General features: G+C 40.2%; 1 protein-coding gene and 1 long non-coding RNA gene across 2 annotated transcripts; one reads left to right on the forward strand and one right to left on the reverse strand.

Annotated features, from left to right (window-relative positions):
* Nucleotides 1–4707: 4707 nt before the first annotated feature.
* MDFIC2 (MyoD family inhibitor domain containing 2) lies at nucleotides 4708–52865 on the forward strand. The gene is made up of 6 exons (XM_085300008.1): nucleotides 4708–4778; nucleotides 6450–6690; nucleotides 7368–7455; nucleotides 34388–34426; nucleotides 46833–47054; nucleotides 52606–52865. The coding sequence occupies exons 1-6, from the start codon at nucleotides 4708–4710 to the stop codon at nucleotides 52863–52865; spliced, it is 921 nt and encodes a 306-aa protein (XP_085156134.1).
* On the reverse strand, nucleotides 40611–42921 carry LOC146598595 (uncharacterized). Its single transcript, XR_014895235.1, has 3 exons — nucleotides 42834–42921; nucleotides 41733–41846; nucleotides 40611–40750 (listed from the first exon to the last, which is right to left on the reverse strand). It is a non-coding gene; the product is annotated as an uncharacterized LOC146598595 (long non-coding RNA).
* Nucleotides 52866–72089: the final 19224 nt, after the last annotated feature.

Raw genomic sequence — 72089 nt, forward strand, 5'->3', positions numbered from 1 at the left:
CTAAACTTGTATTTTGGAGCAAATAAACCTTTTCAGCTCAAAGCTCCCTTGACATCTTCCTGAAACAAGGGGTTAATTTTGTCAATTTCTGATAACAGTAATTTAGACAAAAAAAGGTCCGTCTTAGCTGTACTCAGCACCTCTCAGAAGACGACTACAYTGCAACTGCTGTTGGGAAGCAGCTTTCTTAAAAGCATGAAGGAGAAACACTTAAGCAAGTCCTATTTCTGTTTAAAAAGCACAAGGCTTTCACTGACATCTCATTTGGGATAGGGTTGCTTAGGGAAGTGCTGTCAAGCTCTGCCCATCAGCAAAGAAAGCTGTAAGTGCTCGGATTCCTCTTCATTAAGAAACACTTGATGCTGTTTTGGGGGAGTGGTTCTGTTTTACATATTAYGGAGAATGTAACAAATTACTGTTACAGCTGCCTAGTGTGTAAACCATGCTAAGGACAGCATGGTCTTGCTGTCAGTATTCACAGTAGGTGCACTGCAATTGCCGCGAGCACAAGGAATTTTTCTCCACAACCTCACATAGCTGATTATATAAAGCAAAAATGTCATACTGGCATCCAAGAAGCTGTCCCTGTAGTTGGTCAGACCCTGAATAAACAGTGATTAAGGTTCTCAATGGATTCCTAGGAGGGAACAAACCGGGTGCACCCATGCTATGCATGACCAGCACAGTTCAGGAAACCTGAAACTTAGGAGTCTCATTTGGGGTCTACCTCAAATGCCTGCATCCCAGAAACAAGCAATTTCCATCAGCCCTCTGCAAATACAACGCAGCCACATCTCCTAGGGGATGCAAGCACTTTAGAGGACAGGATCAGAATTCAGAATGATCTTCACAAACTGGAGAAACAGCCTGAAGACTGGGATGCAGTTCAGTAAGCACAACTGCACAATCCTACATTAAGGTAGGAATAATCAGTTCCATAAGTACAGGATAGAAAACAACTGGTTCCATTGCTACTCCACAGAAGGGAACAGAACGGATTATAAATTAAACAGGAGTCAACAATTTCATGCTGTCATGAAAAAGACAAACATCATTCTGGGATGTATAAACAGGAATAAAGCTTGTAAAACATGCAAGTAATCCTACTGCTCTATTCAACATGGGCAAAATCTTAAGAGGAATAGGTCCACTTTTAAACACTATGATTTGAGAAAGGTGAAGCCCCAAAGATCATAAGAGTGATCATAGGCATGGGAATATGACCTATAAGCAAATATTGAAACAATCTGGATTGTTCAGTCTTAGGAAGAAAGAGTTGAGGGAAAATGCAATAGTGCTTCTTTATCTGATGAAATTACAGTTGCAAGAGGAAACCAGGAAACCATCAGTTTTGCACATGCAGAATGGAAAGGACAAGAAATGATGGCTTCAATCTGCAGCAGAAGAGTTAGACATTAACAAAACTTCTATCAAGATAGAAAAGCACTGAAATAGGTTGCATGGGAGAGCACATACTTGGAGGACTTCAAGAACAGGTTAGTTGAGCACTTTGAAGAGTGACACAAAGTCAGTCCTACTCTGAGCAAAGAAAGAAAGTGAGCAAACAACATCCAGAAATTCTTTAAAATTTCTGTAAATATAATCAGTCATGGCCTTGTGACAGTCTGAGGTAGCCAGTTTCCAGACAGCAACAGCAAACTATTGCAGTGAAGACATGGTCTTCATCTCTCATGCCAGCTGCTTAAACCCTTATACAGTCTTAGAAGTCTGCTCAGTCTCCTGCAGAAGCCCTGGAACTGCTCTTGGTTACCCCTACCTTCCAAAGGACATGTCCTCTCCATGAGAAAGGCACGCTCCTACCTCCCTCACATCAACACGCACCGTGATAGAGCAGCAATTACAGCATTCAGCCCATTTTCCATCTCAGCCTGGRATGCTTCTTTACATCTTTAGCCAACCTCTTACTTTTATTTTTTTTGTAATTCCCCAAAGGCTTTCAGTAACCTGTCCGGAAAGGTCTCCTGCAGCAGAAAAATCAGCACATRGCCAACAGAGGTTCATGCAAAGCTCCTCCTACCTTTCCAAACGCACCACTGAGCATTTAAAAGAGCAAGTTGTCCCACAATGTACTCTGTACCAACTTTTTGAAAAACTCATAGTTTTAAGATAATATCCACCTGACACACCCACCTGAACGCCACAGCAATGCAGAAACATCTATAAAGACAGGAAAGGACCTAGGTAACACAGAACTTGGCCTGTGAAGGCCAAATCAAYATAGAATGGAGAGGAAGGACTTTCTGCTTGAAGCCAGAGTACACACAGGTACATATACCTCATACTTTACTAGAAAAACATTATAAAACCTTGGTGTTAGTTTCAAATGAGGCCTCTAAGATTTTGCAGCTGGTAGGAGGGAAAGCAGCCAAAGCATGGTTGTGCATTCAAAGTGCCATCCCCAGCTCCAACCAGGCTTTCTTGGCTCTGAGGCTAGAGGCTGGGTCTTTCTGCCTTCCCTGCCTCACAATCAGCTCRGCTTGATTTCTCACCTACCCTTCAYCCTCTTTTCCTAACATTCTTTACTTTGTAGCACAGTCACTAAGTAACCTCCCTGCTGCCCTCTTGAAAGATGAAACCTGTAAGCCATTTGCTGCCTTCACATGCTTCCCTTTGCTGGGAGGTCAAGTGTTTTCGTTTACACGCAGCCTCTGCCCTGTTCGTTTACATGCTCCCTGGGGCAAAGCCTCGCTGCAGTTCTGCAGCCGTACAGTGCCTAGTGCAGCAGGGCCCTAATTTTCATTGCTCTTTGGTGTTACTATTAAAAAAAAAAATACTTTGATTGGAATCATTACAAAATAATGATGATAAGGGATCTGGCAGCCATACCCAGAAATCTGAGCACTTAAAGTCTTACTGCTCTTATGTTTGCCCATTCCCTCTCCCTTTTGTTTCTGTGCAGAGGAAATAGAATATTCTTAATCTTACTGGTTTGTGCTTCCTCTATGTTATTAGTGACTTCTGGGCTAACCTTCCACTGCAACTCTACGCAAGCTTTTATTCCTCCCTCCAGTCTAAACATATTCCCCAGACATTCACCAACCTACAGTGGTGCAGAGTGGCAAAGTGAAACGAAGCCCCATGTCTCCCCGTGCAGGAAATCCAGCTACTGAAAAATTATCTGGACAGTCTACTAGGCAGAGTGTTGGGTAAGTGACAGGGAGTAAAATCCTGCTCTCTTTGTACTGTTCAGAGGCTCTGCAGCATATAGATCATTTGTCAGTGCCAGTTTGAGGTAGTCTCCACAAACAGGCTGTTTTGCATTTGAAGCATTTGCAGGACATGATGGTTCGGCTAAAAAAAACATGCATTTTACATGTAATCAATGGGATAATTTGGCTGTATATCGTGTTCCCACAACTTAATATTCTACCTACAGATGCATGATCAAGAAGAGGTTCCTTAACTTTGACAGGACACATCACATTATACTCACTTTATTATTGGAAATGATCACCCCAGGGTGCAAAAGGGAGCAAAGGCATAGTTTAATCATACTTAAAAAAAATGCAGYAGGGGTTATTCTAAAGCTACAGAGCGCCGCTTGCCAGTGGACAAGTGGCTACATTTTTACTTGGATTATGTAAAAGAGAAATAACTGCTCAGTCTAATGATTTGCTGTGGAAATCTTGTGTGCTTCTCTCTCTCTGAAATGAAACTGCCAGTCACACAGTTCATATCCTCAAGTGAAAAGTCGCTTCAGGTACTGAAATACAATGTTTTAACTTCTGCATCAATGTAAGCAGCCGCAAAGTCTCCCAGGTAYGTCTACGCATCCTCCCTCAGAGTAATGAAGGGACCTGATTCCTGACTCCTGAGCTAACGTTGAGCACACAAGGAAGCCTTGATAATTTTGATACTTGCTCAGACAGTAATGAGTTTTTGTCTCTGCTTTGATGGTTATCACAATCTATTAAAGTTGCCCTTTCTCCAACTCTACAAAGACTTGAACGTACTTCCAGCTGAGTAGACCAGAAAAACACGCTTYCAAATCTCAAGCAATTAATACACTACATTTATCTGGCAACTCACTGATATCACATCTATTTGGGCTTTTTTTTTTGTTTGTTTGTTTGTTTGCTTTTCATCCTCCATATAAATGCCCTACTTCACTATCTGGAGGGAAAAGGAACAAGTGATGGTCCATAGCTATTTAATAGCTATAGAATAAAACCTATAAAAGTAAAATGAATTATCAAACCATAAACTAAAGTTTGATGTTTAAAATAGGCCATGGCTTTAAAAATTCAATTAAAGCTTCAACAGAAACAAGTTTACTCAATATTTTAATGACCTTCTTGTATAATGTCTTTCCCCCCCTCCTTTGCAAAGCCTGGCGTTACTGAGGATGCATGGTAAGCCTGCCTTTGCTATAACTACTTTAAGATTGATTAGGAAACAGAAATATTGATGCATTTATCCAAAATAACTTAATTAAATGAAGGAAAAAATAGCACACAGAAWCATGTCTCAGTAGAAAACTGGAGTTGACAGAGATTAAGAAACCTTATATTTAACATTTCTGGATGGAAAACATTAGGACAACTAACTGAATGTCACTAATGGGGAATATTCCAGAGAGGAGACTCATCTGATGTTTAACTAGTTTGTGAGTTCCTTCCCCAGGTTCACTCTAGATGATTTCAGGAGGTTTGCATGCTGTCAACACGCAGGGGTATCCTACACGTCATGTCTGCAAAAATGGCTGACGAGGAGAGCATCTCTGAGGAGAAATCTGTGTTATCTTTGGTTGAAGCAAAGTACTGTCAGTATTTTAAGGCAGCCATGGTTTGGCAGAGACCCTTAATGACRGGACTGCCAGTGATACTGGTGTCATGCGCTCCTGGTTGCTGAATCTGGACACTCATTTCTAGCTCATGGTAGTTTTCAGGAGAGCTTAAGCGAACAAAAACTCCTTAAGACAAGGCTCCCAGGGCTGTTATTTCAAAGAACAGTAGTTGGCAAAATCTAGAAGAGTGAGTGGTGAGGGGTGCTGAACAGAAAGGACTTTGTCTTCAGGTTCCTTTAAAAACATCCTATGCCTTTGTTTTAAGCAGAACTTCAGAAACAGAGACCATCATCAGGTCCAAGCTGCAATCAGCTGTGTCTAGGCTGATCAGCCCAGCTGATTTTGTTAGGCCCCACCAGGAACTCAGCAGCCTGCCCTGGCAAACAGCTGGAGGATCAGCACCACCTACAGAKTTAAAGGACTGCAGTTGCAACAACATGGACGTGTTCCTGGGAGAAGCAGGGGAACTTCAATTGCAAATACAAGATTCTCAAAGCAGCATCCAAGGGGAYTGGAACAAAGATCTTACAATATTACCCCTAGATGTTTCCCCCCCTGTGGCTGTAATTATTCCCAAAGTACCCTGCTTAAAATAGGTTTTCACACCATGCAAGACTAATCATTGCAATTTGGAGATGTAAGTAGGCACTTACCATGCAATTCACAATTAGGTAAAGATGGTAGAAGAATCTCAGTCATGTTGGCATATGAGATTAAAGAAAAAAAGAAGAAAACATTTTTTCATGTAAGAATGACATGTGATGGGAGAGTAGAGGAAGATAATTGTCATAACAAAGGGAATATGTTATTATTTATTGGCCACACTTAAGCACTGGGATCTTGGATTATAGTATCTGGTGACAAATGCTGCTTGAAATTCTCTAAATATTGCTTAATAGGTAAGATAACTGGGTAATTCTGAATGTATTCTGMAAATAATACTTTCAAAATTCAGTTCTGGTGAGCTGAGCAGCATTTCCTTTTTTGTCTTATGAAAACCCGGAGGATGCCACATCTGAGCACCCTACAGTCTTGTTCTCTTTGGGCTTGGCCTTGCTCCCACTAACATTAGAGTAACATCGCTGGTAACAGTGGCAAGAGATTTTTTAAAGCAAATTAATAACTTTATATTTTAAATTTGAGATAATGCAGATTGATAAGCGACCTCTGAGCTGCTGACTGTCAAGCTYGCTAGCACAACGATGGTCACCACCGGAGGCCTCTCAACCCTATGCAATAGGGTTAATGGTTTCCCACTGCCCCATCTGCTCTCCTGGGTGTCATTGGATTTTCCCCTACTGAGCTCTAGCGGAGTTCACAGGATTCAGCTCAGGATTAGACACTTTTCCTTTCCTTTATCAAAGTGGCAGCTGTAAATAGATATCTAAGGTCCAATTTCTACATCTTTCAGTATTTTAACTTGCATTTAGGCAAAACATTGACACATTTATCTGATTTGTCGCTATTAATTTCCTGGTTCCCTTTTTATTTTCTTCTGCCTTTTGCAGATTCACTGGGTTATGAACTGCAGTAATAACCCTTCCAAACCAATTTTTCTTTCCTAAAGCTGTTGATTTTCTACCACTCCAGTAGTGCTGGGATGCTGATTACTCCCCTCCTTCCCTACCATACCCRGCTCTAGAAGTGCACGCAAACAAGAAGGGCGGGCGGGGGGAGAAACCCTGAGCAATAAGTTGGCTGATTCTGGCAGCAAGACAAATCTAGCACCACACAGCAGGCAGGCAGAGAGTGCACTGCTCATCCTTTCGGCTCTGTCGGTGCACGGGAATGCTGGACATCAACACGCAGCGCGGGATTCGGCCGAAAGGACTCCTCGTCGGCGTCTGAACCCTGCTGCCGTCACCCCCGTTTGGAATATACAGGTAAAAAAAAAAAAGATACAGAAATGCTTTAGCTAACTCGATTCAGTGAAAACAGAAAGCAGTTAGAGGAAGCCTGGACAGCCTGATCTTATTCCTAGCAGGCAGTGGAAGTAAAACACAGTGTACGGGCTGATAGCTACTGTATACGTAATACCCTCCGGTGCTGTAACTTGCATGCGATCCTTCTCCTTAGAGCAAATAAATTGTCGCAAGTGGCAGTAAAGATTTTTTTGGGATGCACTTTATTCAAGTTGCCTTTATGAATATTTATCATTATTTATATAATCATACCTTGCTGATGGCAGCTTACAGCAACTTTGAATCACAACAAACAGGCAGACTAGACKCTTCCTTTTCAGCTATCCTGTATCTATTCTGCGTTACATGTATATCTATTACCAGCATGTGCATCACTCATTCATTTCATAATGTAATTTATAGTTACATTAGAAGAGAATCTATCCACAAATAGCAACAATGTAATATTGATAAAGCATTTGGGAACAGAATATAAAATTTAATGACAGAGATAGAGTATCAGTAACCTGCAAAAAAAGTGTCTGTGTAAGTAAACAMAATTTGTTACATCAGGAACCTAAACAGAGACCATATTGCTGTGTCAGAAAACTTTCTTCAGAAGTACTTCTGACATCCCCAAATTCTTTCCTCCCACATAGATGTCAGAAGCCAAGACAGACAAGGTAAAAATCAAACCAGCAGAAAGTTTTGAAAATGACAAGCAAAATATTTCTTGTCTGAAGAAAGGTAAGTTGCAGTGCGATTTATTAACTACTGGCTTTTGTTGAAATGTACTTTTCACTAGAAATTTTTTTGATAAAAAAAATCACCCATGCTGCTTTGACAAACATGGGCCAGGATTTCTGCCACAGGAATTCCATAGTTTAACATCTACAAACCATGAATGTATGTTTGCTTATGGTGCAAAATAGCCTAAATTATCAAAATTTAGAGTGCCCCAAAAGCTCTTTTTTTCCCCCAGTGAACTTGCAGCCAATGAGGAAGCTTTATTCATTTAACCCTAACTACAACCACTAAAAATTATGGACCAATCTCTTCATTCCTGGTAAAAAGTTTTTATTAACTCAAAGGATTACTGAAGTTGGTTGATGTTTGTATGGGTTTCTCAGACAAGCGTAAAAATCTACTCTAAATCTTTGGTTTTGGCACTGTATTATCTTTGAGAAAGGTAGTACAGGTTGCTGGTGGTTTCCCATTTGTCTGTATGAAATACAGACTCTCAGAAGTAGCGGTGATATGGAAGAGGTATRTGGGAACTTTCCAGCTTGAAGGCTGAAAATCACCAGATAAAGCAGTTTGTTTGCATCAAGTAATGCTACTTCAAATACTGTTTTCTATTTGTTAAACTATTTAAGAAGAAAGCCACATAGGACTGTTAGCTTTCCTTATTGCATATCCCTATACGCATAAAGATGGAAGGTCCTTAGGTTATATTTCTTGCTGGAAAATTTGATTTGCCAAGTTAGCACATAGCTAACTWAGATATCTGTATGTATGTTTATCATTCATATCAGAGTTACTTTGTATTTCATTGCATATAGACACATTTAGGAGTTTTTATGTGTATGTATATACACATGTATATGTATGATAGAACTATGAATTAWGAGTCTGAAAGCAGAGCCTTTCAAGACATATGTGATAGAAATTACGTATCCATGGTTAGGAGCAAATTACAGCTTTTAATGAAAACAGTTATATTCTAATCCTAACAAAAGTATCTCGGAAAGGCTCTAGAAGTGATCTCATATTTTGAAAATATTAACAAGGAGGGTACAGAGGAAAATGCTCATTTAGAGCAACCATTATTATGTCATTTGTAAAATGTATATCACTATTTATTTTAAGCTCATTTTGTTAATTATAAGTTAGCTCCTTTAGCTAATGAGGGGCTGCAATAAAGCAGGCCTAAATTAACGTCTCTGCCTTGCGCTCATCAGCCAACAGATCATTGTTTATGCAGCACTTTCACGGAATGGAAATCAGCCTCAAGCAGAGCTGACTGGCCAACACGTAGGCTTTGCTTGGCTGGACACCCAAAACCCTCTGCGTGCAAGACATCAACTAACATCAGTAGAAACTCTGCAAATGCAAGATTTGCAGTTCGAGTATCACAGAGAACAATACGACGGGGTGAGAACCGGTCYGCTGCTACAAGATACTATCATGCTTTAGCTTGTGAACAACAAATCTAGAACTGACTTGGGTACTTATTCCATCAGAACATAGCACAGCATGAGTCTAAGCACAGATTGCAACTTTATGAGAGACATAGTATGGACTAGACAAAGTCCCCTTTGCCTTTACTAAGAGAAGAATCTCTGAGCAGCCAAGACAACAGGATAAGACCAACACCATAGGACCCCCCCCCCCAGTCCTATATGGTTGTTTATCCTCTGGTCCAAACCTACTCCAATTGCCAGATTGCATCTCTTACACCTGCATGTTCCCGAGTTGATTTAGCTACTGTGGTGCTCATCCACAATGTTTTATTTCTCTCYGTTTCCTAACGACATCCACTGTTCTGCATTTCTTGGTCATTAGTAATATTTTAATTGCTTTGCTCTTGTAGGAGCTGGTCTCTTTCAGCAAGAGCATGCCAAACTCTTGTCTACTGACAACTGTTCTCTCTAAAACTTAATAAAGGAGAAGTTGGCCTTGAAGGTCTTATACAACAGCTGAGTCAATAAATAGCTGAAGTATGTATCACAAGGGGAGGAATTTTTCCTCAATAAATTAATATGAACATTAGTTTATATTACAGAGATATTTACAAGTTTGTTATTGTTTCCCTGCTTTAAACACTTCTGTGGTACATGTTAGCTTTTTAGAACATGGTAAACCAAACTGTCTGGAGCAGAAGCTTTTCTTCTGTGTTTAAATGCTTTAAAAATACCCTGCATATAGATTTCAGGCATTCCAATAAACAATGAATTGTGGAAAACAGAATTCTGTTTCCATCAGGCAGAGTAAGAAGACTGTATGTTCTTTTAGCATCCAGTTTTAAAGAAAAGTTATTTTTATTCATGGTTTTATATTGATTATTTGTACCTTCTAAAAGAAGCAATCATGAACCACATAGTATCAGAAATACTCATAAGAAATATAGACTAGATTGTGGCTTCAGTATCTTTCATAGAGYCCAGCTATTTTCTGATGCTTTACAAAGGAATAGCTCTAGGACTGGTAGTGCATTGGGTCAGCATGAAAATGAGGTATTTATTAGTTGTTCATTGCTTTGAACATCAGAAGCTGTTTAATTGGTGCATGGCATGGGGGTGGGGGTTAACCTGGCTGCCAGAGTTGCCCCCCCTTTTTTTTTTTGAGGAGGATAGTTAGTTTCTCTCTTTCAGCTTCTAACAACTAAAATCAGAATCTCTTTCTGAGAGAAAACTTTTTTCACAAACAGAAACAAAACTAGCCTTAAAAAAAAGCATTATTGGGGCAGAGGAGGCTGGGCTTATAGAAACAGAACTTTAAGCAAAGTAAGACCAATTTTAAAAGATCCTACTCATGCCTTTACCTCTTAGTAACTCACTTCTACCCACTGCTGCACTCACTGCACTCTGCCATGAGTGAATCAAAAGACTGTAGAGGAGGAAAAGTGATGCATCAAGCTAGCACAATTTTGGAGCAAAATATCTATGTAATCACAGCCCTAGACTGTATATTTTAAATGGAAAATGACACGTTTGCCCTTTCCTGTTATTTCTTGCTTATCTTAGTCTTTTTTTTTTTTTTGGTGCAGGGATTGAGGTCTTCTCCGGTATCTAGCACATTATGGGAATACACTAAAATAAAGAAAATGTAAATAAGCAGTCAGATTGACAAATGGGTGGTCACAGTTTGCTAAACTACTAGAAAGTCCTAAAACGCCCCTRTGTCTCCCAACTGGTCAGTACTTAAGCCGGGTCTGGACAACAACATGAGATTCCATAGCTTGAAGGCTGCAATAAGGACAAAGGAATGAYCTCAGTCCTATCACGAAACAACAGGGTAAAGAATTTATACTGGCAAGTTTTTGATATCTGATATGTCCCTCAGGGCTATTATTTTCTGAAGAACAGATGAAAAGAACTGTTTAGAGAGTCTACATCAGATCATTAGGTGTGAACCAACCAGAACTGATTCCAAGTATCAACAAGCACTGAGAAAAGGTAGCTCTAGACCTCTTCTTGTTCATCTGACCTTAGTGCTGGTAAAAACAAACTTAAGGAAAGCCTGGGATATAAGAGAAAAGTCAGACAATGACAATTTTCTGCAGCAGTAATTATTGCTGGTGGCTTCTTCACATCAGGAGCAGCTCTTTTTTGGAGATGGGATGCATATTTGGATGGAGACACAGAGATCCCCATGCCAATGGCTATACTACATCACAGGGCAAAGTGAAAGGTGAGCCCATTTGCAAAGAAACTCTTGCAAAGTTATCTGTGTTTCTGCCGTGAAAAACTGACRCAGGAGTCATCAGTACATCCTACTCATATGCATTTGGCCTTGTGACATGCACAAGGGGGTTTGTTGAGATCACCTTGCATGTCTGTGAAGAGCCTCATGCATCACGCTCAGAGAGCTTACACTAACTCTGCCACAGGAGAGTCATCTACTTTTGAAAAATAAAAATGCAATGGGCTAAACTGTGGGAGTATAACATCATAGCTTCACTGGCACATTGCCTATCTGTTAAAAGAGCAAGCAGGCCAATAACAGTTTGGTTAGTCTGTAAAATATGAATAGATATGTATAGACATCACTGTATAGGTAAAGAATCATAGAATCATAGAAACACCAATATAGCTTGCAGATAGTTTTAAAGAAGTGTCCTTTGCACAGATCTGCGTTCCACCTGTTTCATGCACCAATAAGATGTGCAATCAGCAGGCCATGCTACCTCAGGTAGGAAAGATCTCTGCAGGCTCCCAATCTGACACAAACAGTTACTTAAGAGTGTCCATGAAATCTGGAAGTTACACCAAGATGCTTTTATAAGTGCAGTACCCAAGGATGACTAATGCTCCCACAGGTTGACTGAGGGATGCTCCTGCCTTCCCTTCCCCAGCACAGAGCTGGCTCCTCCATGTAGACCAAGGCTCTTTCCTCTCTAGCAGTGATATAGTGCACGAATAGCAGCCATCTGCTGAGAAGAAAGGTCAAGGTAGAGCTGAATTCACACCAGCCTCAGCATGCGGCTTTTGGAGTTCCTTACAAACATTTCATCTTGCTGTATCACTTGGTGATTATAGCCATATGGATACATGGGAGCAGGCAGGAGCTTATCTGACTGACATAAGGCTGAAAAAGGTGACATTGATTTTGCACAGGAGGCCAGCAATAGTCCGTTCACTATTTCTGTGTCCACTGCAACAGATTGAACATCAGAGAAAGCGTGTGAGGGCCTAATACTGCCCTCCTACGGTTTCATTCAGAAGTRACTGGGGTAGCTCAGGAACGCAGGTCCAAATTGCAGAGAAATGAAATTTCATTTCAGGATATTTTCTCCACAAAGCTCTTCTGTTTTATGCTGCCCAGCTGTGTACACAAATGCCCTCCATATATAACTTCCATCAAAAAGTTAATGAAATGGTGCCCTTGCTTTCTTGCCAAAAGTATAACTAAAATGTTAATCTCAAAAGACTTTTTCCAAAATAGCCCCTTTCTGCACTGAAATTCTCATAAATCAGAAATATTTTGTCAAAAAGCTGCCTGTTTTCATTGTGTTGCAAATACTAAAATGTCTAGCCCTGATTTCTTTAATCAGCTGCTCTAGTCGGCAAATTTTCACTGTAGGGTGAAATTCAGCCCTGTACTGAGGGTCAGTATAAGGTCAGCACTCAAACCATAAAAAAGGGCTTAAGTGCTAAATAGAGCCTCTATTCAGGATTATATTTCACCCCTCTAAGGACTACAGTTCATATGAAAGGGCAGATTTACTCATATCATATATAGGGCCATAGCATCATTATTCAAAYAATACCTTACTCCACAAGTCACCCCATTGGGTGAGGTTGTGCCACATTTCTTACTGGCACATCCCAGAAATCCAGTACCGGATCAGTCTATTCCTAATTGCACCTCACCATAACATCCTGCAGCCTGCCCCTGGAATACATTCCTGGTAGTAATAGCAAAACCTTTAGCTTCGGCAACGTTCAAATGCCTTTTCCCCAGGACCCCTAGACACCGAGGGGTTTTGAGAGACTCTTATAAGAAGCAACAACATAAGAAGGACATAAAATCACAAAACTGCTTTTGCCCAAGGAAAATTCTCCCAGATAAAATCCCAGTTCTTTCATAGCCTTCCAGCTTTTTGCAAGGGCTAGAGTAAGGGTTAAGACATTTGTACTTTGGTTTCAGAGAGTATTCTCAGCACAGTGTTCTGATTCAACTTGCACCAATGCATTTAGAGAGTTAAATTACATTTTCAAAWTTTTTTGAAAATTCAGAAATCAGTGAATGTAATTCTAGACACGCACAGCTTGGACACTTGTTTTCTGAATTTTGCTGACTTTGGTCCAGAAGTTTTTTTTTAATGTCTCCTTCTAGACTGAAGTCTTTGGATTGAAGAGCTTTATAAAAGACTGACAGCAAAGAAATACCTCTCAGYTTCACGTAACACAGAAAATGCCAAATGCCTATAAGATGAATGCTAGAAATCTAAGTAGACTGTTTCCAGATAAGAATCACACGGAAGTGCATTTAAAAACCGATGACAAGGATCCCAGGGGGCTCAAATTCCTGGAAGATGCCTTGTCAGCTTCAGGACTATGACCAAATGAATTAATCAAGACAGCCTTTCCTTTAAGCTGTAAAGCAGCAGATTTAAAGACTCTCTTCCAATGTAGAGGGAGTACATGAAATCTACAATGGTCCCAGCTCACCAACCCTAATTATAGTTTTATAAACTCAGTGGTCCTTGATCTTTGAACTGCAGAGTCCTTAGAAATGAAAGACTTTGAATACTGCCATAAAGGTTGAACTTTCAGTAAAGACAGTGATACTTCTCTGAAGAGTATTCTTTGAAGTCACGCTCTAACACTGGGTATAGACTGTAAAAACAGAGAAAACAATGATGGCTAAGATGAATTTGCCCCACAGATAAAGAAAASTGTCTACCACACTCAACTGCCAGTGCTTGGAAAGATCTGAAGATGTTCTGTGTCTCATACTCCCTTAAAGGCCTTGTGGAGTACATTCTGTATTGCACTTGARCAAATTTTTCATAGTTTTGTCTTCGATTGTATGAGCCCAAGAAGAATCAGAACTCTAAGTCAGATATTTATTTGCTGTTGATTTTCTCTGTAGTGTACCTGTCTGAAGAATCCACATCTCCCAGAGCTTCTGGAGTGCTTCCTGTTTAAGATGGCAAAGTATGGTGCATGGAAAATCTGAGGCTAAGTATCAGGATCAAAGTGATGTGTAATTCCACTAAATTAATGGAGTTGCATTGGCTTGCAAAAGATTTAATTTGTCGCAGTATGTTTAAGACTAGCACTTGTAGCCATTTCAGGGCGTAAATGGTAGGAGTGAAACACACCATTCACAAAGTTGTCTCAATTTCACCATTTCAGTTTGCAGAGGGAAGTCAAAAGTGAAACTGGTCTCCCAGCTCAATGACAGTATAAGCCAGAAAGACGCATGTAGTACTCAGAATAACTAGCTTGGATGATCAGAAAAGGACTATTAATAGTGATAAGTATTTCAGAAGATTCATAATTTTTAGTGCTCCTGATTGTATATTCTCTGTTAGGAATTTTGTTGGTATTTGATTCCAGTAAAAGCATCACTTCCTAAAAATGGTTTGCTTCTCTTCAAAAATAAAAGTCGAGCATACTGATGGTTTCTTTAATCAGTTTTAGCCAACACTTCTGAAAGCTCAAGAAAATGAAGCATTATTTGTATTCCTTGTAATCTGGAGTGATGCAAAGAGCACTGGGAGTTATTCTCACTTTGTTCTGGAGGGAAACAATAAGACCTTGGAATCTATTTGTATATTAGCGGTGCAAAAACTATGAAAAAATCAGATATTCCAAGCCTACTAGTGAGCTTTTAATTCATTTATAAAGCTTTTAATTCCTTAATATAAATCCCATCAGAAAGTAACTGTTGGGCAAGCCTGGTTTACTGTTACCCTGAACTTGAAGGCTTTTAATAGTGAGTGCGAGTAGTTCAATGCCAGTCTCCAGCCATGCACTGCACAGTCAAGAGTAAATGCTAGTGAAATTTGGACAAAGTTCAAAATTTGTTTCACAGAAAATTTGAAGTYACTGATCTTTTAGTTCCAATTTTCAACAAAAACATATCTCCAAATGTTAGAATTCCCCAAGYAGAAATTCAGGTTTGTGACCAGCTCCAGCAACCACAATTATCATTTCAGACTTTTTTTTTTCACAGCAAGTTTCTCTTTGAATTCCACCAATTTTCAGAAGGTATTTTATAGTCCTGCAAATTATATACTGATACACAGAGCCAGATTATCAGTCATATCGAGGCATAAAACAATCTGACTGAACCCCTCTGATACAAAGGCCATCTGGGAAACCAAGAATAATTAGATAACCCCCCTCAAAAAAAAAAAAAAAAGTCTCCTTTTCTCAAGGAAGATCTACTACCTCTCTCCAAAATACAACTGCTTCTAAGTGCTCCAAACAATTGCAGTAAATGAGCTAAATCCTGGGCATGCAAGTTACCTACTGTTTAYGGTGCTATGTCTCTAGGTTATGATGACAGGAATTACAAGAAAAGCTTAGACAAAAGTGAAATTAGTTGAAATATTAATCACGTTAGCTGAGGTTCCTATGAACTGCTTTCCCATCATATTTAAATAAGTATTTAGGACTAACTCCATAATGGAGAGAGAGACAGATACTAAGAATGATTTCTTTAGATGCCTAGAATTAGACAAACAGAAAATTTTACCATCTGAATTTTGCAGGAAACTGTTTTCAAAAAAGAAAGTGGCATGATGTATCTGCAAAGTAAGCCCAGAACCTTAAAGGCAAGAAAGTGCCTTATACCTAGCTACAGAGATTCACCAGCCAGACTGTTTTCTAAGACATCTCATGCAAGACCAGATGAGCAGTTTCTGTCATAAAGCCTTATTAAAATAGCTTAGTAATTACTGAGCTCATCTGAGACTTAAGATCYGGGGTGAGAGCATATAACAGCATGAAAGCACTGGAAGTGACATCCCCCAGAAGAAACCCCTGGTCACCAGACTATCAAATGTTCTGTCTAGTACGGTGTTTCAGAGAATCAAACACACGAGTTYGAATGGACTACTTAAATTCATTGCTCCAGAGCAGATAGGGAATGACTCTACCAGCAGGTAGGACACTTGAATGAGAGGCAGGAGATTGGCTCTAGTCCCTGCTACAAAGATTATTTGGCTATTYATTAAAAAGTGGAAAAGCTAACAGGTGAATTTGGGAAAACAACATACTTTAACTTCCTGGACACAGAATGCTTCTGAGAGCAGGCAGAGAGGGAATTGAACCTGGGTGATAGTCAATCCATCAGCTGTTCTGACCAATAGAGTCTCACTCAAGTAGGTGGGAAGAGATTAGAGCATCTGCTCCTGCTCTACCTGTGGAGCAGTGGCTGGCTGAGGTGCCCGATACAAGTGGAGCAATCATAGGTCCACTAAGGGAGTGGTTCTTCCTGGAGCCTGGTTTTCATTCTTCTTTTTACCATACCTCTCCTATCAACTTATTGTTCCTGGTTATCTCATTCTCTCCATCTGCTGAATAGAGTCAAACCTGGGACTCTAGAGACTACTATGCAGAAGGGCATACGCAAAAACTAGGTGCTGAAGCCCTTGTCCAAGTTTCTTGATGGCTCTTACTATAAAGTGAGATTAATCCCTTTGAWGAGAACTGCACAAAGCCTGTTTACCAGCTAAGTGATATTTAAATGGTACAAGGGATCCCTACTCTCCCTCTAAACTAGATTAATTTTCATTCTATAAAAGTTAAACARTCTCTTAAGTTCTCCTGATTATGTAGTTTCATTCTAGTTTCTTTAATCTCAATGAACACATTAGATAAAAACAAGCAAACAATTAACTAAATCATAAATTCAGATAGATTGTTTATTATCTGTCTACTTACTGTGCTTGTGATTGCTACAGTTAAAGATGTTTTCTTTTCTCACACACAAATGAATATACACAGTATAGAAATATGTGCAGCAAGAAAAGCTTCTGCCTGAACATGTCAGTAGGTTCCAGAGAGAGGAGAGGCACTGCTCTGTTGTTGCCATGCTAGAGATRAGACCTGATTATTAACAAAAATTACGATTCTCCACATCTTTCCCGAAACACACATACGTGCAGGTTCAAAGAAAATGCTATTGCAAATCAGTAAGGATGTAGATGCCAGTTTTCCCAAAAATCTTGGCTGTTACGTTGTACTAGGAACACAGTTTTGCAGTACTATTGCACCTGTAGTTAAAAAGCAGATGCCTGGGCGAATACRAATACTTAAGTTCTTCAGAGTAAAATACAGATCAAATTAATATCTTCCTACTGAAACAAGCCCATCAGGAATCAGATTTACAAAGAGTCTGATCTGTTGTGTGATCTTTGTAAACATAGTTTTCTAAAAAAATTAAACCATTTTAACCCCAAATTGCCCCTTTGTACGAAATGGTATCAAATACATGAGCAAAGTGCAACCACACATCTATAGATACAAGTTGGGTGCCAAAACCAAATCCGATTCTCCATCCTGTTCTCACAGCATTTTTAAAATAAATAATTATTTCAGGCATGTGTTTAGCTAAATTGATGATTATTACTCAGATAAGCATTTCTCAGTCATTAGACTAATCTTTTTTAAAAAGGGCTGTGTAGTGTAACATGGAATTACATTTGGCTTTTGAACTTTCAAATTTAAGCTAAATTTAAAACACACTACATATTTTTTCCCCAAAACCTAGTCATCTACCTTCTATGTTCGTTCAGTCTTCGTATATAGACTAAAGAACTAGCAAGGCAGGTGCTGTTAATATTCTCAGGATGGAGGGAAAGCGTTCTCAAAGATTTTTTTTCCCGACTCTTTCATAGAGACACTTAGGCTGGATTCACCCCCTCTGCCCTGAAAGCTCATTCCACAGATGGATACTATGAATTTAGGAAGCTTTTCCCCTGACTCACTCTCTTGGTCCCTAACTTTATGATCAGTCCTGTTTCAGAAGGGACAGTAACCACAGCAAAAAAAAAAAAAAAAAAAAAAAAAAAAAAAAATCCATACAGCAGTGGAAGCTTATCCCCTTATCACTGGAGGGAATCATCAGCAGTTGTGTAGAATCTCCATGCCTTAAATTTTTTTTCATGCAAAATAAAATATAAAACTAAGCAGTGGTTTTAGAGTATGACACAGCAGTATTACTTGCATTAGGCCAATTTACCACTTATGATAGCAGTAATAGCACTAAAAGCCAATAAAAGCGGTCTGTTCGTTCAGAGATTGGCTTTTATGGCTTATTCTAAATATTATAAAGTGAATCAAAAGCTGTCATTATAGTGTCTAAAAAGCCTACGTACCTTGTAAGCAAACAGTGTGACTTTGACAAATAATCATTAATATGCCTGTGTGAGACCAGGGCTAAAAGAGAAATAAAAAGGAAAACCCAATATTTGACTTTACATAAGTCATTAAGATCATTTCGAGTTAAATTTCACACAAAAATTGCCGCACAAGTATGTTACAGTAGCCCTGGAAAGGCAAAATTTATCTTCTCTCTTACACCTCACCAGTTACTCTTCCAAGAAACCCCAGGAATGGAGAGTCTAGGCCTTAGCAGCAACCACACTCTACCTACCTCTTGTCAACTTGGTGCAGACAAAAGCATCCAGAGAGAGGACTGGGCTTTTCATTGTACACAGACAGAAAGTTTAGGCAGATCACGCAGAGAATATATAGGATTTCCTCTTCCACAGAGCCCAGAGAGCAACATTGGCCAAGCCCTCCTTGAGGCTGCCCAACTAGAGTCACTGTCATTTGCCAGATCTAGTCCGAACCTCTAGAATAACACTGCCCAGTCAATAGCACTGCAAGCAGTCAACAACAATGGTCAGAATGAAGATTTGGGCTCAGCACTGGCTTTCTAAGACAACTGCTACTAGCAATGTTTGCAGCGCTTTGAACGCAGTTTCCAGAGATGGTTGTATGGTTGACTTTGAGGAGAGAGGGAGCAACAGAGAGATAGACAGGCAAATCACGGTTGTACGTTCATATTGTGGACACAACACTGCTTCTTTACATAGTTCTCCCSCTGTATAATCAGATGGATCTTAGAGATTTGTTACTTAAGGTTACCTCCCCAACTTAATAACCCTGGTGACTCTTCAAATGCTCTGTGTTTGAATCTCTGTGGGTAGGCACTACCTGGGTTATTTGGTGACAGAGTTTTGATAGCAAGATGGACAAAGGGGCAGCATTGCCAGCTTCAGGAACATCGATGTTGCTCTGCTGTTGGGTCTGATGCTATGTTGGCAAGAAGACATCTTTGTCACTGTAACCACAGCTCCCAGTCTATGCCTCTGGCTAAACTACAGCTCTRCAGTTAAACACTCCCAGTGCAGCCCAGTAAATGATTTTATCATTACCAGTAAAGCACCAGAAGCTTTGTCTTGAGCTGACAGTGCAAGGTCCCAGGGTGTCTGAAGTTTTCTTTTCCTGAGCTGGTTTGAGCTTGTAAAAATTCTAGCAGTCAAGTGACTATTGCCTGACCTGTTTGAAATTAGCTGGAAACACCACACATGGAAGAGGACCATCAAACCTAGTTAGTCGTTGAGTAACAAACAATAACCCTTTACATGACAGCTGAGGCTTGGAGAAGCTATTGTGCAAATTTCAGACTTCAGCTGGGAACCAAGAAAAACAAAGCAGGGTGTGTTAAGAAAACGTATAAAATGGAACCCACATAGAYCCCAAAGCTGTGGAGGAAGAAAGAATTAACATCACATCACCCTCCTCCCAAAAAAGACACCCCCCCCTCCATTTTGCCTGAGGGAAATTGTGTGTGTGTGGGGGGGGGGGCAACTGTACAACAGTATTGAAGCTATTATCAAAGGTTTTGTCTATTAAAGAATTTGAGCTGTTAGACACGACTGTTAACTGGGCTAACAATTTTAGCTGCATATATGCTGTTGTCCCTTTTGCCCATGAAAAGAGTTTTTGCTGTAACATTAGCAAATGGGTTTGGGAGCCCTGATTATTCTCAGCAGCCTGCACCAAGGCAGGGTCTCTGCCCTTYGGTTTGCAGCCTGCAGTGCCTCCTCAGCCCCCAAGCAAGCAGCAGCCACTCCTTAGCCAGGCCACTAGCATGTGCAGGTTCTGGACTGAAGATGAACCTGTGCAACCACAGCAAGAGCCTGGGACAGACTGAAGACCTTGGGTCAGATCTGTCAAGCATCAGGCATCAAGTACAAGCCTTGGACTGTTGGTTCAAATGTTTATGCCCTCACAGTAACAGTGCAGTATACGAGGGAGTTTTCTTGGCTATTGCTTTGCAGTTTTGAGTCCCTGCTACAACAGCAAGCTCGCAGGTGAAGGTGTTACGTGATATGTTGTGCAGCTGTATTGAGTGCACAGGCCATTGCAATAGCGGAAACATGTGGTGCTGTACTGCCAGGGGAATTGCTCTAACAGGGCTCTTTAAGAGCCATGTGAGTTTTGCAGATATTTATGTGAACAGAAAAGGCATCAGACCTCTTCCAAGTGTCTTCAGCTAACTTTTTCCCCGTAGCTTAGAGACCTCTCCAAAAACACTGCATTAACACTAAGGCACATGATCTGTGGAAACAGATACACCAAGGGTATATCAGCTTTTACCTAAGCTACCCTAAAGCATGCTAGGAAACCTGTTAGGATGCTTCACACGCTTGCTTTTATCTAAGGAACAGAGTTACACTCAATTTCATAAATCCGAAAAGTGGAGTTTCTGTTCTAAACACTAAAACATATTATGGATCTGATGATTTCAGCTCAAACAGCAGAAGAGTAGAGTTAGTTTGTTCATTTATTCACAAGCATAAAAACAGTTTGGTCTTTTTAAATATTCTCCTTCAGGCAGAGTATCTAGCAACTACCTAGCTTCCTTCCAAACTGAACAAGAGCTTTTCTGTGCCCAGGCATAAGCTAGTTCAGCAGAATATCAATGACCAAGGCCTAAARAGCAAAGGCTGCTTGTTGAAATTGATAGTGCCAACGTCAGTCTTCCATTTCCATCAATAACATTTTGTAGGACTGATTTCAGGCTCAAGCATTCCTAATAAAATGGTTAGAAAAGATTCTGTATACACAAAGRTTTGAGAGGCTTGGTGTATGTACTTTTCACATTGTGGGTCTGCAACACATGTATATGTGCATAGATTTCTCCTGTAATATTTTCCCTATGGGTTCAATCCCCATGCTTTATTCCCACCTACATCTCTTTGTCACATATAAGATCTTTATTATTGCTAAAGGAAATCAGAGCAGGAGGCTCTACAGGTTGCTGTGCAACCTGAAACCATCTATGCAACACTGACAAAAGCCAAGACAAATACTGGATATGATTTTTTTAAAAAAACAGGATTGAGTGCAGAGTCAGTGAATTACTCATATGAAGTTAGAATTGGCCTARGCATTTTGATGAATCTGTTTCTGATAGAAGAGGAAGATGGAGAATGTGTTGGCCCAAAATAAAGACTGTATCGTGAATATGGTGTTGCCCTGTCTCTAATTGCTGGAATAGTTAAGAAACTGTATCCTTCCCTCTATTTAGGATACCACCTGGAGAAATACATTTTTCTCAAGCTTTGTGCAAGATGCCAAAACTTAGGTTTAATATAATACATATTTTCCATTTTTCCCCTTCTAATGAGACACATTGATATTATTACCTGCACATACTGTGTTTTGTTAATGGGAAATTTTTCAAATGTTATGTGGTAATGGACTGTGGGATATGGGATTATATACTTATTATTCTCAAGAGCACTGTGTAGATTGTACCATTAAGTTGCAAGCAGATTGGCAGAACAGGGTTTGAATTCTGGCAAAAGCTCCCTTCCAAGCTTGTTGCAATTTGCCCATTARGCTTGGTTTGGCTCCACTTTAAAACTTTATACTGATTGAGCTATGGATGCTTTAGTCGACTGTGCTGTACTGAGCACTCTGCTCTGGATCAGTCGTATCAAATCAGGGTGAAGTGGTGGCCGCACCACTGGGGGCAGCTGACTGTTTGATGCTGCATAGGAAAAGTTTTCATAGCCAGAGATAATGACAAAATTTACTAGCCATAGCGTGATGCTACCAACAGAAAAATCCCACATTCTCTGTCCATGTAGATTGTATTTACACACAATAACATCTAAGTCTATATATACGTGAACACTCACAAGCATGCTATGGTCAAATGCTCCCTCACTTTCTCTACTACAGTAGGTCAGTCCAGGTTTGTACATGTAGTGGCTTTTTTAGAACTGAAAGGTACTTTTTGCACACCTGGAAGACTGCCATTTTAGGATGGAATCTGCTGACCCCCCCGAGGGAAAGCTGGGAATTGACTTCCATGAATTCGCCCTTTGTCATATTCTACCTTGTCTGCAGCAAGAGGAGGAAACAAAAATTAATGGAAAGAGACATCACTCCTTGGATCTAGTCTGGGTATTTGCAAGAAAGGCACTCTTAAGTTGTACTCTTACTTAGYAGAGGAAGCAATGGTTAGATCAAATGATTCATAAGATCCAGCTTTGCTTAGACTACTTATTTCCTTTTCTAATAGGACTAAGGTGAAAGAAACTTGGAAACTTGTGATAGTTTAATTTTGAAATCGTCAAAATTCTTTCAGTCATTAACCAAACAGCCTACTGCTGCATGAAGATGGTTAACAGCAATGGAGGTGAAATAACAAATTAGAAACATGAAATAAATTCATTCCTAGATATGAACCTTGGCACTGGATCACAGTTCTACAGCAAATCAAATGAAATCTCAGTTGGGAGCCTTTTCAAACTTTGGAACAGTTCAAATCCCAGCTCTGCAGCCTGGTTTCATCTTCCTCTATCCTACCATATATCTTGAGAAACTGAAGCATCCTGTATATAAAGACAGTAACAAATTGGACTCATGTGCCTAACGGTAAATTAGATAACCATTAGTAATATAAAATACTTAGATATTCTAAATATCCAGCTTTAGTAGCAGAAAAACATTGTRGTACCAACCAATTTTGTTTGCAGCTGCTAGTGCTTTCTTGCAGATTAGCTCAGCATTTTTCTAAGRAATAGTCAGAAATAGTTGAGGGACCCCAAACAAGTAGCTGCAGACAAGGTAAAGACCACAAAATGACTGATGACTTCAATGACAAAAAAAAAAGTCCTTAATAACAAGGCCAGTACTGTGTTATTGGAATYTAGTTTTCCCTGATTTCCAGTCTCATTTTCTAATATTTGTGTTATACTCATCCAGTTCATTTCATTGTTCGAAAACACCCCCACAAGAGTGACAGCACCTTCTGTTTGGCCTGTGATAACCCAGTCCTTGCAATGCCACACCATTCAAGGTCTTCCATCTAATTTTATGAGCTCTGAATTGAAGCACTAGGATTGTTTTTAAAACAGTTAAACTTTCCCTCCTGAAAATGCAGCCTGTCTGAAATAGATGTTACAGCCTTGTGCACAGAACTTTTAAGGTCTGTTTCCAGAACTAGCCACAGGCACCTCTTTTTCCCATTGRTGTCCCAGTGGAATGCAGGTTGCACAAAACGCAATATGTAAAATTAGACCTGGATCCCATCAGTACCTCTGAATCCTCAATTCCCTTTAACTGTCAAGAAAGTGACAGTAGTCATCATCAGCCAGGTACATCACTAGAGTTATTGAAAAGAAATTTGCCTTGCAGGGTACATAAGTCTGCCCTACCAGGTAAAATAATTTAGACAGCCAATTTTCAAGTAGTTTTTTCATATACGTTGTCCATAATATGCTTTATAAATTATGTATTTGCCCTGTAGTTAAGGCTATCTAAATGGCTGGATAAGAGGTCTATTTTCTTCTAAATAGTGCAAGTTCTCCTATATCCAATGACTATTGGAATTATTAGCATGATCTTTTTAGCTCCTAATACATATTAATTTGCAATATACAAAACCATTCAAATAAATAATTGTGCAGACTGAATAAAAAAGCAATTTAAACTTTTTTCCCCTAACTGGAGACACTTTTTACAAATAGTTCTTTTAAGTAGTCTTAATAGTATCTCTTTAATATTGCCATTAAAATTCACCAGAGTTCAAGAGCAGAGCAAATTTACATCTGTTAAAATAATGGAATTGACACTGATATTACATCATTGCTATTTTAAATAATCATTCTTCATAATTCTAACCTACTTGCTTTAAGTTGCAAATAAAGGGCTTGTTCCTGCTTTCAAAGTCAATGGCAAAACTCCTTTTGGCTTTCAGGGATTAGCACCTAGCTTTAAAGATGAGGGCCTCTACCACGATACAGTGGGGTTTGACTGTGTTCATTTATGCAGGGAAGAATAACTCACTCCAACAGAAAAATCAAGGACATTTCTATGGGTTCTCTTGTGCCTCAGTCAGACTGGGTAATTCTATTGGTCTAGCTTGATCCCAAAAATCATGCAGCTCTGAACTACTGTGAATTTCAAGGGAGTTACAGTTCTCACAAGAAAGCAGTATTTTATATATGTATTTATTTGCTGATTTTAGTGCAGTTCTGTAGTTTTCCTTGCTTAATATTTTGGGAGAGTTTGCTCTAAGAAAAGTGTAATGAGAACTTTCACAAATTCTCCTTCTCTTGGGGGAACTTTAGCAGTTTCAATAAAATTACATAAATTCTTACACACAAACACACACACAAAAAAAATCAAATTGAACTTAAAGAAATCAAAAAGAGGTCAAGGAGTAATCAGCAGACTGGGAATACACCACTATTTTCCCAGTACACTATGAACAGCTGGAAAGCCACCTAGAAAAGAAACCAACACAGCGCTCTCCCTGATTACAGAAGAAAATGAAGCAAGAGTTTTAGCAAACAGAGGATGAAGATTGCAAGAGATTTCAACATTATTTAAAAATGAGGAAAAAAATGCCTTTTATCATCCACCTAATATGCCAAAGAACAAAGTGTGGTACCTGGCCATTCCTAGACTGCTTATGTGATCTTCAGGGAAGAAAGAGAAGGAAAAAGAAAATCCATGCTACAGTTCACGTGTGAACTCCTTGTAATTTGGTTATCTGTCAAGACCTTGGGTTTTCAGACAGGGACTTTTCAACTGTTTCTGCACAGAGCATCTAGATGGACAGATCTCTGGTCATGGCAGAAATCATCACCCACTACAGTTAACTTTCTACTAATGTGCTACTAAAATGTCTTCAACATTTACTAGACAATAACCAGCAGTTGAGTCTTACACAGAGTTTTTCATAGAGTCTGTTAGATGTTATCTGGCTCCCAGATAACTTTATTAGCAATATCATAAGAACTAAGGAAGAATCAATCCCTTGTTTTACTATCACTGGCACTGCCTAATACAAATAACACATCTACTAAAGCTCTATTTAGGGCCTGGTTGAAGTTACAATTGCCTTGGCATCTTTAAGAGCAATTTAGCTTTAAAAGAAAAAAGGAAAAACATGTGAGAATAGAGTGTGACCCTTTACTGCGGGGGAAAAAAAAAACCTAAACAAACAAGCACCATCAAGAATGGGGAGGAAACAGTCATTCCAGAAAAATCAAATTTTGAAGAACCTGCAGTGCTAGCTGGTTTACCTCCCTTGGAATTATCTACCCCATTCCACTTTTTCCTACCTCCACAGCAGTACACCTGCCCTTACACTATTTGAGAATGCAAAAGAAAAWTAGCTTGGATAGTAGGAAAAGGTCTTCAGAGCAAGGACGATTAGGCAGTKCTCTGCCTGAGGAAGTGTTTCAGGCACTGTCACTTCATGCTGTCTAAGAGGAAGTGAGAAGAAAAAACACCTAAGGCATTAGCCTGCAGAAGTTTTGCACCACGAAGGGTGGGACTAGCTGGGCTAGAAGGTCGTTTCCCATTCCATCATCTGTGATTCTTTCTGGCATTGTTCCTCACATTTAAAATACACCGTCCCCCCTCTGTGCCTGTGGCACTGACACAACACCATGCCCAGTGCAACTCAGCCTGAAGGACAGTATCGAATCACGTGCAATAAGTCAGTGCTATGTCCCTTAAATAAATAGAAATTACAAATAAATACACCTTCTGTAAGCAATTTGCTTGTTTACTGCTTCTCAACCACATGCACCAAATGCYAGTAAGGAGAAAGAGACAGTACCCCTGATGGGGAGAAGAGCCCTTATCGTGCTAAGCATATGAGGATTAGCCATTCCTTGTAAGATCTCACTGTGGAGAGGAGGAATATGCAAATATATTGTCCATCCATATCTATACAAATTTAGACACCATAAATGTATACATATATGGTATAGGGASAGTCCATCTACAAGGAAGATCCTGCTGCCCCATCCAGATTCTTCATTCCATCAGGATTCTYGTTGGGCATCACTAGGCCTGTCTACCTGAAGGTCTCACCTAGCTGCAGGAATCTTCACAGAAGAAATGTATTTGTCATCTACTTTGATCTACACGTTCCCTGTGATACCTGTGGATACTGGCCTAGGGTTTTCACGCGCAAACACTTCTCAGGTACCAGACTAGTTCCCATGGATTGCCTGGTACCTGTGAATCCTGCTTTAGGACAAGGTAAACAGAATGTAAAGTGAAAGTATTCTTGTTTTATTGGGAACATCCTGTCCAAGCCATATTCATAGCTGAAAAAAAACCTGAGAAAAATGGAAACTGATGTAGAATGGAATCTTTTAATATTTCAGGAACGTGAAAGGGTGAAATCAGAGTTCTGAGCTTGAATACTTTTAAGATGAATGAGTAGGGAAAAAAAAACAGGTGATAGGGGAAAATATCCTTCTCAGGAGAAGTATTTTCAAAACCTGGTAGTTACATTTTGTTAGTTCTAATCTTCTTTTAATGAAACAACTTCTGAAAAGGGACTATAAAAGCATAGAGCCTGAATGCCAATGGAAACATATTGTAAATATGATACATTACCAAAAATTCTACTGCTGCTGGGTTAAGGAAAAAAAGCTTTCACTTGAGCATCCTCTTTTGCTTTCTAATATATTTTTGGAAAGATTTTTTTTTTTGGTTTTTGGTTTTTGTTTTAAGATAAAGCAGTTATAAAGAGAGAAACTAATTCTGATTTTTTAAAGGCCTGGATTTCTTCTTGCATGTATTAGTCTAACTCAGGAGGAAGACTATTCAAGCAAATGAGACGAGGTTGGTGTGAACAAATTTAAATGCAATCAAAAGCAGGCCTTAGGATATTTACAGATAGAGTGAGTAACTCTTGTTCTAGATGGAGAATTAGTCCATCATCATGCAGGGCCTCATTCTCCCTTCTCTTACATCACCGTATATTAGGAAACTGCACAGAGTTGAGTGATATTTCACTAGCCTAAAACCAACAAGATAAAAGAACAGAGCCCACAGCCCCAATCCCTTATACTAATTGCACGCTGACTGCAGAAAGCTGTCTCCATATAAATCAGTAGATCTGGTCTTTTCTCCTTCGCTTGTTTACCTACTAAAAGTTTCATATAATTATTTTAGGATCTTTTGCCCATTTAATATGTTAAGCAACTGTGGTCATAAAAGAGCACATAGTCTTTGTCTGGCAATGCATTCAGGAAGTAGCCTTTCTTTCACTAGTCTCCAGTGACACATCTGCACAGATGTTAAGGAGAACAAATTGAATAGATAACGTGAATTTGACTACTTCAACTCCCTCCTCACCAAATCCAGTTCTGTGAGAAATGTTCGGTAGTCCAAGTCTGAGCATTTTCCAGTAATTTCTATGTCAAAGTAAACCAACCCTATGCCAGACTCCATACTATTGTTCTCTCCTTTTAGGTATACAGCAGATTTGTTGAAACTAGAACATGTTATACATCCATYTTACCAGTTACAATAGGCAGTTTCAGCTATTTAAGACAGCTGAGGAAATGTGGTAGGCTGCTATGAGTATCCAGAGGAGATTATAGAAGGAAGAAGAAAAATGCTGGAAAGTCTCCAGCAACCTTCTGGAGCTACYAAGAAATTTTTTCCTCGTAGCAATGACCACTTCAAGGGAAAAAGAAAATGACTCCCACAAGCCCAAGTGATGACAGGAAAATCTCCAGCCTTGCGCTATCCCTGCTTCTCTGCAGTTTTCACGGGCACCTCCCCTACGAGAAGCAAGGTGCCCTTCGAAAGCAGGTGGTCTGACTCCCAGGATGTCTGCGCACTTCTCACTCTTCCTGGGAAACAGAGAGGATCAAAACACCACTGCAGTGGAACAAGCGGAGCATGGTTGCTGCTTGTATCCCAGCYCACAGCTCCAGAAACAGGATGAGAAGCATGACACTTGCATACAAGCTTCTTAATGCTTCACCCACCTACAGAGCATCCTATTTCCCTGCTGTTCAGTCCCTGGCCAGCCAGTGGTCCAGAGAGGACACTGAGATGGAGAACACTTGATTTAAAGTCATTTCCAGCACAAAGATGTTATTTTCTACCATTCCATCATCTTAAGATATTTAACCATCAAGTGTTGCAGGTATCACTGTTTCATATTCATTTATACTTTACTAATACCATCTAGCATTTAAAGTGGCGTATTTTATCTTTTTCCAACAAATAAGACACTTTGGCACCATAACGTATCCTATAGGCAGCTCTTTTAGTATCTAAATCCTAAGGATGTTTGAGGGGGGGAAAAAAGATTATATTTATTCAGAAATTAATTGAGATTAATAATTTTGAAAGTAATTTACAAATAGCAATCAGTCTATGCAATGAAGGTCAGAAGAAAAAGGACACATTAGCAATTGAATATCTTCCCTCTCTTTAAAGTTTTAATACCTCATACCTGTTAATAATGGGAAATACCCTTCAAGAGTAGCATTTTCAAAAATTGGTAGGATCCTTTTGCTAATTCTAATCTTCTTTTAATAATTTTTAATTTGTTAAAAAGGATTTAAAAAAGCATGAAAATGAAATGCCAGTAGAAATGTACTGCCTTTACAATAAATAGTTAATGTATTTTTTAAATGAATGATTTAAAATAGCTATTAAAGTAAAGAGAATGAGCTTATGTTTCTAGTAATGACTTCTCTGCCTCAGAATGAAATCTGTAAATCCCTGATTGCAATTTCACTTCCCAAAAGAACAAGCAGTCCTGGGACTGATGTTATTGCCTTTATTGTTAATACTAGCATAYCACATATGTAATTTTTATATCACTAGTTTGAATATTTAGATTCATACTTGTGTATGCTTTTTATTTTAAATCTCATACTGTTATTCTCTGTCGCACAAAAATAAAGCTCTACTTCAGCAAGGGCTTTTTTGTATGTACATGCATACATGTATACACAGACATTCAATATAAGTACAATTTTATTCATAAGAGCGCATAATGATTCAGGCTGTGATTGTTAATAAAAATGCATTTCTAACCATCAAATTTGAGTCTATTATTCTAAGTTAATTGCATTTGCCCTAAAGAGACTTGCGACTGGCTGTCAGCCTATTTGTGTCAGTTCCATTTTATTCATCAGTCAATCTTGTCTCCTCTTTTTTCACATCCCATATATTGATCAAATAGATTTGTTAGCATGCCTCTGCAGCTTTAAAAAGTTTTTGTTATTTGTCAGGTTTATTTGATTACTGTATTAGTTTGCATGTTATCTTAATTGTTATTTCAATAGAAAATAAATGCCCTTTGATAGTCCCACAAGATTCCCATTAAGTAAAATCCATATAACAAGTTATTGGATAGAGTGAATGTGGTAAAAAAATAAACACATTAAATCTATATTAAAAGGTGGTATTAATCTGCAGCTGTATCGTACTTGATCCAAAAATACAGGAATAGAAAGAAGTGCAGTGTGAAACAATTTTGATAAACATCAGTGCCGTATCATTGCATATTATGCTTTGTTTAAAATACTTTAACAAAAAGACACATTATAAAAAACAAACTGAGGTCACATCTGGAAGAATGGGTTTTGTGGTTAAGTGTGAAATGGGAGATTATATATGGCTTTAGACAATAGAAATTTGGATAGGCAAGCTGCAAGCAGATACAGGTGGAAACACTGTTACRTGATGCAAATTGCTGGTGGAGGGGGGAAACCCTTTCAGAAAGGTATTTACTAGAGCAAAAAAACCCATCTAAGTGGGTACCTTCTTCCTCTGCAAAGATATAACAGTTGTAAAGTTGAAGTAAATAACAGTTTGGCTAGGTAGTTATTTAAACAGGATCTTGTCCACATTAATCAAYCAGTTTTGGTAATAACTTCAATCTTCTCCCAGGTGAAGGTGATGCAGCCATTTTCCCCMAAAAAACTATTTTTGAGATCTTTATTTCTAGTAAGATTGCATAACCCTGGCTCCTTGCTTAATCTTAAATCTAAAACTCCCCAGGAGGTACCTGAGTTTGCATAAGGTCTGAAATCAGCACCATGGGAAATCAACTAAAACATGTGTTTACCATTTCATTTAAAAAACAATTGGGTTGATTTTGGAAAAGTCTGTGCATCTTAAGATAGCTACTGAAGAACTAGAAACACTGATTCCGTAAGACACTTAGGAAGAAAATCTTGTGTTTTACAAAAACTTAAAATATACTGACCAACTCCATAGCTTTCTGAAACTGAAATGTAAGATTAATAAAATTCTTTTTTTAAAAAAAAAAAAAACACAAACTTATTCAGCTTTTAAGTGAGTTCTTTGGTCAGGCTTGATCTCCACATTTTCCAACTTTAGTCATGTAAAAGTTGGATTTCTAGACACTATTCTGTTATAGCCAAGGTGGGGGGAGAAGCAGGCAGCATAGAAGACTTCCAAGGAACTATTCATTCCTGGCTGAAACACTTGTAATCAGGACAGGACGAATGGCCAGCAAGGCAGGCCTATTCTTACATGGATTATAACAGGACTTTCCCCCACACTGAACACCTAAYTTTTAGGTGACTACAGTTGCTATGATGAGTGCACCCTAAGCAGGATCTATCTCATAATAGAAGCATTTTTAAATGCCTACACATAGCTAAGGAAGTATCCAAATTATCTCTTTTTTAATCTACAGTATTTTTCACCTAGAAACCCTGTAACAGTATTTCATACTAAATAAACGTGCTAAAACGAAACTCAACTTTGCTGTTACGGTAGAGCAGTCAGCAACACTTCTGTGATTCAGATGCATGTGGAGCAATGATAGTGAGCTCTTTCAAGCCAAATTGTTATGACCAGCTAGTATGGAACATAAACAGGAACAGATGAGTAGACTACAGCCTCAACATTTGAAACAACAAAGGAAGAGTGAAATGATTGCTACATAAAAGACATTTCAAAGACCTCCCAGAAAAGCAGGCATGAAAATCCCCAATAAAAAGGCTCAGCAAGAAAACTGTCACACCCCCTAATCCTCAGCAGACTTTAACAAGATGTTCACATGAGCCAGAGATTGCCTCCTTCCCCAGAAGACAAAAGGCACAGAAAACAATACTGTCTAGCATAGGATTAGGAAGCAAGGGATAGATAAAAAGGATTCCTTAACCTTACAATTAGAAACCCCAACTCTCCAGTTAAAAGGATAATCAGAAACAGACTGAAAACCTGTGTCACAAAATTGCTGCATCTTTCTTTACTCCGAAAACTGATATATTTTCCCCAATATTTTTTTAAAGTTTATTACTGCTCCAAGAAAGGTTTTGATGACCACTTGACTACAAAACAGCCACTGTTACCAAATCACAGTACAGCACACAYGGCAATAACCTTTATTTCCCATCCTTACATTTCCATTACCTCTAACTGARCAAGAATTAGTTTACCAATGCTTACACCAACTTTCCAAATAGGCAATTCCAGTAARCATACAACTAAGAGCAAGAGCACATGTAGTAACCTAGTCTAATATGATTGGCTTACCGTAACCTAAAATGGATACGTACACATATCTTTCATGTCAAATATGGCATAAATTTTCCCTTGTTAAAAATAGAAACAACTTAGTTCTTGTAAGAGSCTATTTGGTATTGTTAATCCCCTTGAACAGAAGGAAGGATAGTAGCAAGAGTAGAAAATAGACTTGGCAGCGAAGGAAAACTATAGGCTGGAAAGAAAATCAGAAGTCTGCAAAGTTTGATCCTCCTGTTGTAGCTAACTGGTGGTCATAAACATTACCTAAACTGTAATAGCTACAGAAGTTAACTGCATAGAATTTAAGATGCTTTCTAAGCTGAACAGTATAACCAGAAAAACTTTGACAACTGCATTTACATGGTACATATTAACTTAGAGACACGACTTCAGCTTTAAAACACTCATATGATTAGAAAGTATATCTGTCCCCACTTTAAAGGGGTGGAATTAAGACRCAAAAATTAAATGGTTAGTCTAGGCATTCAGGAAGGGACAGTCAGGGTTTAAGAAGTTATCTCCAATGGGAGGTTGATCTTGCTAGCTTTTCTTAGTCTTCCTGGTACCTCCTCAGAGTCATCAGCAAAATAAAGTCCCAACAGTTGTGAGGGGAGAATTTTGGGTTTTGTTATTGGTGGGAGGTTTTTTGCTTTCAACTGTAAGACACTTGCAAACTCTCTAAGTTCTTGTGATCCTCCTGTTTGTGTATTGGACCTTAGATTCCCTTCCTCAAATGCTCTGTGTCCTTATTCTGCATGAGCTTGGCACTACCTCAGAGCTGCCTCATATTCTGAGAGAAGTAAAATAGTCCCTTTTTAAATTACTTGAAACCACTTATAGGCGACTAGCAGAGATGCAGCCTTAGTCACTGTCATCTGTTACTGAAAGACAGAAACAAATCACATTTTCCATGTATTTATTTCAAGTCATGATTCTTCTGGGAAAAGGTATAGATTCTCTTTTTAGTAAAGCTAAAAGAAAGCTTGGACTGCACATACTTGTAGAACAAAAGAGAGAATAAGACTCATCTACAGACCGCAAAGTGAAAAGTGGATCTAGGTCCAGACAAGAGCAGGTAACCCATCACAAACATCCCCAAAGTAGGTAGCTAAGAGCATACTAGCCAGACCCATACAGGATATGAATCGCTGTAAGGTACGAGCAGAGAGTAATATGGGTTGTAGAATGGCTTAGAAGAGACTAAATTGCTTAYGCTAACTCATGCACAAGACCTATCCAGGTGTGCAGGACCTGCTTGTGGTGGGGTGTCAACAACCCAAAGTCTTGGCCTGCAGGCACACCTGCCCCTGTGTCATGAGGAACCTTGCTGCTGTCCTACTGAAAGACCATTTGTGCTTTAATCAAGCAGTAGCCTGGAAATAGGGCTGTGGCACCCTGTCTATTGTCTCAAAATTCTTTCCAGATTGTATTTCCTCCTTTTACATGCAAGCAAGCTTCTGCTGCTGCTGTTACAAACACAACTTGAGGTTTACAAGGTGAGCCAGTATTTTTCCAGATTCACACATTCAGATCCAAGTACAGATTTACCAGAGAGACTTCAAAAAATTCTGTYTTTGAGTAGCACCTGCATGACACAAAGTCCTGCATCCTTGAGTACAGCTATGCCACCCATGTGTATAATCTGTCATTTAGATAAGATCTAGGTTTTTCCAAGTAGAGAGGAAACACACAGTCCATAGACACCATTATTATTGATTTTATGAGATACATAGATATCATGGTAATGAAAGGTAGTAAAAAGTCCTAATACAGCTAAAAAACCTACAAAACATCTCCACCCTGAAACTGAAGATGTGTGATCTAAACTTGGACCTAGTTTATTATGTCTCATCTATGGTTTAGAAAGCTACACTGCATTCTCTTACAGTGCTTATGTTTAATTCACTCCGCTCACTTCAAACACTAGAGCTCTAGCATCTTCATATTTACCATTGATAGGAATGGAGATGTGATAAAATACACAGCAATGATGTCAGTATTCAGCTTCACTATTACTTTTTTCCTCAGTCCCAATTACTTAAATGAAGATTTTGCCCAATTAAGATTTTTCACATTTTGGCATAAGAAAAAAATAACACCTGAAATAGCACACACTGAAGACAAGCATTCCATCAGCTTTAGTGGGCATTAAGCTGGTTCCTTACCAAACAAGGCAGTACCATTTCACTGATCAGWTGTGCAAAGACAACTTGTACCTGAGCCACAAAAAAGATATAACCGTAAACGTAAGCTTTACTCACCAAACACTTATGGATGAATGCTGTATTAGCAAGTCAGGATCCTTGGGGCTCTGCTTCTGCTCCTCTGAGTAAGACAGGTTGTGCTAACCATATGGAAAGCAACTATGTCCTTTGGAAAAAAAAAAAAAGGAGATCTCAGCAAGAGGCTTGAGGATGTCAGATCTTTAAGTGAACAGGTATCTCCTAGTAATAGCATTTTTTCCCCTTCATGTTGYGAAGTTCTCTTTCCTGTGATAACAGTACAGTTGTGAGCAGATACAACAGTTTTAAAAACGCCAGCACCTACATTAAGTAGCAAAACCCACCTCACCATCTGAGGAGTGTTTCCCACTTAGTGAAGCCTTTCTCTCTGATTTTGTTTTCCAGAACTGGATGGCCCCATCCTACAGCCCCTTGGAGACTCTGGTAAGTCTTACCACCTTTCCAAGTTCTTTCTCCCTATAGTACTATAACACAGTACCATGTATTTATTATCATTGAAGTAGCCCCTTTCATGCAAGAAAGGGAACTGAATTATTCTAGTTCTATGTAGAAACTGAGCAGTATATTTTCTGTGTTTATATTGACCCATCACCTGGTTCAGATTTAGCTCATCTTTAAGATGAGACTATTAGTTGTACTAATATGAGTTAKAGAAGTACAAGGTTTATTCAAAGTAGCAGAACAAACATAAGAGTGCAGTTGGCAAAACCATATGCTTTGCTGGAGCACATGGATAAAACACTTCTAACTTTATGCACATTCTGATGTGAAAGTTGAATAAGGACCCCTAGAGGTCCTCTTCAGTGAGCCTGTAAGCTGCACAAAGCCTAGCTTGATTCAATTTGCAGGAACTCAGTGGCTTACTCTGGAACAAGGCAAAGCTGTCAAAATCCAAATCAACATCCAGCCACCTTATAAGGACTGCAAAGTTTCTCTCTTACCTTGAAAATAGCTAAATCCTTGTTGTTTCCTACTTACCTTTATTTATATTCTGAAGTGGGAGGACGTGCCTCCTCCCTTCCCAGCTGGCCATGTTTTATTGAATGAGGTGTCACATGAAAGCCATTAGAGAAAGTGGGAGAGCTACCAATTTATCCCCTTGTTCAACCACAGCAGGACTGAGTGATGCTCATCCAGACCCTTTGCTCCTGCTACTTACCTTTAACTTGGGAGTCCCAGGTGGAGCCAATCTAAGAGACTTTTGGATTTCTGAGTGGCTCTCTCCACACAGTCCTCCCTCACCACAGCTGCAAATTGGGGTATAGTTGATTAGAAAGTGAACACACCAGGCTGGGCAGCAGCTCCAGGCTGGGCTCTTCTAGCAACAATGAGCAGGTTGCATTAGAAACCACCTCACCTGAAAAAATTTAGGAAGCACCATGCCTACATTAGAGCCATACTTAATGGGGGTGCTGAAGCTCCTGTTGCTGTGAGTTAAAAGGCTGTGCACAGCAGCTCTACCCTGCATTTATCTGTATTGCAAACATATGGTACAAACTTTCTCTGATCAGAAGCCCCTCAGAGGGCTCTGATCAGAGGACACTGCTGAGGGTTAGATAGGCAAGGTCAAGACAATGTTAGCCTGCTCTTGTAGACCATGAAGAGGTAAATCATTCTGTGCAACTCAGAAGTTATTCAGATGGTACTTTTGGCATTTCCCCCCCCCCTTTTGTTCTGTCAGTCTGAAGAGAACAGCTCGTGTGATGTAATTTAGAATGGAGCTTTTTTAAAGCTTTCACTCAGGAAAAGCTTCTGGAGCTCTGGGGGTATAGCTTAGCTCTGAGAAATAGAAAGAAAGCAAGTTTGCATTGACAGCTTGATCCCAGAGAGAGGTGGCTGCCTGCTTGTCTAACAGGTCCTCTGGGTCTGGATGAGGCAGAGACAGAGGAGCAGTCATATTAAGTGAACGTGCGCTGCCAATGTTAAAGGAACAATTACCATTATTCTGCATAGTTCACTGTTTGCTACTGCTATTTCCTTCAATAAAACCTCTTTTCACTTGCCAATTGGAGCTTGTCATGTAACAATATTTCTTATGCACAATACACATACTAAAATGCCCCTGTGTTTTTAATACATTTATAGTTGTTAACAATAGTGGTATAGTGACAGAAAAAAAATGTACTTGCTTTGAATATAGAATAGATTGAAAAAGGAATAAACCAGAGTCCCTACTCTGAAGGATTAATGGGGGTTAGATTTTGCCCAATCTCAGTGTTAAAACAGTGACACTTCTTCCGTTTAATTTACACATGCTTTCTCCTCTCAGGATCTGGGCTGTGACCTCCTTGCTTAGAAGGGTTATTCACCTGAGTCTTGAGTACAAGCCTCAGTGAAACCTTTAACTTGAGGAAACACTGGCTGGTGTTGAGGAGAGAGATGAGCTCCTCCGCTGGGCTGTGTCCCAGCGCCTAGATACCCCCACACCCTCACCTCACCCCACCAGACTTTGGTGGGGCAAAGGAAGCCCAAAGGGAGAGAGATAAGTGCTGCTGCTGCTGGGATTTTTGCAAGTTTAATGTGCTGAGGTTCGCCAAATCTAGCTTTCAATCCCTGTATGTGGTCTATGGACTTGCCAGCCTAACATCTAACAAAGCTTGAAATCTCTGGTTTTCCATCCCAGGTCTGGTGTTCACTACTTGCATCGGACGCTAATTTTGACATAAGCCTCTAGCCAAGCTCCTTGTGAGTGCAGTTCCTTGGGAAAAAAAAAACTGTCAGTGATTTGGGAGGGTTCAGCATTTCAATGAGATCTGAGGAATTCTGGCATGCTCCTTTGAAAGCCCATAGAATGAATAAATTATGCTAATACTGATCTTGCCAATATTATTACAAAGCTAGGCAGAAATGACCACGGTGTCATGGTGAGAAGAAATTACCTTTTTGCACTTGTGACCAAGCTGAATGAAATATTTCATGCATCCAAATGAATGAGCAGCTGTTTGGAAACCTTTGCACCACAGTCACAAAGGAAACTTTCTTCAGCCTTAAGGATTCGTGTTTTCTAAGAGCACTATTTTGCTCCAAATAAGTTAATATACACAGGCAAAGATATCTTGAATTTCCCTGGTCACCCACATGATTTGAAAACAGTGATAGATTGCAGTTTTAAACACATCCTTCCACTGCACAGTGAGAGAAGCACATTTAAATACTGTGAACAAAATGTTTTCCATGTTTTCCTTTGTCAGAGCAGACAAGAGTGTCTTAAAAGTACCTCTCATGCAATTAAGAAACAGAGAATGTAGTCTGTGTTCCCCCAGAATAGATGTTCTGCAGCTTGGGAGTTGCCTACAAGAATATATTTTGAGAAAAGATATAGCACAATGCATCCTTTTCTGCTTCAGAAGTTCTGCAAGAACTCTTCAGGAGCAATGAAATGTGGAGAAGGCACTTAAATCTGCAGTTGTTTTGGAGCCTGATCTACCAAGCTCCATGGAAGTCTTCCCCTGACATCTGCTGATATGGGATCAGGCCCTTGCAGAGTTAAACAAATGGTTTTTCAACACCACCTGACGAAGACTGCTCAGCAGCACCCAGTGAGGTGATCAGATGGCAGGAAGATTAATAGTATTTGCATTAGTAGACGAGTCCCGCTCCCGACTGTGTTCAAGTACCATATGCAGTTGAAAGAAAAATAGGAGTGTTTGTTAGGAAGCCTCTAAAAGACATATGACACTCGCAGATCACCATGCATCATCAGATTCAAATCAGAAGAAAGCTTGTATAATTTATTAGAAAACCTGTTTTTTTGTGGTTATATATCATCATATGCCAATTTACTATGAACAGAGCTTTAAGGATTGTCCATGAGAAATGCTGAATCTTCTGTGATTTGCAGCTCTGCTTGACAGCATTTAAACTGTTTGGATACGTTTTAAGAAAACGTGCTATCGTGATGGTGTTTCCCCCCACCAAATCAAAATGCTGACAGCCTYGAAGTTCCTCTGCCATTAATGCTGTGCAAGGATATCTTTGTGACCATCATCATGCATAATATCTGCTTTGGGAATAAACTCTAAGCATATAACTTCAGTGTCATTCAAAAAGAAGTATTATTGCCAAAGACCATGGGACAGGAGAGAAAGATATTGTGCTAACTTTTCATTGAAAAGTTCACAAATTCTGCCTGGAAATCCTTCAGGTATCTGCACTTTTCACTATATAGCCCTCAACAATAGTTAAAACTATGATTTTTGAGTGCTTTCCAGATTTAATGACATGCAGTTCTGGGTGGAAAAAAAACCCTTGCAATAAACTCAACTTTTTCTATTTTACATTACCTATAAATTTCCCAAACTAAACTTAGTGAGCAATTACACAAGCAAGTCCATGGGGTAGACTTACCTTTAGTTACCGTGCCAATGAATTATATAAAGTCATGTCCACTTCTGGCTCCTCCATTTGGGTTAGGATTTTGCTTTTCAAACTTGATCATATTGGCAGACTGTCTTAACCTCACTGATGGGGTGAGTAATTAACCCTGAGAGGAAGGAAGGAAGGAAGACTGAATTAATGCAGCAGTGCTGCCAGGGCAAGGACTATAATAATAATAAAGTCTGGATTTTCTTTAGTTTAAAAACAACATGATCAATTCAGATAAGATAATGCATCAAAATCTCCAGCTTCACACTCTGCAGTGAGGAAGAAAGAGAATTTTATACTTTYGAGATGTCATTGAAGTACAATAAGTAGCTGGTGAGTGCTGGGATGTTTTTGTCGCAAGGGCTAGGTGTGTGACRCCTGTGCAGCCCTGCACCTCCCCAGGAACTGGGTGGTGATGTTGAATCTCCCAGATCCCCTGCCCCAGAGAGCGGACAGGAATTGGCATGGCCGGGGTGGCACGGACCAGCGAGGAACGAAATCCCCTGTCTGCTTCCCCCAGGCTCTTTGCATCCTCTCAGCATCTGCCCTCCATCTCCTGAAATGGGGATAGCAAGTCCTGAGGAGTGAGTAGTCYCTTATTGCTCCCTTCTAGCCATACTTATCACCTGGTATTTATAGAGAACAAATAGATGCTTAACCCTCTGCTTGGAAGGCACAGGTTCAGATTGAGTCTCATTTGCTCTAAATTGGTTTAATAAACCCTTTTAGCAAAATGTCTAGCGAGTCTAGCCTTGAAACCGAAAGAAGAAAAAAAAGAATATTGAAAGATGATTTTTTAACAAAAGATTTATAGGGTTGCCTCATCTGGTAGGGTAGCCACAGCACCTACAAGATCCAAAAATCCAATGTGGGGCTTAATTTCAGCTTCAGGAATAGCTATTCCTTCTAGGAAAACCCCCAAAGAGGATGATGTCTCTCAAGAACTGCTGGAGTCACAGCGGGGTGCCAGGATGCCCTGATCATAAATGGGAGGAAGTGAATTCAAAATAAGCCAAAAAACATTATCTACCAGCAAGCAGTATGTGAAATGCCACAAGATCCTGCTGCTCTCTGGACTATCCCCAATTACTGTAATGGATTTATTTCATGGAGGGTAAGCGACTGTATTTCATGCACTCACAATATCCAAGACATAAATAGAGACCTCAAGAAAAGCTCAGTGAGAAAGAAAAGGGAGTCTGAAGCAGAATTTGGAAGACTGAACCTCAAAACCAGTCCTGGGGCTGATGCTCAACTCCTCTCTGAGGGCTGCACACCATATTGCTCAGAAGCAATGGACCAGCTTTCCAAYCTCCTGCCAGAGCAGCAGATCCCTCATCTGGCCTGCAAGAGCAAGTACCCGGCCCACCAGGTTATGAATTATTTGCTGTTGTGAACAAAAGAGTGCTGTGAAGTTCTTGAGAAAATCCAGTGATTTATTTTGGCGCRTATCAGCTGAGGGCTCCTGAGAGCCTGGCACCAAGCACTGACGTAGAGCAATTGAAAGTGCAGGTCTCTGGGCAGGCACCTGCGAACTGTCTAGCAAACGTTCTGCAAAAGCATTTGTAAAGTTTGCTGTTGTGTTTGTTGGGAAGTATGAATTACATCTGGTATCTAACGCAGATAACGACTTCTGATACAACAGGACTTTTGAATTAACACATAAAAAGCTTTTTCATAAAATATTTGGTCCCCCTTCTTTCAAAGTCCATTAACAACTCCAAGGTGTAAGCAAACAACATAAAACTCATGCCGATTCCTCTAATTTTTATTTTAAGCATCTTCAAATCCTTTTTTTTTTTCCTGGCTGTACATCCTTACTTTTTATAGTTAGAAGTAATTTTAAAGCAAAAAAGAACATAAACAATATACACTGACTCTTGACACTCCATTGCTTTTTTAAACTAGAATAATAAAAATTTGCAAATGAACAAAAGAGTGGGAGGAAGATATCTGATTTACAATGTTTTTGAGATAAAGAACACTATAAAAAAAGATCAATGTGAATAATAAAGCATTGTTAACTGAGTCATGACATTTCTATTCTCAGTGAAGATTTGAACAGTAGAGCTCTGCAAATGAGCACCTTGTGCCATTTTCAAAGTGGGAGGAAGACATATAATTATAATTTTTAAAGTGAAGAGAATTTTAAAAAAACTCTGTGAAAAAGTTTATTGAAAAACAAATCGACATATCAATAGGACATAAATTACTTTAATTTTATTAAACTAGGAGGGGGGAAAACCTCTTTTGGAAGACTGGCTGCAGAAAGCATTCCTTGAAAAGAATTTTCTTTATTAAAAACTCCTTTGCTAAGATGAAACAGCACTGAATGTCAGCACTACCGTGTATTTATTCTGTAACTCTTCCAACAGCTGAGATCTATAAAAGAAACATATTTTCAAAACAGTTTTAACCTCCATTGTCTTGATCATTCATATTAAYATTTTTTGTGTCACCTACTGAAATCCCTTAAAGGAATCTTTTTTTTTCAGTCAAAACTAATGAGACCATTTTCTTAAACACTCTCCAAAAAGTAAATGCTGTGGATTTTATTTGAAGTAYATTTTCTGCCATTTTACTTGTTTGTGTGATGAGAGCAAAACTTGATATTTATGTTATCAATTCTGCAGAGAAAGGTGATTTTGGGGGAGAGGAAAACTAACTCTGCTTTTGCTGTGTGTGCAGTTTAAATTCACAGTGAAAATACAGCATTGATCAGGTTTCTCCAGTTGAGCCATTTAGTGCTTTGACATTCCTGAAGTTAGGGCCCAGCTGTGAAATCATAGTTTGGGCCAAACTTTGCTGCTAGGTGAGTGCACATGGCTCCCATTTTCTTCAAAGGGAATGACACACATGGCCAACATTTAACTCTCACCTTTTCCATTCTATAGCTAGCAAAGCCCGAATCAATGGACTATATGCAGGCAATTTAATAACATTAAGAATACAGTCAAGATTTTCTGAGACTTAGTTGTGATCTGGGCTATATAATTCAATACACCTCATGGTGCAGATGCTCAGCATATTCTAAAAATCAGCCCATCCCAAATGTCTTTAAGTGGGTAAAACCATAAATCACTTTGAGCATCTAACTCTAACAGCGRACAGGGTGCAAGACACTTCTTCAAAATCGTAAGCTCCAGTTACTGRGGTGGCTTGGGTGCCTGGGAGTCTTAGCTTGCGCAGCCCATTTTGGGCACTGGGTTTGCATGCATTTCCCARTGCGTGTCCAGTGGCACGGCCTGAAAGACTGGGGCATCACATGCCACTGAGAGGAAAATGGGATGCACCCCAAAACAAAATCCAGCTGACCTGTGGTATATGCAGATTTCCTTAAAGGTCAAGCGGAAAACTCTCTTACCGTCCCTTGTTGACTCTCCTCTTCAGTTTCCTCCGAATCCATCTGTTCCTCGCCCGTATTCTTCATTCTTCGCTTGCCTCCCGCTTCTTCCTGTGTCCATCTGTTCCCTTCTTCCTGAATCCGAGTTGGTGAAGGGAAGGAAATTCAGTCATTCACTGAACAGATTTTGAGACGAACCCCCTCCCTCTTCAGTACTGACTTCATTCATCATGGTAAAAATTATAATGAATAGAAATGTTGAAGGTGAAAATTTATTAGGGATTGTGTTTCTTTCTTGTATCAAAAGCAGCTAAAGCTACATATAAACATTGGCTTCATTCATTTTTTTTAATATATGGTATAATTAGTAAGAAATATTAGTGGAAGTGCTTGGTATGCAGTCCATCAAAACATGCCTGTCAGTGCTTAGGATCTGGGCCAAATTTTTTTGCCAGTCCTGTGACAGATTTACAGTAAGCCTATAGAAGGCTTTACAGTCAGCTGGGTCACTAATTCATGATGGTAAAATGTACGCAACGAGGTCAAAARCTCACTGTTGGTAGAATACCACGGACACGGAGGGCACCGTTAGCTTTGTTGCTGCAACGGCCCCAAAGCAGCAAACCCCAGCGTCGGTGAGTTACCAGCCCATCATCACAAGCCCGCAGAGAAGCGCTTGCACCGCTCCGTGAAGCCCACATACCAGCCTAGGCAGCCCGACGCGCGTTTGTAGCCTCGCGCACCGTTCCCTGTTTCCCCGCTGCAGAAATACACCGTCTCCAAAGCTCAGCAAAGCCTGACGGGCCTGAAACCATGAAGGCGCCCGCGTCCGTCGCTCTGGAGGCGCCGGCTCCCCCTCGGCCTTCTCGGTGGGGACCCTCTGCCGAGCTGCGCCTCGCCGCCACCCTCTTCGCAAACTGCCTCTCCGAGGAGAGTTTTTTGGGGGGGCTTTTCTTTTTTTTTTTTTTTTTTTTTTTTTTTTTTTTTTTTTTTTTTTTTTTTTTTTTTTTTTTTTTTTTTTTATTTTTTTTTCTTTTTTTTTTTTTTTTTTTTTTTTACTTTCGCAACGTCAGGAACGACGCCTGCCCGCACCTGAGCTCCCCGCCCGCCCCCAAGGCCTACCTGCCTCCACGCACCCTCAACGAAGCTCCAGGCGCTAAAGCCGGCGGAGTTTCTCACCTAGGTTGCTGTTAGCCCTTGGGACGCCCTCGCCGCCGGGCAAAGGGCCCCGCCGGGGCGGACGGGTGACGTACGTCACTAGAGGGGACGGCCGGCGGCGCGGCAGCTCCTTCCTCCACTTGGGAGGAAAGCTRCTGCTTCGGGATAGTGTTTAAAACCGGTGCATCACAGCGGCTTTCTTCTGACTGCCTCTGCCTAAAAATCTATCASTCTAACACTGAATAGCCTGAAACTTCAGCATCTCGATGATACACTCATTTCTCCTTCCTCGTTCACTGCGGTGGTTGGTTTCTGCAAGTTAGAAACCGGTATTTGTGGATACGTGAAACTCTGAGCGTTGGCTTTAAGGCGGCAGTCGTGAAGTTTCACATCCTGCCTATTTCTAATTGTAATTTAATTTTTCTACAATTTGCATTTAAAAGTAATCATAAATAATATCAGTTGTACGTAATATATTTTTAAAGCCTATTTGGCTCCGCTTATTTGTTCCAACCCCTAAACCTATTACTGTTCCTTGCAGCAACAAACTGTAAAAGAGAAAAAAAACGCTAACCACTTTTTTTGTGCTGGTCTAGCATAATCTTTATTTCTTCAGACACTTTGTGCAAACATTAAATTGATAAAAGACATAATGTAGATGGACCCTCAGCTGAACTGAAGGTAATTGCATACAAATGAAATGGAGACCTATAATTGTACACTGCTTTAGCCTCTATCGCACTGTTTTCTGGAAGCAAGGATCTCGCTTGTCATAGCAAGTTGCTTGTTACGGTGATTGCATGAAGACTTGATCTAGCCGTACAAGACAAGTATAACATTACTTAAAGGGAGCTTTTCAAACTAAGAGTCTGACACTAAAATGCACTGTATTTTCAAAGATGTAGTGTGCTTTAACAAACAGAAGAGTCCTTGAATGACAGCTTTTGTTACCCTTTTGTTTGATGGTGCTGTACTGAAAAATTCAGGTTATGTCTATGCCTTTCTATTTCTGGTTTTGATTTCTCTTCAACAGCACTTCAAGAATAAAAATTGACTCCAAGCATGAATAGTAGAAGTCGGTGGGTACAGTAAATGTTATTCTGGCATTTACTGATTACTTCTGTCTGATATTTTTCGGTCTTATTTTGCTGAATGCCTAAATGGATTCTGTGTGCCATTGTATTGTGGCAAAAATGGGGAACTCAACAGATACACCATGATTTAAAAATATATGCAGCTTAGGCTAATTTTTAGGGCTATTTGTGAAAATGCCATTCTCACATAGGCCATTCAATCTGATCCATGTTTATTCGACTCTTCAGCTCTGGGTGTACAGTCCCAGATTGGATGAACAAAATCTATTTGTAAGATTGGCACTCAAATAACGGATGGGCTATATGTCTTTTGGACCTGCAAATTAATTATTATCCAATAAAACCAATGAATGAGGAGGCCACCACTTCCTCCAGAGCTCTGCTCCTTCAATTAGCACAGCCTTTCCTGGAGATGGCATGTTATTGAATGAAAGGGCAGGAAAAATTGTGAGACGTCACTGATCTGTAAACACTGCAAAACAGCATTTACAGTACTTGTAAGTAAAACCAACGTGTAAATTTTCACATTGTGGACTCAAGAAGCTGGCCAAGGAGTCAGAGAGACAAGAAAGCTATATGTACCTGCTTTGGAGGGAAAAACCATCAACAAATTATAATAAATAAGAAAAATCAAAGACCTGCCTTGTGCAGGATGCTAGTTTCTGTGATCTTGTGTGCAAGCTGCAAACAAGCACCGCTGCACTTTGTGCAGTGCTGCCTCTCAGCCCAGAGGAGCCACCCAGGAACACCTAAAGCTCTCTCCTGCTCTCCATACAACTCCTTCCTCATAATGCCTGAAAAATCTGAGGATTTTAGATTTCCAAGATTGGTCTCTGTGCTATTCCTAGTTGTTCTCTTCCTTCCACTTCTGCCTATCCCACTAGTCACTTCCTGCCTAAGGCCAACCAGTAAACCCTCTGGAACAGTTACTATCCACATTTTCTTCATAGAAGACCTTCGCATTGTTGTAAGTTCAAAATCAAGCCAAAAGCTCTGCCAGTAAACATTCTTAAAACAATGATTTAAAGTTAAGAAAAATAATTATTTAGTATTTCATCTTATCATCTTCCAGGTTCTTACTTCATTAACCTCTACCCAAATTTTTGCTTCTATAAATTTTACCACAGGAAGACGACCTAAAACTTCATGAAATCTGAGTACGGGTAAAAATTTGAATGAATTGTTCCCTCATTCTGTAAGTAAATAGAAACATAGAAATCACAGAAAAGTTCAGATTGGAAGCGACCTGTAGAAGTCATCTAGTCTAGCCTCTACCTCAAAACCAGACTAACTTCAAAGTAAGATCAAGTTGCTCTGCACATATCCCCAGCCTCTCTGGATGCCTGTCCCAGTGCTCTACAACTCCCATGATGGAGAATTTTTTTTCATGTATACAATCTCAATTCCCCTTGCTGCAAGTTGTGCCAATGGCCTCCTGTCCTTTCAGCTCTGTGCAGCTCTAAGAAGAGCTTAGTCTGGCTTTTCCTTAACCCGAGTTACAAAGTGGAAGACAACAGTTAGTACCCTTCTTTGCCTTCTCTTCTTCAGGTTAAACAAGCCCAGTTCCCTTAGTCTCTCGTGGTATATCTTGTGCTCCAGACCTGTCACCAACTTGGTGGTCCTTCATTAGACTCTCTCCAACTACCCAATTGTCACAATTGTTTCTCACCTGCCTTGCAGTCCACCCATCCTGTTCCAGTCTCCTCTGTTTAGCTAAAGGATACTATGGGAGACTACTGAAGTATCATCAAGGTTTCACTCTCTCTCTCTTCTTGGCCTTTTTTCAGAATATAGGAGGTATCAAAGGTACATGGAAAACAAAAGATATGCAGGATCTCTCTTCTGGTTACTTGCAACAGAACACAGACTAACTGCTTTAGCACACTTACTGATCCTCTCAGAAAGTAATGTTTACAAAACTGAGGCATTTGTAAAGATTGATTTTCTGTATATAGTTTAAGAACAAGCATATCATAAGATTTAAGTAAGATAAAAAGTGAGGCTGTGCTTGATGTGAGGTGCTAGAGTTAATCAGCTGTAGATAAGAACTGATGAGGTTTTATCATCCCAGCAGTAGAGGGAATGAGTGTGTTTCTTGGCCTCTTGATCACTTTGGTAAGTGAGTGACACTATATCAACCCGTATTTGTCTGTGCCTGAGAAGTTCTTCGGGAATAAATTGAGCTCAGAACTCTTCTTAAACTTTTGCATGGATGGGTCTTAAGATTAAGCTCTCCCTCTGGTTTTTGAGCTGCCTCTCTGGCAAATTGACAGCATGTGAAGTATCCCATCTTCTAACTGACTTCCAGGCCAACAACACAAGTATGGGTGAAGTTATGAAATAATGAATCTGGATGTTAAACAGAGACCATCTGGCTTGCTTTGCAACAAGATTATGAGCCATGGTGAGCTGGCACATCTGCATCTAGGTACCACCTACATGCTCACTGTTGGCTGTAAATTTAGGAAAACAGAGCTGGTGTTGAAAAATAGCAGGATAATTGTTTTGCCTTCTTTCATTTCACAAATTAAGCTTAGGATATCATCACACTCTATTTAGATTTCAACTGAGGCAATAATTCTGTTCTCTCTCCTAGTCTTATCATATCCAATGGAAATGAATTATCACTTAACTGCTAAGTCCACTAGGTTCAAGAGAAAACCTTAGACTGCAAGTTTACAAATACTTATTCTGTGAATGAACTTTATGTATATATAGAGTCCCATTGAAATCGTTAGGTAAGTAAGGTTAGGTCTTGGAATTAAACAGCTGTAGGCTTGGAAATTCTGCCTGTGTGATTCTTTTGGATCTTTCTGTTAGTCTTACAAACAAGCCCTTTTCTTTTCCTTTTTTTTTCTAATCCCACCAGATAATCAGTTTACAAATGAAAAGCATACGGATGAAAAGCCTGTGAAAGGTATTGCTATGAGTTCTGTCTCAGAATTCAGCATTACAGATGCTTCATCAAAGGATACCAAAAAAGAGAAGAAATTGTCAGGCTCCAGCACATCATCCATTTCTTCCCTGGGGAAATGCAGAAAGTTCACCTACATTGAAGATGACGCATCAGTACATCAGAGAGACAGTGACGGTATGTTTTATAAAACAGATTTCATTTAAGCTGATTTCTAAATAATGACCATTTCAAGAGCACTGTGTGCATCTAGCTTGAAATAAATACTTATATGCCAAACAGCAAGTTCAAGAACATAGCCAAAAGCATTATTAAGTTGCCCTGCAGACAATTTTTGTGACAGATGAGAATCTGTAGAAGATGATTTTAAAGCATCAGTGATATTAAAGTCACAGAAGAAGAGCTTAGAGCCTGTGGAGCTGTGTGCAGTAGAGCCTTTTTGGACCTTTGTAAACAGTATTTTCACAGAGATGATCTGTCAGGATTGAGTAAACATGTACACATATAACACACACACTCTTCTCTCTAATAGCAGGGGCTGTTGCTTTTGTTGTTGTTACTGCAGCAGCTGCTGTATTTGCTGAACAGATGCTGTGTTTGGAGGTCTGGACATTGGCTATATGAAGCAGTAGACCATTGCATGCAACACTGCCATCCTGCTGACCCATCACCAAATCCTCCCTCTGCAGCTCATATTTAAAAGCACGTGTGGGTCAAGATGAGAAGGTCTCTTTATAGTCTGTTTTTGTAGCAAACCGTCTCTGCAGATTCAGCAAGGTACTTAAGCACTTGCTTATTATTAAGCATAAAAAGGGCATAAAAGGTGCACTGTGTCCTTAAACTTGGATATATGTCACCATTCCTAAATGAATTGTGGTCTTGCAGCTTTTATATGTATGTTAGAGCTTCCCTCAGACAAAACGGCACAATATACAGATAAGACTTTTAGTTAGTTGAGTATACTGAGAGTTTTGGAAAAGCATATTTGAAAACAAAACACTATGAAAGGTAGTTAAAATGCAAAATTGCAGCAGGAGCCCAGTAGTGCAAGTGCACTTTTGCAGATGAACAATATCTAATGCTAGTACGTAACTTGCCCTGGGACTGTGAATCAGGGTTGTCTTACCTTTTCAGTAAAGCTACTCCTTTCTAAATCATAAGAGCACAAGTTAAGGTGCTGAGTACCTACATTACTTTTTGTAAGAGTTTCACAGCCAGTAGTGTAACTGAAAGTTAAGGAAGAGATTTGATTGGGCACACTCATTACAGACACTGCACCATGGCTTCTGATACTGTAAATAGTATAACACCCCTGATTCAAGTGGAATTTCTGCTGATGACCAACATGGGAGGAACTATTTCTGATTACTCCCGTAGATGTGAAAAAAGGGTGCTTTTGTTCTGTGAAGCCTTGTTTAAGTTTCTTATGTGTGCCTTTTACAATAAAGGATTAGAATATGTTACAGCCGATATAGTTGGGATATATCATCTATATCATATTAACAACCCCTGAATCAAGAACTACTAAATACAGGTAACATAATAAACCACAGTATTCCAAAAGAGCCATTATAATCTCCTCTGTATCACTGATCCTGTAATAAAAGCAATGTCTCTGATACATCTATTAGAATGCATTTAATTTCAGTGAAGGAAAGGAAGTACTTATTACATTAAAGAGACTCGTCCTCTTGTCCAGACACACACTATTTTCTGGATTTACTGACTATCGGATCGGGCCCGTCAACTATTACTGGCACACAGGTGTGTACCATGCGATGCAAATAACAGATTTCATACTCCTTAAAAAGCTAAAAGTGAAGGAAATTAACAAAAAAACAATCTGTGCTCAATTAATAATGTTAAGGGCTGGACGTCAGCCAAGGAAACCAAAGAAAGCCAGATTTGTGGTTGTCACTGCATACTCTGCTCACTCTATTCTGACAAGTTACTGCTTATTTCACACACACAAGACCAAATCCTGTTCACTGGTGCATGGAGAACCTCTCAGAGCAGCAATAGGTGAGGAAATCTATGCTTGTTTTGGATCCACTACTCAAAAAAGAGCAGATCCGAACTCAGAGGTCTCACCAGCGGTGACCCTGGTGGCATCAGTGAGCTTTGGACCGGGTTCCTACAGGGACTTATCTGCCTGAGTGGAGGGTGAGCTGACAGCCAGCAGCCAAGAGCAGGAAAATTTAGAGTCCAGACAGGCTGGCAAAACTGTTAGAAGTTCTTCTTTTGTGGTAATTAATCTACTAATGYAGAGAATGAGAGCTGAGGTCATTGTTCTCACTGAGATAAATGCAATAATGCCTTTTCACAAACAGCAGGGAAAACAGAAGAGAAAACAGGAGATTGCATCTTCTTTTATGCAGTTTGTGGCTAATTTATTTTCAAATATATAAATGAATGCATAGGAATGGATGTTTAATTGCTAATATCTATTATTTATATACATTACCCCACTTAAAACAGGACAAAAAAGCCTCACACATGCAGATCTTGCAAAATGCGTTACATCCATTATCACAGTTCATGGTGTGTGCTCTGATGGGAATTTAAAAGCATCTTTACTGCACATCACAGACTCTGTGCTGAAACATTACTTTATTATTAAAATCTTGTGCTTTTTGTGTGCTCCCTTTCCTGGATGAAGCCCTGAGGATCCTATCTATTCTTTTAAGATTACATAAGCACCATTATGGTTAACACATTCAGTAAAAAAACTGTTATTAGAAAACAGATCTTTAAAGAGAAAAAAAACAAGAAAGACCCTTAATTGACATATAATTTGAATTTGATCTCTCATATCTAGGTATAGAAAGGAAATTTCATAAATATAAGATACCTAAGAAGAATAGTCTTAATTACACCATGGACTACTGGATAAAATGATTACATTTTCTACACTGTAAATTTCATACAATTAAATGCAGCAGTGTCACCTTATAAAATGTTTCAATTTTATAATTATTTCAGTTCATTTACTTAGAAAAAAATATAAGCATGAATTTACTAAGTATCACCAAAATCTAGTCATTCTTTTTCTACCAAACTGACTTAGAAGTTAGTTGTGCTTGTCTGAACTTAAATAGATCTTGACATATTCAAATAAGAATTAAAATTGATAACACTGGTGATGATATGCTACTTAGAAAGAAATTCAATCACATGCTATTTATTCTTGCTACCAGCTGTAACTGATTTTTCTTTTTTTTTATAAAGAAGCTGGAATGCTTTTTTAATTTTGTTTTTCATCAAAAAAAGCTTTCTTAAAAAAAAAAAAAAAACATAATTCTGGAAACTTCCTGGCAGTGAACTTTATGTTACGTGAGATATAAAATGCCACAACAGAACCAAAGTAGTTGAATGAGTTATTTCACAGTTAGTCATCCTAGGGCAAGAAATGTGGTTATAACCATATGCTTTCCTGAAAGAACCAATGAAAAGATATTCATGTTGTCAAAGGCATTTTTTCCTTTCCAAAAACAAGGAGAGAGAAAAAAAAACAATCTGAAAGGTTTAGGTCTTTGCACTCCAACTGGATTCATACAGGCAGAATCTCACACCTACTCTAAACACTGCTGCACTCAAATGCGTTCTCCCCAAATGCTGTAATCCGAAGTGTGGGTAATYAATTGCCTTTTTGGGGGACAAATATAATACCAAGTTTTTGCCATTTAGAATTGCAATTACAGTAGACAAATCTACCAGCATAAAGCTCTCCCAAAACCAACAGACAAAAGAAAAGGAGAGGAAAGGAAAGATCTAGTAGGCAAAAGGATGGGATTATGCTTTTAGAAATAGGTAAAAATCACTCTCCAGAAACATCCTGCCAGTTGTAGTCGCTCATTAAATAGCTCATAGCATTATCATTAGCTTTATAGATAAATGTCTACACCTAAAGCAAAGGCTCAGTCCCATGAAATCTGCTTTAAAGGTGAAACTTTTGATCTGAAGAGATTGGCAGTAACCTGGCTAGCTTTAGTATGTATATAAAACGCAGTGTGTGTGTATGTGCGTGCATGTAAATGTTTACGTCTGTGAGCATAATTCCTTACATATTTACATCTCTGGTGATTGCCTATCTAATTTGATCCACCAGAGAACAGCTGGCTTACCATAACTTCTTTCATAGTGATGCAGGGCCAAACCACCATCAACTGGTCCTAGAGATGGGRTGTGGGAGTTGTCAGAGACAGTGTCACTACCTGGGTGTAGGGATCTGGGGAGCTGAGCCTTGGAGGATGGGGAGGTGGAGGAGAAGCCAGCTGATAAGCCAACTCAGCAGAGAGCCACAGGCATCTGCCGTAGGGACTGGGGTTTCCCGCTGACTTTTCGGGGTTTTTTTGTTTGTTTGKTTGGTTGGTTGGTTGGTTGGTTGGGTTTTTTTGAAAGATAGCTCTATCAAACCAAACATATACTCTTAATCCTAGTCTGCCAAAATACGGTTGAAATCTCTCATTTCTGGTGCTAGACATACTTGAGATGGATCAAAACAATCTAGAAAGTGAAAGAAAAAAGGAAATATCAGATCACAAAATAAAAAACAGATAATGTAAAGAATTGTGGGCTGGGGATTAGTGACATACAATGCTTGGAGGTCAAGAATATCTATTCAGAAATAYTAGCTCCCATAGGAATGATGAGACAGATGGACACAGAGATGAATGCTGTTGCCAGTATCCTACCTAGTACTAGAAATAAAGAGAACTTCCCTTAAACATATATACAAATGTTTTTATACATACATATATTTCCTACCTAACACTGTTTTTCATATTTTTGTCTTCTTTTATAAATTCACAAATCTGTGAATAAAAAAGGTGAAAAACCTGTTTCAGTGAGAAAGTAGAAGGTCCTTGGAATGAGCACTGATCATCACACTGCCCTGTTCTCCACACTTGCTTTTACTCCCTCTCTTTAGTTAAGCAATTGAGCAGTCATTAAACATTTTTACTGTTAGACTACTTATAAAATTAAACTATAAGCAGGTGATGAATCTGTGCTCTTCGCCTCCACCCTCATATGTGTGAATTTGGTCTTACTCATGAAGTCATCTCAGTCTTTATCCAGATGCCATATCTCATTTATGAACCAGTGATACAACCTTCTATGCATCCAGAATGACCAAGTATAAGGCCAAGAACCAGATTTGGAAAATCTGAGGGCCTGATCCACTCCCYGTAATATCAATGTGTCTTTGCACACTAACTTCCAACAAGGATTGAATCAGACCATGCAGGACTGACAATCCAAAGAAGAATTTTTTAAATAAGAAAGATTCAGTCCTGAACTCGAAACTTGAACTTGATGAAGATCAATTCCCATGTAGCRTCTGCAGGTCGGGTGGAACATGTGGCATCACACGCTTTTGCAAGACCACAAACTGACAGAGTACCTTTGCTGAGTGAAATTCACTCCTGTGCTGRAGCTTGCAGCCCAAGCAGTTTAAGTGCACTTGTTCGTCCGATCTTCACTTCCACAGACTATTTTCATTCAAAATATTTTCATGTCAGTTGTTTTTCCAGGACAAACAACATAGGAAATCCTTTCATTTGGCTGTTTCATGGAAGTAGTTCTCAACACTGTAGTTCTAGCCTACCGTGTGYGCTGCAGGGATCTTTATCTTTTGCATCTCATTTCTGTATAGTCACACTAGCCTATGCCTGGGTAGTCAAGCACTCCCTTTTTCTTACATCTTGCTGCTTTTCCTTTTTCTTAGATGAATGTGCAACACTTATCCTGGCCTGCTTGTTCTGTCAGTTCTGGGACTTTCTTATAATGCTGCCTGATACCTGTGAACATTGGCTGATAGATACCTGTTGTCCATCCAATAGATACTACCAGACCTCCAATGAAGACCATGCCAACAACGACTGCAACTGTGACTGTGACATTGACTGCAGCCTTTTTGAGTCCTGTCATGAGACTAGTGAGTGCCTGGAACTTGCCTTGGAGATTTCTGAAATCTGCTATCGCTAATAGAAAGTAATCGACAGAACTGCCCAAAACTGCCTGAGTGGGAGCTGAGAGGGTACAAAGGAGAAACGATTTTTTTTTAAGATAACAATAATAATCAGAGTGTTTGCCAATCAGGACTATGTGCATCATGCTGCTCCCACCTTGGAGGTCTGTATCTCTGTACCATTCCCGTTGTGCAATTTCATAAACTGCTGGAACCAATTAAGAGCAAACAAGGGTCTCCTCCTTTGCCATAGACGACAACAGAATTCCTAAGTACCGAGTGTGCTCGATACTTTACCTACTGCCAATCTGATGCTTTTATAAACCTCTAATTGCTTTAAACATGGATGTCTCTCATTCACAAACACAGGGTAAATTAGGACACTGTTTTAGGACTGAAATACATTAGTTTGTCTTCCTAATGGATTCATACATAAACAYGTATTACACATTGTTGGTTATTATTAACAATATATGATATAACATCATTTTATAATTAAAAATTTATTTATTCAATCTCTTAAAATACACTTATATGCTCAGTTTAGGTAGAAAAGAAAATTAAATGAATTAGAAACCATGCTAGCAGTAATTACAGCAAATGTCTCTAAAAATCTCCAGTGAATTTTGTAGAGGAAGCATTTTAACAGGGTAGCACAATTCGGYGGTGTATTAATGTGCATGCCTATGGTTATGTAATAACAGGTTATGCCTATTGTTCATTAGTTATAGGAAAGGGCTCCTTAAGTATAATTAGCCTAAATGGAAATTAACTGCACACTTCCAGAGGAGAATTACTCCAGAGATAGCCAGTAACTCCTTTGCCTGATTTTCATTTGCAAGATTTCTGCAAGCAACAGAATATTGCCATCTATTCCAGTGGAAACAGGCATCTTCACCTGTGCACGAAAGCTTACCAAATGAGAGTATCTATCCTGACTGTGTTTCAGACTCCCTCTCTCTCTTTTATGATGGCAGGTCTGATTAATAAAAAGGAAATACATATTGCACATTACACATATGACAACAAAAGCATGTAAATTTGGCTGCCTCAGGGTGAAGAATGCACCTATTAAGCACAGAAGAAAATACAGAGTTGCTTGCTCATGCTTRTAATTTATAGACTAATACCAAAGACAGTATTTACTTTGCATAGGCACTAAGCTCTTCCACCCACTGTTCTCAGTGCAGAACGCCCGGGGAATCCCAGACAAGAATCCTGGACAAGGTGCCAGGATACTCAGCTTTGCGGAAATCATTGAAACCACCTGTTTAATAATTAGAATTTCAAGTCTGTAGTCCTGACAAATATTTAATGGTGGAAATAATAATAATAAAAAAGTGAATTTCCCTTCACCCCTTGCTTTGGAAATTCATGTTTTTTTAAAAAAACAGGAATGTAAGAAGTAAGTAGAAATACTAACAATCTTTGTGCAGATATCTTACGAAGCTCAGTGACCCCTTTGCAAATGAAACATTTTTATTCTAATAACAAAAAAAGAAAAGGGGGGGGGGCATGTCCTTGAGAAAAAGGGAGGAATTAGAAATGAGTAGAGAAGCTCAGTAGTACCTGCTTTCTGCCCTCCTCTGAGAACACTGGTGGAGAGTACAATAGGTTTGTTCCACTATTAATTGCAACATCAGTTTGTTAGTTGTAGCCACCTAAAGAAACAAAGTCATCAGTCCTCAACTGTCCAACCTGTGTCAGCTTGCTGGATRTGCCTGGRCCCAAATGCAGAGAGCACTAACCACAGCCCATGCATGCATCTGGGAGGTTCAGGTTTTGTACGCTCTGGGCTGGGCAACACTGAATTCTGATGCTCCAAATTGTACTCTGCTGCAGATAGCAGGTCTTAATCTGGCCATAAGGTATGTAATCGCCTGAGCCTAAGTGCAGCATGTTGAAAGTTGGCCCCAGAGCCTGGATCATTCCACTTTCCATGATAAGTTGTCCRTGCAAAGTGACAAGTGAGCACATATCAGCAAGGATACTGACCAAAACCATTTAAGAGGGGGAAGGAGGGAACTTGTTCCACACAGCATTTTTGAGAGAAGCACCAAGAGATGTGTACTGCCAGTCCTTACTCCTGATGCTGCCACCCAAAAGGAAGGATTTCATAAATGAAATGGCTGGAAGGAGGCTAAGAGAGGCATCTGGAGGGTCGAGTACCACACAGGGCTGCAGATCAGGTGCCCAGAAAAGGGGATTTTGCTTTGCAAGCCAGGACACATCTTGTTACAGCTCTGTCCTTGCAAGGTGATACACATTGACTATCCAGGAATTGCTCCYGGCAGGTGAGCTGTCTGTACATTAGTCACCGAACTGGGTTCCTAGGATTCATTATTTAAAAGAGCTTTTCTTCATTTCATAATCTGTAGGCTGGCAAACTGAGGTCATGTCTATTACAGGGCATGGGTAAATTCAAAGATGAATTTACAATATCCATGATCATAGCCTTGGTGCRACAGGATGTCCCAACAATGTAAATTCAATCACATGGTGGAAAACAGAGAGCTGCTGCTGTAGTGAATGATGTGTTAAATAATGCCTCAGTGTCGCCTTGCCTAATATGTACAGKGACACATAGCTCAGCTTCCTGTTTTAGGAAGTAGATTTTTGGTGGCCTTCTGTCCAAGCAATGAAATCTTGTAAATGTGTTAATATTCTTCTATCTTTAATGACTTTCATGCTATATTTCATATAACATAGTAGAACTAACAGCTCAGGATAGCTTTTCTTTCTTCCCCTATAAAACTGCTAATTGTAAAGCAACACTTTCATAACACACAGGAACCATTTAATACATTGACACCAAACTCCAGAGAAAAGGTCAGATCTTTTCCATTAAGCATGCCAGAAAGCTACCCTATTCTCATACTAAACCAACTTCATAGGCCAGAGAATTACCAAGGTATTAGATTTGAACTTGTGTAGACATTCCAGTTAAACAGAATTATTAGGAATAAATCAAGACTCTCTCTATTTTTTTATTTACTGGAGAAAAAGGCCTGAGTGTGTGAGTAGGAGGTGTTTGGGTGGATTGCTGTTCAGAACATGTTGGACTCAGCTGCGCTCCCAGAGATGTCAGCTCTACAACATGTGAAACAACTCCTCAGAACAACAAATAGACATTACCATTTTGCAAACTGGAACATCGTTCTGACGTGACRCCTCTCCTCAGCACCATGAATGCACTGACAGATTGATTGGGGGAAGAAAAAGGTGGAGATGATAACGAAGAACTATATTGCCCTCTTCTACAAAAAAGGGCTATGGGATACTCTYTAAGGATCTCCGCTGGGAAACAACTCAGTGGTCTCATTCTTAGGARGTAAATGTCTTTTCATCTCCTTCCAGGATGCTCACAGGTCATAACAAACTAGGATGCAAACTCTTTGGAGAAGGAATTGTCATTTACTGAGTATTATACAGCACTCAGCACACAGAAGATCCAACAGGAAATGCCTCTAGGAGCTGCAGAGAGGTAAACGTTGAAGAACAGTTATCTTCAAGGAAATGAAGTTCTCCAGCTGACCACAGACCCTTCCATAACATCATKCTGGTGCCTTACTCTCCATACACACTATGAATCTCTTTGGATATGAGATTAACAAAGTGCTCTAAATTAGCCCRTGCAGTTCCCCAAGTATAGAGAGGGAGAGTATTATATTATCTCCTTTGATTTTCCTTTGCTTCTCATACTTTATCATCTACTCTGACATTATTCTCTTTCCTAGAGGATTTTAATGGTTCGTACTCGATGAAGCAATCACAATGAGAATGAACTACATCTTCCAGATTTCAATTCGACGCATGACTCTGCCTTAACTATAAGGATTCTGGTTGAATGCTACAGTTAAGCTCTGGAAGACATTGTTTCTCAGGAAGAAAGCAAAACATGGGAGCAATTAAGATGTTTGCAATCATATTCTTCTATTGTTATGCTTGTATAGTAACTATAAACTTTCAATAGTGTTGTATTAAAAATAACTACTAAATTTTTCTTTTAATTACACAAAATGGCTAGTTCAATTCTGTTTTCTGCATTGCTTTAATTTTAATCTATGTCAAGCTACATTTTAAACATCTTAAATGCAAGGTAGGTTTCAGATTACAAGAGTAAATAGGGTTACGCAACAGATTGGGATCTCCAGGCACCATTGTACTATAAATCACAGAAACTGAGTATTAATCATGATTAATAATCTATCATTACTGTGGTTTAAAAGAAAAAGGAGGATGAAGTGAAGTATTGAGAAACTGCACTTTCTCTTAGCATAATTCATATAATTGCACAACAGAACAATTACTAGCAGAATAATGGATTCCATATAATGACCTAGATTTTCTTAACATTGCACATGATCAAGAATTGTTGCCATCTGATGCATGTTCCATGGCCTGCGCAAAATGAGTTGGTGGGCGTAAGCCAACTTACAGTGGATGTGTGCCCATATCACAAAAAAACACCGTTATAATTGGTACCCTTAGGAAGAATGCCAGGGTCTGAGTGTAAACAGAGTACTTTCTGTCCCAAGAGTTAGCTTTTCCGTGGTCAGAATTGAGGCACAATAGAAAGAGCAATGCCGAATTGCATCTGCTCCCTCTGCATTGGGCTTCGCCCTCCCGAGGTATCAGTTGGTATTTCACACAGTAGATCTAAAAGAATCACTCTTAAGGGCATCCAACACGCCTTTTATTTAGTTATCGACTTTATTTTTTTTCCCTTTAAAGTCATCGTGGAGGTTGCATGAATATAAAAAAAAACAACAGAAGCAGTTGTTGTCAGTATGTAATCTGTCTTCTTTCTAGGTGTCTCCAGAAGGGAGCTAAGGAAAACAAACCTGTTGTCACTAAATATAAAGTATCTATTCATGAATCTTCAGACAGACACCATAGAAATCCATAAATCAGAAAATGTTAAAAGTCACTGACTTAGGATGTAGCCAGCAGTGGGACGGTGGCTTTCCAGTGGTGAGCCACCATTGCCCTGGTGCTGAAGAGGAATCAGGTCATAAACCACAAGGGCCCTGTTTATAAATATTATATCAGAAAATTCTGCTTTCTTTTCAGAGAACTTTGTAGCTGAAACAGTCATCCACATCCTCATGCCACAGGATATTAAAGTGACCATAGTACGAAGGGGGAAAAAAGAGGCAAAACCCACCAGTTATACAAGCACACAAGAAAGTCACCACCTATATCATTAAAACGCAGACTCGATTTGTAATGCCCATTTTCCCATGATTTTTACAAAGTGAAAATAATGCCAGAGACTAGTCAAGAAAATATTATTAGATCAACTGTAAAGAAAACATGAGCGATTCAATTAGCAAGCTCAACTGAGGAAGGCTAGGATTTAAATCAAATCTAAATATGATAAGATTATACATCCAAAGTGACATGCCCACTTTAGAAAAGACACAGGGCAGGGAGAGAAGGAGTAGAGCAAAAGTATCATTCTGGTTGTATGGTGAAAACTACACTTAATCATATACAGCATTTAAAAACCTGATTAAAGCATCCTCTTAATACCTCCATTTTGTACTGTACTAATTAATAAGAATGCAGCTAATTACAGTGTATACACATCACTCATCACCTCAAAGTGTGTATATGCCTTATGATTTAATAGAGGCATTGTACACACAAACTCATGCTCAAGAAACAGCAAAGCTGCCCACAGTTTGATCCCCTAACAATTTCCATGGGTTGTACCACATTTTTTTCTCCACATTGAAGGGAAAGCTAAATGTGCTAAAAATTGCTTTTTAATGGGACAATCAATTGCTTGAAACAAAAGGATCAAGTTTTCTAATCTGTTCTCTCTGGAACAGGAGAGCACATCCTGGATTTCACAAGCCTTTTCATCAAAAACGTAGTTGGAAAGTCTCTCTCTCCAAGAGGCTTTTTTGACTAGTGCTGTGTTCAACCAACTCTACTGTATATATAGATATATAGACAGGGAGGTAAAGAATAAAGAAACAGGAAGACTGGGAAGCTTTGGGTAATGTAACTGATAGAAGTTGTTAGTAGCTAGCGATCTCTGATTGCTCCCCGGAACAGGTTTCGCTTGTCGAAGTAATCTTTCCTATTTCTATGGCACCAGAAGCAAGCATGCTGAGCTATGAAAGGCTGGCAAGCAAGACTGGGCCTTTTCCCCRGTTCCTCGAGCTTTCTGCTTCCTCAGTCCCTGCCATATTATGACCTGCCCGATCATTTCTTCATTTACATCTAGATGCTCTTCATGAAATAAGTCTCATTTGTAAGTCACTTCAGTACAGTTCAAAATCAGGAGCAGAGGCGACATGCATCAACATTCATCTTCTCTGAGATATAATCAAATATTAATCCATTTTCAAATCCTTGACTTTACTATGCACTTCAGAGTTTCCTATAATCTATAACCCATACACACTATAAAGTCATCACTGAGACGGGAAGCTGGAAAAATCCTGCTTCCTTTCCAAATGGAAATCAGAAGATGTATTTTTAGCTACATTAAGCCAGCTGCATGCAGCTCTGCACACTTGTGTAATTCCAACATAAAAATAATCCATAATATTCCAGAGGAACAAATCCAATTCTTAGTCATATAAATTTTCATATAAGTCCATCAAAACCCATTCCAGAAGTGTCTCAGTCTCTGAGAGCTTGAGTTGGAACAAAAGAGCGAGTCCTTTAAAATGCCTTTGGAGCTTCCAGAGATGTTAAATCTAATTGCCCTTAGCACAGCACCGATCCACAAAGGTTAAGTCATGGAAAATGTATTTTACTTTTATACAAGATATACTACACAAAGTTTATCATGGCACAGTAAAGTCAAATCTAACTTACCTCTTGCATATTTCAGATATAAAGAAATTAACCTTTGATGCTTCACGTTCATTGACTAACCAGGACAGAAAAAAAGGTGTATTCTCATTACAGACGTATTGTGTCAGCTAATGTAATATGGTATTCTCTGGTATGATTTGATAAAATATATACACTCAAGTGCACAAATATATATGTATATAAATATCCATATTTAAATTTATGGATATTTATAGCAAGGCCTCCATGCTCCAAGAATGTTTATATATAAATTCCTGTTTAAGGGACAATCAGCAAGAAACAATGGGGAATGGGGAAATGGGCAAAGACTGCACACATTAGGAGCTTCTGTAAGACAGTATCGGGCCAGTATTATTAATACCTTTCAAAACTATATAATTATCAGAACTAAAATTGAGCAAAGTTTTCCTGTAAACTGGTTGTTCATGACAGATGATTTGCTAAAGCCAGCTTTACAAATGGTGCAATGCTGGGAACAACAGGTTTCTCCAGAGGGTTTCACAGGGCTTAGGAAGCCCATAGAAACAGAACTACCCAGACATTCTCCTGGGAAGTCGTTGAGATTCAAATCAACCATCTGTTCCATTTCATTAAAATATAAAATAAAGACTAGAACAGAAACCTTCCTGTTGTTCCAGAATGAGTTTTCTTTGRTTATCTTCCTACACGAATTCTTTCATTTTCCAATGTCCATCCGAATCAGTATTTTCTCCTCAAACTCTAGACTCTTCCACGGAATAAGAACTCCTAATTTTGACTGTCTGTRATGGCTCCATCATGATCCGTGTTTTATAGTCATGGGGGGAGATTGCATCTGACCCAGAGCTGATCATTTTAAAGACAAAAGAGGGAGAAGCGTAAGATTGTATGGTTTGCAAACAGGAAACAAAGACAAAGGCACGAAGGGTGGATTTTCTCCTCAAAAACTTTATTTCTTCATTTAGGAATTTGATCTGAAAATAGAGGAGCCCTAGGGAGAAGTCATATTTATAATACACTCAAAGACATACTTCCCTCAGCTCAGTCCCCTGACACCCTCAAGACTCCTAAGCTGTTTCTGAGGGAAGCATCTACTCCATAACGGCCCAAGAAAACTTAGGCAGCCTAAAAAAGGATTTGCAATGGCAAGTCTTCTTAACCAGCATCATGGAAAAGTCACGCTGCTCTGTATATAGCCTTCAGGATTGTGTCTGTAACACTTGAAATCCTGCCCAAGTCTGGTTTCGCTCGCACTAACAGGTACTCTGTGTGCTTCTGCATCTTTTCCTACAAGCAAATGTTGCAGCTTTCCTATTGCGACAGCTGTAATAGGCATTCACTTTACTCTGTTTTTCCTTTAACAGATTCCTTTTATATCTAGTTGGGAATACACTCAAGTGCTAATGGCACTTGTTCAGCGATCCGGAGAAGGCACAGCTTCGCCTTTCTAACTACTTGTATTTCTTCATTTTGGAAGTTTGAACTTTGCTCAGATCCAAATGCCTGATATTTAGCTTAGATTCATCTTTCTTAAGGTCAAAAAGCACCATTAAAATTATCTGGCAACATAGGATCAGCATTTACTTGGAGAAGGGAGATTTTAAATCAGTCATTCTTTCCTCTTTTTTCTGTTTAGGCAATAAAAGGAGTCCAAGGTGCCAGCTAATTAAGTCATCACTGACAGATRAAACAGGTGATAGACCTGCATCCATATGCTACCACTTCTAGTCTGCTTCACACCTGGTAACCTCAAGGGACCTGGCTCACACCCCATGATAGTCATCTACAGCTGCTGGTGGTTGCTGATCAGCGAGCAGTCTCCTGCCTCCACCACCTGATGGAAAGCCCTAAGGGACTGAGCAGAAATGTAGCTACTAAGGCTCCAAAACATCATTTCATAGAAAAGGACATCCTCTCTGCAAGTGTCTCTTCCCTGATGTGAGGTTAGGAACATGAGCACTTTCCTGCTCTGGGTTCTGYGAGGCAGATCAAAGAGTAGGACACAGAATTGGGGCAGTCCTGCAGAAAGTGCAAATAATCAGAACTGCAGGATTAATTACTTCCAAATCTTTAAATCCACATGCAAAGAGTGATTTAAACAGTATAAGAAGTAATGGCATTAGTAAACTTTATGAAACCTACTGGTAAAGCAAAGCAAGTTGCTGAGGAATTAAGGGAGTGTGGTGACAGCCAAAGAATTCAGCAACTCCTTCAGCAAAGAGACAGACAGACATACCACCACCCAGGCAGGCCTGACATAAGGGTTTTGAACAGGAGCCTTCAAAGTTTCATTACTAGGCTCCTTTTTGTAAGGCAGGGCACAGCAAATACTCCATTTAAGGCTTCTGTAGAGTAGAACTAGAAATATCCAGCCTTGCAAATATCCTCACCAGCCAAGCGCAGAGCTGAGACATGCAAAATGAGCGCCCGTCAGCTCAGTGCCAGCACGACAGAAGGCAGAAGTGCTTCAAGGAGCTTGTGACAGGTTCTCTGGATGCACCAATTTGAGATGGGCCAACCCATGCTCGAAATGTGCAAACTCTCACACTCCTTGGCATGACCGTGCAGCCAAAATGCACATTTTTTTTAAAGGAATCAGAAAACACGACCAAAGGGACAGGAACGTAGAAGAATTTGGCAATGGGAAGCAGATGCTTCCGAAGAAAGAGACGGGACTTAGTTTGAAAAGGGTTTGAGGAAAACTTTATATATAGCAATGAAAGTTACTGAAGTCTATTTTATTGCAGAAACAACGAACTTACAGGGAGGACTGTACTCTAAACAGTCACATCTAGAAAGCAACCCTGCAGAGACTCGTTCTGGGGAGTGAGGCAACCTAAGTGGTATAAATGTAACTACTCTAGTTTAACTACAGCAGCCGCTGCCGGCAGACCCCGTAGTTACCAGTCACAACCCAGGTTACCCCACATTTGTCATTTATTGCCTCATGGCAACCCCTCCAAAACCCCAAGGGTAACACCAGGCTAGGGTGGCTAAGAGAAAGAGAGGCAATCGAGACATAAGGGACAAAACAGTGCAGAGGCTCAGGATGAATCAAGTTTGCTGGTAATAAAGAGAAAAATGAACATAAGCCTTGAGAAGGAAGGTGTTGCAGTAGGCTTGTTCCTAACTCATAGGATACAGGTTTTAGATGAACTTTGAGAACATTAATGTTGCTGAGCACTTAAACTGAGAGGAAAAAAGGAAAGAAAGAAAGAAAGAAAGAAAGAAAAGGAAAGGAAAGAAAACCTAGGCTAAAATAACCAGCAGAGTCCAAAAGACATGAAACTGGTATATTTGGGGTAAAAGTATCCAGGAGAGGACAGAAAGTCATAAGAGAGTAAGAAGAGGTCATACTTCAGTAAAAACATAAGACACTTGTAGCTCCCAGGGCTTCAATATTTTTCATATTGGTGCTAATTTTGTTTTTCAGGCTGAACTAGATTACTCCTCATTCTCAGGTTGATTTTTATGAGGAGGCCCTAAGGTACGAAAGCAAGACAATTGAACTAAAGATTTTTTGACTTTACTTTGGAATGCTATGAAGAGCCTCGTGTTTCCTTGGAAATCCCCTCCTTCAACTGAGCTAAACCTGCTCTATTTCTATTAGGTGTGACGAGATCGTACCTCCCTCCAGCGGGATCGGAGGGTTTCCTTCCTATAAAGCAGAGTTAAAGGCCAGCTGCACTCCTGAGGCTTCAGCAACAGCTCTGCAGTCTCCAACAAACCACATGCCAGAAACCAGGATCTATATAGGCTCACAAAGGCTGTAAAACATCTTGTGCAGAATGGAGGAAAAAAAAAAAAAAAAAAGGAACTTTGCCAAACATTTTGTGCTCATTTGCACCCATGCCAAGTGCTTTGCAACCTTTTGCAGGGGACATCAGAAAGTTACCCAACACTAGCCACTGGAAGTGAGAACATGTTGCCAAGGGGTCATCCCCCCTGTCAGCATCCTCAGAGAGCAACCTGGAGCAGAGCTTGGGCTCCCAAGAAGCTGTGATAGTTTTGAGACGTTTGCATAGAGATTAGGCTGTCAGATGCCCTCAGAGAGGTAACTCTCATGTGAGGCACAACTTAATTCCWGTTCTGCCACAGAATCCATTTACATCCCTAGTAACTCACATAAGAGTCCTGCCTCAGTTTCTCCATCTGGAAAAACAAATTTTTAGTATTTCGTTTACACAGCTGTCTTGGGACCTGAAGGAACAACCACTTTCAAACTGTACAGTTTGGAAGCTCCAACAAAAGGCAGAGAAGGAGGGAAAGAGGAGAACACAGAGACATTAACTATCTCTATCTGGGAGGTGAGGTAGACTTTGGCAGCGGCATAGCAGAGCTGTTCTCTATGGAGCTGGGAGAGAGGCTTCTTCCTGGACCTAACATGAACCTGCAGCTTCTGGAGAAGCAGCTTTCCTGGTCCAGGGTGCTGAAGGAGAGCCTTTCCCATGCACAGGACAACAGGACACAGGCAAGAGGAAGCACTGTCCAGTTTTTCTTTCCTCCTCAAAAGGAGAAAGAGCAAGTGGAGAGTGCAGCAGAAGCACAGCTGGCTGGGTTGTTCCCTTCACTTTTTCAAAGGGGGCTTTTAAGCAGCAGAGAAAGGGCAGCATTCGAGCTGGGCCGAGGACCCAGGAGAACATTCAAAAGCTGTGAGGAGCCATACAGACATCCAAGAAGGTATAAACTTGCTTGGAGGAGCTCATAACATAAGAAGGCAACAACAACAAAAGAAAAGCCACAGGAAAAGGGACAGAAAAGGGATATAGGATCCTCTAAGGCTCAGACAGCACAGTCATTAATTCCTTACTTCAGCATGTTTTGTTATTTCTCTACACAATCATTCACTTAACCAACCTCAAGTCCCTCAAGCTGTTAGCTCACCATAAGACACAGCATACTCTGTCCCAAAGGAAAAACACAAAACAAGGCACCTTCAACCTCACCACGAACAAAAATAACTCACCAAGCAACTGCCACCTCCACAACCTGCAGGTCAGCCTAGATCTGTCCTCTGCTGGGKACATGTGATTTCAACTTCAGCACAGCTGTGCCTCATCCCCAGCTCCTGCCTGCCAGCACTTAGTTGTGGAGGGGGATGCTCCACGCTAACGGGTGCCAGGTGAGCACCAGGTCCTCAGCACTTGCCAGCATCGAGGAGCAAGCAGGGGAGCAGCCTGACCCCAGAGGGATGGTGCTCAGCTTGGGAGCATCCCCTAATCCTTGGCTTTCCCCCCCGTGCACCACCTGCCAGGGGCTCCTTGGTGAGCCCTGGGCGAAGGGGGGTCCCTCCCCATGGCCGTCCCGCAGCCTGCCGTGGGATCCCAGCCTCGCCGCGCAGGCAGCGAGCAGCGTTTGCCCCAGCYGCAGCATCCGGGACTGTCACTTTTTGACACGGGGCTGACTTTTGTCAAAACCTATCAATAGGCCTCTGTTTCCCCACTGTTTTGAACCTTCTTGCGTACAACATTGAAGTCTCAGATTTGTCAAAACACGCGAAGGTGCTGCCAGAGGCTGAGCAACTCATTTCAGTCCCTTTACAAAGCCATTTTAAGGGAAGAAACAACATGTCAGGGCGATGCCAACAACTGACTGTACCAACAAGGAGAGATTTGACGTACTTTTCTRTGCTGCAGTGACTGTTATAATAAAAGACAGCAGTGCATTAGTGAAAGATTTATGCTAGTGTTTCAACAATGGAAAACACGAGCTTTACTGTATTCTCATTCACACGGAGACAGGCAGCGAGGGCATGTCATGTACACTATTTCCAGGAATGATGTTACAATTTAAGAAATGCTGATCTRCTGGTGCAGTAAGATAATTCCTGGAAGCAGAAGAGACCCTCGTTTTATTGCTCCCCCAGAGGGAGAGKTTTGCTGCACACCGCCTTGTCCCGGACGGTTTAGGAGAGGCGGCTCTCCGGCTCCCGAAGGGTAGGAGGAAAAGGTGAGCCAGGAAGCCAGGCTGCCTCCAAGAGCTCCAGCTCCTCCGTGGCCCCCTCTGAAATGCAGCAGTCTCGTTGGCATCGCCTTCAGAGCCCTTTATGCCAGGAAGCATAAGTGCCAGCTAATTGAATTTGCTAATGATACATTCTCTCGAAACCCTTCGCGCGGCACCCACCATTTTGCGCTTGCAATTAAATCACAAGCAGAAATGCCATGTGGTGTCATTTGACATTTAGATGTCAAAGGAACTGATTGACAGGGGGGGAAAAAAAAATCAGCCGCGAAAGGCCCGCTCCTGCCAAAGCCACCGGGGAGTTTGCCAGCGGCGTCGAGGAGGAGGAGGATCAGGGCCCTCGTGGGGCCCACGGCAGGAGGCAAGATGGGCTGAGAGCAAACAAACAAGCCCCGCTCCAAGCTGCCGCGGCTCGGCGAGTGCGGGGAGAGGCGCTCGGCACCTTCCTCGCCGTCCTCCACAGCCAGGGTTTGGGGCCGAGAGGTCCAAGACGAGGGGACGGAGGGGACGCCCAGCCTCCCGGCGGGAAGGACGTTCGGTGTGAAGCTCGGCCGGCCAGACGTTTCTGACATCTCAGTAGGTTTCCTTCTGTCCCTGATCAAGATAAAAAAAAGAAGGAAATAAAAAAATCATAATTCCTGAGCTTATCTTTGGGGGAAAAAAAACCCAGGCTCAGTTAAAGCAAATTATCATTTTCATCTTCTTGAGACATTTTCTTTGGTTTTTGCTTTATGGTATTTTTGTTGGTTTTAGMTGAAGAATAAAGTCACAAAAACTTCAAAACACAAACGATTTTTTTAAAAAATGTCAAAACCTGGATAATTTTCATAACTTCAAAACTTTTCCACYCAGGACCTTTTGGAACCGGAGAGAGGCTTCACGACAAAGCCCCGTCCCGCAGAAAGCCTCAGAAGAGGTAACTCTGACATTTTCCAATGGGACAAAAACAAAGTTCGTCCACAGCTTCCTGGTTAGTCCAAGGAGAGAGGCCTGTGGAGGAAARGAAACTCCGCACAAGGGCCCCGAGTCCTGAGGGTCTTCCTGGGCTCGCAGACACCTCTGCACGCTCCCCAGGGCCTCTGCCAGGAGGAGCCGAGCAGACACCTTCCTGCCAGCGCACAGCACATTGGAAACCCCATGCCTGCCTTTCTCCTACGGTCATTCGTGCATGCAGGGCTTTGGGGGGATAAAATGGACACGAAAGAACGAAAAAAAAAAAGGAATCACACTCACAGCTTTTCTCCTGCCCAGAGCCGACCCCTCACATGGGATAGAGTAGGTCTTGTAAATAAGAAGAGAGGTTTGGGGTCACTCTCTGCCAGTAGCTTTCTGGTCCCTCATCCATCAACGTGGTGCTGAGCCGCTGGAGGGATGCATAGGGACACATTCCTGCAAGACAAAAAGAATATTAATAACACAGAATGAAAAACACCCTCTCTCTTTTAGCAAACATGCCAAGTCCTTCAGTGAACTTTCTTGTTTTCCTCCTTTCTGCCTTCAAGGAGGAATCTCATCCAGGTCCCAGGAACAGTCAGCAYTGCTGGTTTTGGTGGGCTCTAGACCAACCCCTCATAGACCAGCACTGTGTAAACAGCGGGAATTGGCACTTGTGTGTGTTTTAATGGAATAGGCTAGGTATGTTCATGGAGTTAAAAAAAAAAAGCTTTGGGGCTTTTTTCCTTCTCTGAGATGCAGGTGGGGCTATAAAACCCTGCTAGCATGAGTCAGAGAACCAGACTTGGCAAAGCTTAGCCTGCCACTTTAAAAACAGAGCACTAATTAAATCAAGWAACAACAAGGAAAAAAAAAATCTCTTCTTTTCCAATAACTAATCCAGACTGAAATGAATTAAAAATATTTTACCTGGACTCTATTCATGCGCAGAATAAAGCAAAAAAACACGCCTGAGGAAAAAAAAAATGCTTGGCAGGAACCTAATGTAAATTGCTCTAGCATGAAAGTACTGACTCTGTTTTTTAAATGGTTTAGATAGATTTTATCATGAAGCTGAAAGCCTCCTTCTCTGAGGAGAGGCCAGAAGARGAGCCTCCGCTCGGGCGCTCCTCGCAGGGCGGCCGTGCACCGCCGCGGCCCCGGGGCTCCGCGGGACTGACCGAAACGCAAAACGCAGCAGGGCCCGCAGCTGGCCCCGCTGGGCGAAGCGCCGATCCGCCCTGGCGTCGCCCCTCGTGCGGCGGCGCTGAGCTGGTCCTTGGGGCRGGTCGTACTGGTGCGACTAGCCCGAAGGGCCTTAATAGCAATCACAGCTGTTTCATCCCCCCGCGTTCCTGTTTTAGWGCAAACGCTTCAGGAAAATGAGATCCATTTTGAACGCGCATCAGTGCGGGAAAATGCTCATATTTCCAGTGCTCCACATTTCCTTGGCACTACGCTTACAGATCATCTTCCAGATTTTTTTTTTAATCGTATGTTGTTTATAAAAAAAAAAACTTAAGAAATGTTAGTATCAGTGAGACACTTAGAGCAAATTAGTGCGAAAACCACTGAGTAAAAATACCMCTAATGTGACAGGAAGTAATCTATTTATAAAAAGCAGCTAATTCCTCGTGAACACTCCCCACACTTGCAGAATTAGTTAGCAGCAGTCAAGCTTCACGCAGGAGCCACGGGACAAAGTTATATGGCCCGCGTTACGCAGGACATCGGCTGGGCTTGTCGCAGTACTCGCTTGCMTGTAAAATTACTTTGGGCAAAATGACGCACAAATCCGGCTCGCCGTTCAYGACTGTCATCCCATTAGCTCCGACAGAAAGCTGTGCATGTGGATAAAACAAGAAAGCCTTGCCTAGGACTTTCTCCCAGCATAGTGAGCAGCAATAGATACAAAGCGCACAGCCTGCAGTTGTTCATTCTCAAGATTTATTTTTATTGAGAGCTATTTACAGAAGTATCTGCAGCTGCACATTTGCAAAGAGCTCCCTGGCCAGCCTGAAGCACGGCGTTTCCCCAAGTGTGAACCCAAAGGCAGGAGAAGGCAGACGATTTCGGCTGGAAAATAAATGCAATTGCTGTCCAGCCTGCAGAGCGGGCAGGGTGCACACCATGTGCCAGGGCAGGGTCTGGACGACCCCTGAAGCCTCCGCATAAATCCCATTAATGGTCATTACAGTTCCAGGCAGGTGCGGTAAGGAAAAGCGACATTGATTGGTATGTGCTGGAGTTCAGGACCRGGGAGGATGTGCTGAGCAATTACCCAGTTCCTGTCCATGAAACATCTGGCTGTCTTCTCCAGCAGGTCTCTGGCAGGTCTCCTCACTTCAGGACCACTTGCCAGCCCCTGCTAGCTCGGACTCCACGTGCCACTGACAGCGTTGTCCCATCCTGCTGTCTCACCCCATGGCACTTCTGCAAAAAATAGATGCACAGAAAACACGAGGATCGTGCCCAAAATTACACAGCAAAAGTAGTATCACCTGAGACTTCCCTAGTCCCATCCTTTGCATCTTTTTACTGAAAGCATCTTTTACTCCCTTTTTCCAGAGTGCTCATTTAAATTACATTTAATAAGGTAGGCATGTCAGATTTTGTTTACAGAAGCTTACTGTTCAAGTCAGTAGGGAAAATAAAAATCTATCGACTGTGGCTTTTAAACAATAAGAACACAGATTTTTTTTTATTAGCTTTTTATTTCATTGCAGACAGAAACATCACTGACTAGCACCGTTGTTTACTGTTAAAGGCACAGCTCCTACCACCTTTCCACATGAAGAATATTCCCATGGCAATCAATGGAAGTTTAGCATAAAGAGCAAAATATACTCCATCATGTTGTCTCTCTATATAGTAAATGCTAATTTCTTGCCAACTATAAACTTGAAAATTTCTTGCTGTACATTGCAACAGAAACCTACTCTCAGTGAGTAATTTAAATTTGCAAGATGTGTACATTCCCAGCGGAGAACGATTTGTGCGTGTGTGTGTATGTATATGTGTGTGTGTGTGTAAGAAATGAAACGTTAACAACTTCTCCATCTATATTTCCATACTTGTTAGCTTTCCTCACTAGTTTTCTTCTGCCCTTCAGAGTGCTAATTGTGCCTGTAAAAGTCCAGGAAATTTGTGTCATAAATAGTTTCTGCCTATTATAGCCAATGAAATCCATATTGAGACAAATATATGGGACTGAATCTGAAGTTATTTCTCTGAAGTCAATGGGGTTGCTCTGCGTTTTGATCCTGATTTGGCAAAGCATGTGGTCTAAAGTTGGTCTTGGAGACAGGAATAAAATTAAGTACATGCCTACGTGCTTGTCTGGAGATTTTTTTTTTAATTGGTTCCATACAGGGAGAAGAATTTAACTAAATACATTTAATACAGTTTCCTTCTGATTTTCATCATTACAGGTAATAGCTTATAGTAGGAAAAGTGTGCCATAACATCACAGATTCGCCTGAGTATAAGCCAGTAGGAAATACTGATGCTATGTTTGAATGAGCATAGATAGCTAGTGCTGCTGATTTCRGTGACCAGTTTATTGCCATCTGGCCATTAATTTGGCTGATAGGCTGAAATATAATATGCTTTTCTACATTAACTAATGAATTCTGTATCCAAAAACAAGAAAAATCCTTTGGTTTCTCAGGTGCTCAGAGGTACTCCTCTTCGCCGTTGCCCATTCCCCTGTATTTTGGGTGCATTACTCTTTTTCCTGGATACATTTGACTTTCAAAACTAAGTTGTCCATTTTCTTCCAAATAGTGAGGAGCTGTGCGTGTGTATACATATATGTGCATGTGTATGTTTTTAAACAAGGGCACCTGTATAAAAAATGTCTAGCCTCATTAGATCCATTTTCTCAATTAAATTCAAGTTTCTATGTCCAAAAGGCATAAATCTGGGTATCGATTTAGTCATAAAATAATGAAACTCCCAGCAGTCTTCTAAACCCATTTTACTTGGATGAGTGTATAAGCTTTTAAAATATCAAGTTATTCCAGTATTTAATACACATAACTGCTTCCAGAGGTCTTAAGGCAATAAGGCATCTCTCCCTACTCTATTTGAATTGCTACAGTTAGAGCTAGTCAGTACCTTACTACTGTTTTTAAAGCTTTTGGCTATTTTATTCAGTGTGAGTTTGATACTTTCTGAACAGGGGCTATATACCCCAAAGCCAAAATCAATAACCTATCGAGTCATAGCTCTGTAAAGTAACAGTGGGCTCTTGCTGTTTTCCTCCTATAAATACAGTTCAGCCTAACTCCAAATTTATTGGCCTGTTCCAACAAGTTAACTGGATAATCAACGTATACCTCCAAAAAACTMTTTTTAGGCAGCAAATAATGATCTATTCCTTCTTAAGCAAAAAATCAAAACCAATTCCACTTGCTTGTTTTCAAGGGACAGCTCTGAAGAGTGCAACGACTAACCCACTTTGCTAACTCAAAACATGTACCGTATACGAGCCTTTTCTACAGCCTGCAGAGTTTAACAAACAAAGCTGCCCTGCGTAATACAACAAACAGGTGCCCAACAACCAGGAGCAGCATTGTAAATTCAGGGGGTTCGCAATGTATTTGATCTACTGATGCCAGCTTTGGTTCTTGCTCTCTCCTCACTTGCCTTTAGCACTTAGAAAGTTCAACTTGCTATCACATTATTCGGAGATTTACACTGCTGCATCTCCGGAGCAACAGATCCTTTAGCGCTGGCTCTTTTCAAATGATTTCAAAGGACCTGAGCTATCAGGTCTCACTGCAATTACACGTTCATGAAGTTGAAGCAACGTAGTGATGACTCATCCGCCAAGTACTTGTATTTTGATTATTAATGACTCTACAGCTAAATTACTCTAGTTTCTTATATGCAATCTTATATAAGCCAGTTTCTTATATATARTCTTGACTCCTGTTCAGAGACTAGTTTCTGAAAATAGTCTTAGGATCAGCAGGTAAAAAATGTCCAATGTGGCCACAGTCCAGATTCTGTCATGTATCATAAATCCAAATTAACACCAAAAACTTTCACTCAGATTAGCGTATTTTAGTTCTGCCACATCTCTTTGCTGTCCAATTAACTCTTCTCCCATACATATAGTGAGGCAGTTGCGAATTTTTTTCCGCGKATGACATTCAGATAGTTTCAGTATGGCAAACATCCCAGGAACTTATTTATATATTGATCTCCAAGAAAACAATTCTCTCACATTACATTTCTTAAGGAGAGTTCTTATATACTTTGTCATGCAAAATCAGTAAACTTGATTTCTTTAATTAACCTTCAAAATGATTCTTCAAAGCTGGTAATATTATCTGGAAAATGTTCCTTCCACCATTAAATTCACCTCTGCAGTTGCCAAACTCAATGTCCACTTTCAAAGGGCTGAACAGCTGCCAAGCAGGAAGACAACCGTCGTTTCATGAAACCTCCTATTTTTGCCCCTGCTTTCTGGTCACCGGAGGGATGATCGGCAAAGTGCGCAGGGAAGTCCGTTTTTAGCACAG

Source organism: Rhea americana, unplaced genomic scaffold (assembly GCF_003343005.1).
Source record: "Rhea americana isolate MKP2758 unplaced genomic scaffold, rheAme1 scaffold_16, whole genome shotgun sequence".
NCBI lineage: Eukaryota > Metazoa > Chordata > Aves > Rheiformes > Rheidae > Rhea > Rhea americana.

Excerpts from the sequence above, each read along its gene's own strand:
- MDFIC2 (XM_085300008.1), top strand. The coding sequence starts at position 4,708 with ATGTCTGCAAAAATGGCTGACGAGGAGAGCATCTCTGAGGAGAAATCT. Across the intron at positions 7,456-34,387 it reads TATTTCTTGTCTGAAGAAAG|AACTGGATGGCCCCATCCTA; the intron begins GTAAGTTGCAGT and ends TTTGTTTTCCAG. Across the intron at positions 34,427-46,832 it reads ACAGCCCCTTGGAGACTCTG|ATAATCAGTTTACAAATGAA; the intron begins GTAAGTCTTACC and ends TAATCCCACCAG.